Raw genomic sequence first — 70,277 nt, forward strand, 5'->3', positions numbered from 1 at the left:
CGAGCCTGCGCGCGCAGCGCGCATGCGAGCTCCACTGGATGGGTAGAGTGAAGGGCAGATAGCCCAGTGGCGAGCCTGCGCGCGCAGCGCGCATGCGAGCCCCACTGGGTGGGCAGAGAGACAGCCTGATCCATCACCAGGCTGACCGAAGACAGATAGCCCAGTGGCGAGCCTGCGCGCGCAGCGCGCATGCGAGCCCCGCTGGGTGGGCGGAGAGATAGCCCGCTCCATCACCAGGGAAAAGGGACAGACAGCCAGGTGTCAGAGAGACAGCCAGAGAGACAGCCTGATCCATCACCAGGCTGACCGAAGACAGATAGCCCAGTGGCGAGCCTGCGCGCGCAGCGCGCATGCGAGCCCCGCTGGGTGGGCGGAGAGATAGCCCGCTCCATCACCAGGGAAAAGGGACAGACAGCCAGGTGTCAGAGAGACAGCCAGAGAGACAGCCTGATCCATCACCAGGCTGACCGAAGACAGATAGCCCAGTGGCGAGCCTGCGCGCGCAGCGCGCATGCGAGCCCCGCTGGGTGGGCGGAGAGATAGCCCGCTCCATCACCAGGGAAAAGGGACAGACAGCCAGGTGTCAGAGAGACAGCCAGAGAGACAGCCTGTTGTATCACCAGGTAAACAAGGTGCTACATCGTATGCCAACATCTCTCTGAAGGAGAGAAGAAGCATTTGTATGGGTGCGTGTATGTGTGCTGTGACACGCATCTTGTGGGGAGTAAGCAGGCAGAGAGAAATGCTCAGGAGCCCGCTGACAGGTCAAGGGAGTGTGTATTAGAGGTCAAAATGACCTAATCACCCCTAATGACCACTAGATAAACAAACAACCACTACAGGGGAGTAAGGTGATGGGGATAGGATTGGAGAGGCAGGACAGTAGTTGAGAGGAAGGGCAGTACAAAAGTTCGAGCCCAGCAGAGAGGGGACGCAGACGAGAGAATGGAAGGGGTTAACGGTTAGGTGGGGGGGGGGGCAAATGTATCCTAAAGTAATCTGAATCATTGTTCCTATCAACGTTGTTGTAATAATGGATAATTATGGTGAGCCAGAATGCACCTGAATACATCATGCAGAGGGATAAAGTAGTCACAAGACATCAATGTAATGAGCCAATATACATATTGATGCTTGACCCCAAAGAGCAACAATAAAGTCATTATTGCATAAGCACGATGAACCCATGTACACACTGAAGCATCATAGTGAAGAGCATTAAGCGTGTGAGGGGAATAGAGGGGAGGGGGAGCTAGATGTGTCCTAAGGCCTTCTAAACAATTGTTCCTAACACTCTTGTTGTAAATGATAAATATAGTGAGCCAGAATGCACTGAATACATCATGCAGAGGAATGGAGTGTAGTAATAAAACATCAATGCAGTAAGCCAGTATACACATTGATCACGTATGCATGACGAACCCAGTTACACACTGAAGCACCATAAAACTGTGTATTAAACTTGTAAGGGGAATGGAAGGGGAGGCCCCAACATGCCCTAAAGTGTTTTAGACAATTGTTCCTATCATCGTTATTGTAAATAAGAGTTATTTTGGGGGGTGAAAATATATAGGGAGTTATGTGTGGGCATTATCAATTGGAAAAGTCATTTGTTATAATAAGAAACTATTGGAACAGTAGTAAACTATTCCTGTTACTAATGAAGGGGGCCCTCATCAAGATGGCGGACGGGAATTTAAAGGTCTGGTTAGTGGAGGTGGGCTAGCGTCGCTCAAAGTGAACGGCGAAATTAGCATGACAATGGACAGGTAATTAGATGGAATGGACGGGACGCAGGAGGAGAACCCGCCGCTATGTCAGAAATTTGATAAAACAATTGACAACTATAAATTCACAGCGCAGGAGAGAAATACTTACATTAATTATCGAACGGGAGACGGGAGGACGGGACGTGAGGCGATGGAGTAGGTGGTGCGGCGATGGCGGACGGTGAAGTTTTACAAAGGCTGAAACACGGTGAAAACGGAGTTAAAACGAGATTAAAGTGTGTTTTTTCAGAGGAAAAACGTTAGGACAAACTTGAGATAGTCTCAAGTAACGTATTAGATTTGGAAATGTCAAAGAAATAATTTATAATTACCAATTTTTAAGTTAGAGTTCAGGTGCGGTAATTTTCTTATCTGCGCTCAGGAGTGCAATAGACGAAAGGACGAGTTCAAGTGCGTGGCCCCAGAGGGCCAATCGCAGGTCGGAGGGGGCGGGAGTTACGTTGCCGAAAGCTACAGCGGAGGGGACCGGAAGAGACCGTTTGATGGACAGCTAGGGGGCCGGAAGAGACGCGAAAACCAGGAAATGAAACGGCTAGCGGCGAGGGGGCTAACGGCGAAATGGCTAACGGTGAATTAACATGAAGGAACGCGAAAGGAATGTTTTGGAGGCACGGATTCATGTTAGAGGGGGAAGACGAAATGAATCCGACCAAAATCGGGAGCGTGGGGGCCCGTTAGAGTGAAATAGAAGTGAAAGTTGAAATGAAAGAAACGGAGATCTTAGCGGTGACGTCAGAGATCGCGTCGTCACAGGAAGGGAATTCCCTAGAGAAGCCCGCAGCTCCAAATGAGCAGCGGAGGGAGGGAGAGGGGGAGGACAGGCACACACAAAAACAGAGAAGGGATTGTAGGGATTTTGAGAGGAAAAAGGGAAACCCCATCAGTGATCAGTGATGAGAAATGTGTAATAAAGAATTATGTGAGAAAGAGAGGGGAAGAGAAATGGGTCATGGAGTGATGAGTTGTTATGATATGTGAAGGCAAGTACTGAATGATTGGACATGGTATGGAGTGTGTCGTAATTATAATATGTGAGGGCATGTAATTATCTAATGAGAATGTCAGTGTTATTAGTAGAGGAGAAAAAAGGACAAACTGGCTTAGGGTACATAAGAAAGAATATTAGGATAGAACCCGTGTGATCAGTAAATGTGAGAGAAATCAGTAAGGATCAGTAATGTATTAATAATGTGTCTAAGGTGTAGATATGAGGTTAGAACAACTACCAGGGCAGTGGGACGTGCAGTAGCACCGTTAGGACAGCAGGTGGCCATGAATAGGGTGAGCGATAAAACGATTCCAGTTCTCAAATGGGGAAACTGGTGAGTGAGGGGGACTATGCGAGGTAAATCAGAGGTAGCTGATAACCTGCAGGGGGACATTACATTACAGGTGGAGTTACCTCTGTGGGGAGAAACCAGACTGTTGTCCATGTTGAGTGGTGAGCCTACGTTAGAGGGATTTGGTAAGGGTGTATAGGAAATGAAAGTAGGACACCACCAGTGCAATTAAACCAAGTGTATTAATTGTGATAAATATAAGATAACCATGCCACACCACAAGTGTGTAGGGGTTAAACCACAGACCCGTGCATATTGAAATAGACATTCAATGCAATAATACAGAGGGCTTACAGGTTTATCGTGGGGTGGGGAAATGAGATGAAATTGTACAACACCACAAGTGCAATAGGGTAAACCAGGAATCCGTGCAGTTTGAAATAGACATTCAAAGCCATAGTGCGGCAGGTTTACAGGCACATTGTGGAGTGATTAGTACCATAATAACCACAGGGACGTGCATCGGTGATGAGGGGGGGTGGGGTAGTCCCAGAGTCCCGTGGCAACTGGAGTGTCTGTTGTGGATCAATTAAAGTCAGTGTGAGGTGTGGAGCCGGCTTCTCAGGAGATGAGGGAGGCGTGTAACTGGTCAATCCGGTCGCACTGCCATCTCTTGTCATCTCGTCGGCAGCTCTGTGGGGGAGTGTGTAGGAAGGGCGGGGTGGGGCGTCTCAGAGGGGAGGCAGGAGGGAGACGGGTGTTCCGGAGGGAGATCTAGAGGGCCGTCTCACAGCATGTCACCTCCTCTCGGCGCCGAGAACTGCACAGGAAGGCAGGAGGCGTAGTGTAGAGAGGGAAAAACAGGGTGAGGGTCAGGGGGATTCAACTAGAATGACATGTGAGGGGTAAATGGAGCTATTGGGACAAGTTATTACAAAACATCATACAATACAGAGGATAGACTATGTGATACGGGACCAGAGGAGGTCCTGGCTAAACAAGATATAACACAACACAGAGGACTGGCTATGCAGAACCAGACTAGAGAGAGTCCCGGTCCTGATAAAACTAGAAGAGTAGAGATAATGATATTAATCTAAGGGGGGGAAAAAGAGGATAAGTAAAAATCACTATTAGTGTAGCTAACCTGTAGACATGGCATGCCCTCTGAAAAGGCTAGAAGGCCTAATCAGCGCCGCTCAGCACCAGGAGAAGCATACGGCCCGTCTCAACCGGTGGTAGAGCGGGAGAACGCCGTGCCACACGACCCGGGGTCCGTCTATGGTAAAGGGGGAAGGGGAAGCAGTGGGAGGGAAGCAGCTAGTGGGTAAGTGCCTATCTAATCCGTGAGGAGACAAAATCAAGGATGCTACCAAAGACAGACCTTCTGATGCTAGAACCAACCTGGTTCCATAGACCCGCCAACACCACCCTGAGAGGTCCCCCACAATGTGATTCCGGTCAGCCCATTCGTCGATACCCCCGGAAACCACCGTCAAGCCGTTCCCCGGAGGGAACTTTGTGACAAGGGGAACATCAGGGACAGCTCCTAGCATGGACAGGAATACAGACGAGGAGGCCAGACGCGCGGACGCAGTCGATGACGGTGTGAGACCCATGATAGGAAGTACTATCTCTCCCCACAGGAGGCCCAGCATCAGACTAAGTGCACAATAGACAACAAACAGATATCAAGAGACAGCTACCATCATCACAATAAGAAACTATCATCATCATGTTGTCGGATTAATCATACTGTGAGTCATACAGTATGACCCCCCAGAATCGGATACAGAGGAGAGAGCAGACGACCCCCGCGCCATGACACCAGAGGAGGCCTGCTCCGGTGACGTCAGCGCGGGGCGGGGCGCTTCACTGAACTCTGTGGACACGTGGGAGAGGGGCGGGGTTCCATGGGGCCTCGCCACCTCAATTACGTACTGTTACGTGGGGCCCCCTTTCTCCAGGAGGGTTGAAAGGGGAGCCCCCTAATGAGTGAGAAGCCGAGATCGAGGACGAGAGAGGAGTGCCCAACAGGCCGAGGGCTCCCCAGGGTGAGGGAGCCCTCCTAGAGAGAGGGGCATGTTATAGGTGGGAGCCAGGTTATATCAGGAGGCCAGAGATCCCGGGACTAAAGATGGGTCAGCTAAGGAGATCTAGAGAGATAAGGGGAGATAATAGGCCACAGACACAAACCAATCTGGGCCGGTTCCCGATAGGGGGAATACGAAATTATTATGGATAAGGGGGTGATGATGGTATATTTATCTTAGTATTAAAGTAGGTGTTAAAAACAGTGTCTTGGATGGACCTATTTCTATTGTTAGATGGTAGGGATAAATTGACCCCCATCCACTGGGATCATCCCGATTATATAACCTGGGTTCCTTGTAGAGTATAGATAAGCCCACCCGTTGGGTCTCCAATCAAGTCACGAGGATAAGGCAGAGAGAGCCAATGGCGGGAGTTGTCCCTACGCTTACATGGCTGAAACACCCGTTCCCTCGTTGAGTCAATCCCAAATGTGGCCAACAACACTTCCAAACCCTGGGATATGGTGATGGGAGGGGGAGGAGGCCATAAGGGCCCGGGGGCTTCTAGGGAGGTCCAACTGGATAAGGTTGGCCTTAGTGGTGACAAAAGTAATGGGAGGGGCGTAAATAAGGCTCTAATTTTGTCACCTTACATCCTAGCATTGTTATATTAAATTACAGTATGTTATGAAATTAATATTGTATTATTATAATATGGGTGACATGATCAGGGGACAGGCCTATTCGAGGGGGAGTACGGGTGTGTATGAAGGCCGCAAGCATATACCCTGCCTAAACTATGAATATGCATGCCATACCAACATACAGTAGTAATGAGGGAAGGGGCCTAAACAATACTGACCACGTGTTTCCGATAGGGGCGACCAGTGCACCGATAAAAGGAACGTGCCTAATTCCTAAACCGAGTCGTGTAGCACAAAGGAGGGCGCGGTGGAGGGAGGAGGTGCAAGCTAACCAGAGATTCCGACGAGCCCCAGAGGGGAAAGTCGTTGGCATCCCCCCGTGGCATGAAGACCGAGGCCCTGTAGGTTTAGGCGGTAGGGAGGATAGTAAAAAACCCACTCACAATGACATTCAAGATCCGAAGATCAGCAAAGGTCGGGGTAAACGTGCACGGACACTTCCAGGGACCTTGGATCACCCACAGAGAGAGTAGGGGCCGAGCCCCTCCAGGAACTCCGAAGAGAACCTAGGCCTAGTTACTCATGGCAGCCCGCCGCCTGACACAGAGAGCCGAGAGGCACCAAGGAGGAAGGAGAGAGAGAGAGAGAGAGAGAGAGAGAGAGAGAAGGAGAGAGAGAGAGAAGAGGGGAAAAGGAAATTAACAGAGGCAAACAAAGGTCAGGCACCATGGACTACTCCTCCTGATCCAACCAGACATGCCAATGAACAGGACTAAGACTAGAGTAAAATGACAAAGGCTAACACCACTATCAGTCCTAGTGACTGTGCTACCTCATGGAATGACAATATGACTACAGATAATACAGACACCATACAAACAAGGAGACAAATAGAGGTTATTACCCTAGGACAGGATAGGTAGTAGACGTGGAGTGAAACCAACAAGGTCCCCAGCGACCGTTGGCAAACACAATCCCAAACGCCGCCGGAGGCGGCGTTCCGGGGGACACACGTCTCTTTAGGGATGAGGGGCGCGCTCTCCTCAGGGATGAGGGGGCTTGTTGTCCTGGTGGGTGGGGGGAGGGAGAGGGAGAGAGAGAGGAGGAAAAAGGAGAGAGGGAGAGAGGATAAGGGGTTTTGTATTGGGTGATGCCAGCAATCACCGAGGTGAAGGAGCATGAGAGGGGTATTACCATAGGAGCAGACGTGGAGTGAAACCAACAAGGTCCCCAGCGACCGTTGGCAAACACAATCCCAAACGCCGCCGGAGGCGGCGTTCCGGGGGGTACACGTCTCCTCAGGGATGAGAGGCACGCGTCTCCTCAGGGATGAGAGGGCGTGTGATGATGATGATGGGTAGTCCCGTCCTGGTGGGCGGGGGGAGGGGGGAAGGGGGGGAGGGAGGGAGAGAGGAGGAGGGGGAGGGGGAAAGAGAAGGGGCTTTGGGGTTGGGGTGATGCCAGCAGTCACTAGGTGAAGAAGCATGAGGGCGGAGGGGACTGGATGGCGGGGTGGAAGGGGTGTGAGTGTATATACATATATATATATATATGTGTGTATGGGGAATGGTAGACATATGCCAGCATCACTAAGGTGAAGAAGCATGAGGGTGGATGGGAATTGGGTAAAGGGGTAATCTGGAGGACGAGCTAAGGGCCCGACCCCGCTGGGATACTCTGATGGGGGAGATCAGAGGTAGGTGGGCGTGCTAGCGGGCGGGGAATGTCAGGGCCTTTAGCCGAGGAACGGGGACCAGTGGTTAAGGATGGCCCCAGCTGTGTGTGTGGTCCAGTGGATCCTGTCAGGGTCCGTGTGGAAAAGGTGGGAGGGGAGGAGGGGGATAGTGGGAACCTGCATGGCCAGGTAGCCATTGATGGTGTGGATGGTGTCCTTCTCTGCCCGTGATAGGGTGGGGTTGACATTAATGAGGGGGATAAGGATGAAGGCAGAGGGGAAGGCAGTGGTGGCCCGGGCGTAGAGATCCCGTATTTGGCGAGTGGTGAGGTCCAGGGGTGTGGACCTATTGTTAAGGCCAAAAGCCAGGATGACACGAGTAACGTGCTGGACTGGCGTTCTGACGCTACTCAAGATATTGGCTGCATGGCCAAATTTAGCTCCTGGGTAGCAGTCCACCTGGACATAAGCACTCCCAATGGGAGGGAGGCGGTGGAGGTTGGAGTCCCCCATGACCACCGTGCTCCGAATAGGAGTCAGGGTCCAGAGGTGTTTGAAGCCTCCGTGGTCATGGCGGGTGTATAGGGGAAGCGGGCGCGGGATTCTAGTGCGCGCCGCCGTCATCCCGTGGGAGGTACGCCTAGTCCTTCTCAGGGCCAGGGTGGGGCGGGTTGTGAGGGACATAAGGGGGGGGCAGGTGACAGAGGCGGGAGTCGGGGCAGAGTGAGTGGGGGTGGAAGAGGGGGTGGAAGTGGTCGGGATCAGGGGTGGGGGCCTAGGGCCAGTGGTGATCACAGTAGACCCAGGGGGGAGGAGAGGGGCAGGAGGGTTCCTGTGTAGGACCCATTGGCCTCTAGGGGCTTGGAAGAGGGGGGGAGGTGTGGGCGCAGACAAGGAGGCGGGGAATGGCGTGCGGTGGGGCAAGAGAGGGGCGGGGGGGGCAATGATGGGGATCGGAGTGAGGGTATAAGGGCGTGGTGGGTGGGGGGGGTAAGGCTGGGAGGTGGGGGTGCGTCGAGACGCGTTCCCATGGGGGCGAATGGGGCGGGACATGCTATTTTGGAAAAAGAAGGGGGAGAGAGAGAGAGGGAAGGAGGAGGAAGGGAGAAAGGGAGAAAGGAAACACAAGACAAGAGAGATGAGACTAACAAGATGGACTACCAGGCAGCAGCGGAGACTATGAGCCAAGATGTGGAAGACTAGTGTGTGTGTGTGTGTGTGTGTGTGTGTGTGTGTGTTTGTGTGTGTGTGTGTGTGAGTGCGTGTCATACCTGGCCGAGTAGCTAACCTAATCTGAAAAGCTAAGAAGGGGCCTGCCTGAAAGAGAAAATAACTATACCAAATCTCGGCTGTCCGTAGAGTAGAGGTCATCATAAGGAGGAAAACTGGAAGAAGGGTTAAAAAGCAGAGACGCATGAGCGTCATCTGGGAGCTGTTGGAGGAAAGGGGGTTAACAAGAGACATGTATACAATTTGACAGTCAACACAGAGAGAGAGGAGAGAGAGAGAGAGAGAGAGAGAGAGAGAGAGAGAGAGAGAGAGAGAGAGAGAGAGAGAGAGAGAGAGAGGCACAGAGTGAGAGGCGTTCACCACGTGAACAAATAAAATTTGCAATTCAATAATGTTGGCCATCGCACTCCGGGTGGGATTACCTGCATGTCCCGACCAGAATAAACGGAGCACGAGCGACGGCCCCCGAATCGCTACCGGTTTCGTCCATTACTAGGCTAGGACTCATCAGGCGATAGCCAAATAAAAGGGGGAAACAGGTAAATGTGGCCGTCCTACGACTACAGATCAACAGAAGCGGCCTGGGTGACAAGGAGAATGCAAAAAATTCAAAGGCGCATCCCTTGCCATCCAGGCGGCCTCCAGTGGTCCACCAAAAGCGGTAAAGGAGATTAAACAAGCTAGGGAAAAGATATGAGGAGGAGAGAGGGAGAGAGAGAGAGAGAGAGAGAGAGGGGGAGGAGGAGAGAGAGGGATGGGGGGAGGAGACCACATTGTATACCTGGAAGGATGAATCGTGGTAATCTGGAATGAAAAAACAGTAGCGTTAAGTTCAGAGGGAGAGAGACACATAGAAAGGTGTGTGTGCGTGTGTGAGAGGTGTTGTGATGATGTGTGTGTGGAGAAGTAGGGCTAGACCAGAGGGTTAAAGAATAAGTTAGAGAGAGGTTGAGTTTAGGAGAAGCCTAAGGTGTTGGGGTTAGGGAGGTCAAGGGTCAGGGGTCAACCGAGGTCCAAGAAAAGGCCTGGTTGAGGTTTAGGTATTGGGGACGAGGGTTGAGGTTAGGATTGGCCGTAGGCCAGATGTTCTAGCCCCAGGGAAGGTTAAGGTAAGGAATGGGTGGGGTCAAAGGTCAGCGCAGGCTGAGGGAGGCCTGGTTGAGGTTTAGGCATTAAGGGCGAGGGGTTGTGGTTAGGATGAGCTAGGGACTGGAGTTCTATAGGGAGGGAGACAGACAGACAGCCAGATGGCGAGCCTGCGCGCGCAGCGCGCATGCGAGCTCCACTGGATGGGTAGAGTGAAGGGCAGATAGCCCAGTGGCGAGCCTGCGCGCGCAGCGCGCATGCGAGCCCCACTGGGTGGGCAGAGAGACAGCCTGATCCATCACCAGGCTGACCGAAGACAGATAGCCCAGTGGCGAGCCTGCGCGCGCAGCGCGCATGCGAGCCCCGCTGGGTGGGCGGAGAGATAGCCCGCTCCATCACCAGGGAAAAGGGACAGACAGCCAGGTGTCAGAGAGACAGCCAGAGAGACAGCCTGATCCATCACCAGGCTGACCGAAGACAGATAGCCCAGTGGCGAGCCTGCGCGCGCAGCGCGCATGCGAGCCCCGCTGGGTGGGCGGAGAGATAGCCCGCTCCATCACCAGGGAAAAGGGACAGACAGCCAGGTGTCAGAGAGACAGCCAGAGAGACAGCCTGATCCATCACCAGGCTGACCGAAGACAGATAGCCCAGTGGCGAGCCTGCGCGCGCAGCGCGCATGCGAGCCCCGCTGGGTGGGCGGAGAGATAGCCCGCTCCATCACCAGGGAAAAGGGACAGACAGCCAGGTGTCAGTGGGTGGGCGGAGAGATAGCCCGCTCCATCACCAGGGAAAAGGGACAGACAGCCAGGTGTCAGAGAGACAGCCAGAGAGACAGCCTGTTGCATCACCAGGTAAACAAGGTGCTACATCGTATGCCAACATCTCTCTGAAGGAGAGAAGAAGCATTTGTATGGGTGCGTGCATGTGTGCTGTGACACGCATCTTGTGGGGAGTAAGCAGGCAGAGAGAAATGCTCAGGAGCCCGCTGACAGGTCAAGGGAGTGTGTATTAGAGGTCAAGATGACCTAATCACCCCTAATGACCACTAGATGAACAAACAACCACTACAGGGGAGTAAGGTGATGGGGATAGGATTGGAGAGGCAGGACAGTAGTTGAGAGGAAGGGCAGTACAAAAGCTCGAGCCCAGCAGAGAGGGGACGCAGACGAGAGAATGGAAGGGGTTAACGGTTAGGTGGGGGGGGGGGCAAATGTATCCTAAAGTAATCTGAATCATTGTTCCTATCAACGTTGTTGTAATAATGGATAATTATGGTGAGCCAGAATGCACCTGAATACATCATGCAGAGGGATAAAGTAGTCACAAGACATCAATGTAATGAGCCAATATACATATTGATGCTTGACCCCAAAGAGCAACAATAAAGTCATTATTGCATAAGCACGATGAACCCATGTACATACTGAAGCATCATAGTGAAGAGCATTAAGCGTGTGAGGGGAATAGAGGGGAGGGGGAGCTAGATGTGTCCTAAGGCCTTCTAAACAATTGTTCCTAACACTCTTGTTGTAAATGATAAATATAGTGAGCCAGAATGCACTGAATACATCATGCAGAGGAATGGAGTGTAGTAATAAAACATCAATGCAGTAAGCCAGTATACACATTGATCACGTATGCATGACGAACCCAGTTACACACTGAAGCACCATAAAACTGTGTATTAAACTTGTAAGGGGAATGGAAGGGGAGGCCCCAACATGCCCTAAAGTGTTTTAGACAATTGTTCCTATCATCGTTATTGTAAATAAGAGTTATTTTGGGGGGTGAAAATATATAGGGAGTTATGTGTGGGCATTATCAATTGGAAAAGTAATTTGTTATAATAAGAAACTATTGGAACAGTAGTAAACTATTCCTGTTACTAATGAAGGGGGCCCTCATCAAGATGGCGGACGGGAATTTAAAGGTCTGGTTAGTGGAGGTGGGCTAGCGTCGCTCAAAGTGAACGGCGAAATTAGCATGACAATGGACAGGTAATTAGATGGAATGGACGGGACGCAGGAGGAGAACCCGCCGCTATGTCAGAAATTTAATAAAACAATTGACAACTATAAATTCACAGCGCAGGAGAGAAATACTTACATTAATTATCGAACGGGAGACGGGAGGACGGGACGTGAGGCGATGGAGTAGGTGGTGCGGCGATGGCGGACGGTGAAGTTTTACAAAGGCTGAAACACGGTGAAAACGGAGTTAAAACGAGATTAAAGTGTGTTTTTTCAGAGGAAAAACGTTAGGACAAACTTGAGATAGTCTCAAGTAACGTATTAGATTTGGAAATGTCAAAGAAATAATTTATAATTACCAATTTTTAAGTTAGAGTTCAGGTGCGGTAATTTTCTTATCTGCGCTCAGGAGTGCAATAGACGAAAGGACGAGTTCAAGTGCGTGGCCCCAGAGGGCCAATCGCAGGTCGGAGGGGGCGGGAGTTACGTTGCCGAAAGCTACAGCGGAGGGGACCGGAAGAGACCGTTTGATGGACAGCTAGGGGGCCGGAAGAGACGCGAAAACCAGGAAATGAAACGGCTAGCGGCGAGGGGGCTAACGGCGAAATGGCTAACGGTGAATTAACATGAAGGAACGCGAAAGGAATGTTTTGGAGGCACGGATTCATGTTAGAGGGGGAAGACGAAATGAATCCGACCAAAATCGGGAGCGTGGGGGCCCGTTAGAGTGAAATAGAAGTGAAAGTTGAAATGAAAGAAACGGAGATCTTAGCGGTGACGTCAGAGATCGCGTCGTCACAGGAAGGGAATTCCCTAGAGAAGCCCGCAGCTCCAAATGAGCAGCGGAGGGAGGGAGAGGGGGAGGACAGGCACACACAAAAACAGAGAAGGGATTGTAGGGATTTTGAGAGGAAAAAGGGAAACCCCATCAGTGATCAGTGATGAGAAATGTGTAATAAAGAATTATGTGAGAAAGAGAGGGGAAGAGAAATGGGTCATGGAGTGATGAGTTGTTATGATATGTGAAGGCAAGTACTGAATGATTGGACATGGTATGGAGTGTGTCGTAATTATAATATGTGAGGGCATGTAATTATCTAATGAGAATGTCAGTGTTATTAGTAGAGGAGAAAAAAGGACAAACTGGCTTAGGGTACATAAGAAAGAATATTAGGATAGAACCCGTGTGATCAGTAAATGTGAGAGAAATCAGTAAGGATCAGTAATGTATTAATAATGTGTCTAAGGTGTAGATATGAGGTTAGAACAACTACCAGGGCAGTGGGACGTGCAGTAGCACCGTTAGGACAGCAGGTGGCCATGAATAGGGTGAGCGATAAAACGATTCCAGTTCTCAAATGGGGAAACTGGTGAGTGAGGGGGACTATGCGAGGTAAATCAGAGGTAGCTGATAACCTGCAGGGGGACATTACATTACAGGTGGAGTTACCTCTGTGGGGAGAAACCAGACTGTTGTCCATGTTGAGTGGTGAGCCTACGTTAGAGGGATTTGGTAAGGGTGTATAGGAAATGAAAGTAGGACACCACCAGTGCAATTAAACCAAGTGTATTAATTGTGATAAATATAAGATAACCATGCCACACCACAAGTGTGTAGGGGTTAAACCACAGACCCGTGCATATTGAAATAGACATTCAATGCAATAATACAGAGGGCTTACAGGTTTATCGTGGGGTGGGGAAATGAGATGAAATTGTACAACACCACAAGTGCAATAGGGTAAACCAGGAATCCGTGCAGTTTGAAATAGACATTCAAAGCCATAGTGCGGCAGGTTTACAGGCACATTGTGGAGTGATTAGTACCATAATAACCACAGGGACGTGCATCGGTGATGAGGGGGGGTGGGGTAGTCCCAGAGTCCCGTGGCAACTGGAGTGTCTGTTGTGGATCAATTAAAGTCAGTGTGAGGTGTGGAGCCGGCTTCTCAGGAGATGAGGGAGGCGTGTAACTGGTCAATCCGGTCGCACTGCCATCTCTTGTCATCTCGTCGGCAGCTCTGTGGGGGAGTGTGTAGGAAGGGCGGGGTGGGGCGTCTCAGAGGGGAGGCAGGAGGGAGACGGGTGTTCCGGAGGGAGATCTAGAGGGCCGTCTCACAGCATGTCACCTCCTCTCGGCGCCGAGAACTGCACAGGAAGGCAGGAGGCGTAGTGTAGAGAGGGAAAAACAGGGTGAGGGTCAGGGGGATTCAACTAGAATGACATGTGAGGGGTAAATGGAGCTATTGGGACAAGTTATTACAAAACATCATACAATACAGAGGATAGACTATGTGATACGGGACCAGAGGAGGTCCTGGCTAAACAAGATATAACACAACACAGAGGACTGGCTATGCAGAACCAGACTAGAGAGAGTCCCGGTCCTGATAAAACTAGAAGAGTAGAGATAATGATATTAATCTAAGGGGGGGAAAAAAAAGGATAAGTAAAAATCACTATTAGTGTAGCTAACCTGTAGACATGGCATGCCCTCTGAAAAGGCTAGAAGGCCTAATCAGCGCCGCTCAGCACCAGGAGAAGCATACGGCCCGTCTCAACCGGTGGTAGAGCGGGAGAACGCCGTGCCACACGACCCGGGGTCCGTCTATGGTAAAGGGGGAAGGGGAAGCAGTGGGAGGGAAGCAGCTAGTGGGTAAGTGCCTATCTAATCCGTGAGGAGACAAAATCAAGGATGCTACCAAAGACAGACCTTCTGATGCTAGAACCAACCTGGTTCCATAGACCCGCCAACACCACCCTGAGAGGTCCCCCACAATGTGATTCCGGTCAGCCCATTCGTCGATACCCCCGGAAACCACCGTCAAGCCGTTCCCCGGAGGGAACTTTGTGACAAGGGGAACATCAGGGACAGCTCCTAGCATGGACAGGAATACAGACGAGGAGGCCAGACGCGCGGACGCAGTCGATGACGGTGTGAGACCCATGATAGGAAGTACTATCTCTCCCCACAGGAGGCCCAGCATCAGACTAAGTGCACAATAGACAACAAACAGATATCAAGAGACAGCTACCATCATCACAATAAGAAACTATCATCATCATGTTGTCGGATTAATCATACTGTGAGTCATACAGTATGACCCCCCAGAATCGGATACAGAGGAGAGAGCAGACGACCCCCGCGCCATGACACCAGAGGAGGCCTGCTCCGGTGACGTCAGCGCGGGGCGGGGCGCTTCACTGAACTCTGTGGACACGTGGGAGAGGGGCGGGGTTCCATGGGGCCTCGCCACCTCAATTACGTACTGTTACGTGGGGCCCCCTTTCTCCAGGAGGGTTGAAAGGGGAGCCCCCTAATGAGTGAGAAGCCGAGATCGAGGACGAGAGAGGAGTGCCCAACAGGCCGAGGGCTCCCCAGGGTGAGGGAGCCCTCCTAGAGAGAGGGGCATGTTATAGGTGGGAGCCAGGTTATATCAGGAGGCCAGAGATCCCGGGACTAAAGATGGGTCAGCTAAGGAGATCTAGAGAGATAAGGGGAGATAATAGGCCACAGACACAAACCAATCTGGGCCGGTTCCCGATAGGGGGAATACGAAATTATTATGGATAAGGGGGTGATGATGGTATATTTATCTTAGTATTAAAGTAGGTGTTAAAAACAGTGTCTTGGATGGACCTATTTCTATTGTTAGATGGTAGGGATAAATTGACCCCCATCCACTGGGATCATCCCGATTATATAACCTGGGTTCCTTGTAGAGTATAGATAAGCCCACCCGTTGGGTCTCCAATCAAGTCACGAGGATAAGGCAGAGAGAGCCAATGGCGGGAGTTGTCCCTACGCTTACATGGCTGAAACACCCGTTCCCTCGTTGAGTCAATCCCAAATGTGGCCAACAACACTTCCAAACCCTGGGATATGGTGATGGGAGGGGGAGGAGGCCATAAGGGCCCGGGGGCTTCTAGGGAGGTCCAACTGGATAAGGTTGGCCTTAGTGGTGACAAAAGTAATGGGAGGGGCGTAAATAAGGCTCTAATTTTGTCACCTTACATCCTAGCATTGTTATATTAAATTACAGTATGTTATGAAATTAATATTGTATTATTATAATATGGGTGACATGATCAGGGGACAGGCCTATTCGAGGGGGAGTACGGGTGTGTATGAAGGCCGCAAGCATATACCCTGCCTAAACTATGAATATGCATGCCATACCAACATACAGTAGTAATGAGGGAAGGGGCCTAAACAATACTGACCACGTGTTTCCGATAGGGGCGACCAGTGCACCGATAAAAGGAACGTGCCTAATTCCTAAACCGAGTCGTGTAGCACAAAGGAGGGCGCGGTGGAGGGAGGAGGTGCAAGCTAACCAGAGATTCCGACGAGCCCCAGAGGGGAAAGTCGTTGGCATCCCCCCGTGGCATGAAGACCGAGGCCCTGTAGGTTTAGGCGGTAGGGAGGATAGTAAAAAACCCACTCACAATGACATTCAAGATCCGAAGATCAGCAAAGGTCGGGGTAAACGTGCACGGACACTTCCAGGGACCTTGGATCACCCACAGAGAGAGTAGGGGCCGAGCCCCTCCAGGAACTCCGAAGAGAACCTAGGCCTAGTTACTCATGGCAGCCCGCCGCCTGACACAGAGAGCCGAGAGGCACCAAGGAGGAAGGAGAGAGAGAGAGAGAGAGAGAGAGAGAGAGAAGGAGAGAGAGAGAGAAGAGGGGAAAAGGAAATTAACAGAGGCAAACAAAGGTCAGGCACCATGGACTACTCCTCCTGATCCAACCAGACATGCCAATGAACAGGACTAAGACTAGAGTAAAATGACAAAGGCTAACACCACTATCAGTCCTAGTGACTGTGCTACCTCATGGAATGACAATATGACTACAGATAATACAGACACCATACAAACAAGGAGACAAATAGAGGTTATTACCCTAGGACAGGATAGGTAGTAGACGTGGAGTGAAACCAACAAGGTCCCCAGCGACCGTTGGCAAACACAATCCCAAACGCCGCCGGAGGCGGCGTTCCGGGGGACACACGTCTCTTTAGGGATGAGGGGCGCGCTCTCCTCAGGGATGAGGGGGCTTGTTGTCCTGGTGGGTGGGGGGGAGGGAGAGGGAGAGAGAGAGGAGGAAAAAGGAGAGAGGGAGAGAGGATAAGGGGTTTTGTATTGGGTGATGCCAGCAATCACCGAGGTGAAGGAGCATGAGAGGGGTATTACCATAGGAGCAGACGTGGAGTGAAACCAACAAGGTCCCCAGCGACCGTTGGCAAACACAATCCCAAACGCCGCCGGAGGCGGCGTTCCGGGGGGTACACGTCTCCTCAGGGATGAGAGGCACGCGTCTCCTCAGGGATGAGAGGGCGTGTGATGATGATGATGGGTAGTCCCGTCCTGGTGGGCGGGGGGAGGGGGGAAGGGGGGAGGGAGGGAGAGAGGAGGAGGGGGAGGGGGAAAGAGAAGGGGCTTTGGGGTTGGGGTGATGCCAGCAGTCACTAGGTGAAGAAGCATGAGGGCGGAGGGGACTGGATGGCGGGGTGGAAGGGGTGTGAGTGTATATACATATATATATATATATGTGTGTATGGGGAATGGTAGACATATGCCAGCATCACTAAGGTGAAGAAGCATGAGGGTGGATGGGAATTGGGTAAAGGGGTAATCTGGAGGACGAGCTAAGGGCCCGACCCCGCTGGGATACTCTGATGGGGGAGATCAGAGGTAGGTGGGCGTGCTAGCGGGCGGGGAATGTCAGGGCCTTTAGCCGAGGAACGGGGACCAGTGGTTAAGGATGGCCCCAGCTGTGTGTGTGGTCCAGTGGATCCTGTCAGGGTCCGTGTGGAAAAGGTGGGAGGGGAGGAGGGGGATAGTGGGAACCTGCATGGCCAGGTAGCCATTGATGGTGTGGATGGTGTCCTTCTCTGCCCGTGATAGGGTGGGGTTGACATTAATGAGGGGGATAAGGATGAAGGCAGAGGGGAAGGCAGTGGTGGCCCGGGCGTAGAGATCCCGTATTTGGCGAGTGGTGAGGTCCAGGGGTGTGGACCTATTGTTAAGGCCAAAAGCCAGGATGACACGAGTAACGTGCTGGACTGGCGTTCTGACGCTACTCAAGATATTGGCTGCATGGCCAAATTTAGCTCCTGGGTAGCAGTCCACCTGGACATAAGCACTCCCAATGGGAGGGAGGCGGTGGAGGTTGGAGTCCCCCATGACCACCGTGCTCCGAATAGGAGTCAGGGTCCAGAGGTGTTTGAAGCCTCCGTGGTCATGGCGGGTGTATAGGGGAAGCGGGCGCGGGATTCTAGTGCGCGCCGCCGTCATCCCGTGGGAGGTACGCCTAGTCCTTCTCAGGGCCAGGGTGGGGCGGGTTGTGAGGGACATAAGGGGGGGGCAGGTGACAGAGGCGGGAGTCGGGGCAGAGTGAGTGGGGGTGGAAGAGGGGGTGGAAGTGGTCGGGATCAGGGGTGGGGGCCTAGGGCCAGTGGTGATCACAGTAGACCCAGGGGGGAGGAGAGGGGCAGGAGGGTTCCTGTGTAGGACCCATTGGCCTCTAGGGGCTTGGAAGAGGGGGGGAGGTGTGGGCGCAGACAAGGAGGCGGGGAATGGCGTGCGGTGGGGCAAGAGAGGGGCGGGGGGGGCAATGATGGGGATCGGAGTGAGGGTATAAGGGCGTGGTGGGTGGGGGGGGTAAGGCTGGGAGGTGGGGGTGCGTCGAGACGCGTTCCCATGGGGGCGAATGGGGCGGGACATGCTATTTTGGAAAAAGAAGGGGGAGAGAGAGAGAGGGAAGGAGGAGGAAGGGAGAAAGGGAGAAAGGAAACACAAGACAAGAGAGATGAGACTAACAAGATGGACTACCAGGCAGCAGCGGAGACTATGAGCCAAGATGTGGAAGACTAGTGTGTGTGTGTGTGTGTGTGTGTGTGTGTGTGTGTTTGTGTGTGTGTGTGTGTGAGTGCGTGTCATACCTGGCCGAGTAGCTAACCTAATCTGAAAAGCTAAGAAGGGGCCTGCCTGAAAGAGAAAATAACTATACCAAATCTCGGCTGTCCGTAGAGTAGAGGTCATCATAAGGAGGAAAACTGGAAGAAGGGTTAAAAAGCAGAGACGCATGAGCGTCATCTGGGAGCTGTTGGAGGAAAGGGGGTTAACAAGAGACATGTATACAATTTGACAGTCAACACAGAGAGAGAGGGAGAGAGAGAGAGAGAGAGAGAGAGAGAGAGAGAGAGAGAGAGAGAGAGAGAGAGAGAGAGAGAGAGGCACAGAGTGAGAGGCGTTCACCACGTGAACAAATAAAATTTGCAATTCAATAATGTTGGCCATCGCACTCCGGGTGGGATTACCTGCATGTCCCGACCAGAATAAACGGAGCACGAGCGACGGCCCCCGAATCGCTACCGGTTTCGTCCATTACTAGGCTAGGACTCATCAGGCGATAGCCAAATAAAAGGGGGAAACAGGTAAATGTGGCCGTCCTACGACTACAGATCAACAGAAGCGGCCTGGGTGACAAGGAGAATGCAAAAAATTCAAAGGCGCATCCCTTGCCATCCAGGCGGCCTCCAGTGGTCCACCAAAAGCGGTAAAGGAGATTAAACAAGCTAGGGAAAAGATATGAGGAGGAGAGAGGGAGAGAGAGAGAGAGAGAGAGAGGGGGGAGGAGGAGAGAGAGGGATGGGGGGAGGAGACCACATTGTATACCTGGAAGGATGAATCGTGGTAATCTGGAATGAAAAAACAGTAGCGTTAAGTTCAGAGGGAGAGAGACACATAGAAAGGTGTGTGTGCGTGTGTGAGAGGTGTTGTGATGATGTGTGTGTGGAGAAGTAGGGCTAGACCAGAGGGTTAAAGAATAAGTTAGAGAGAGGTTGAGTTTAGGAGAAGCCTAAGGTGTTGGGGTTAGGGAGGTCAAGGGTCAGGGGTCAACCGAGGTCCAAGAAAAGGCCTGGTTGAGGTTTAGGTATTGGGGACGAGGGTTGAGGTTAGGATTGGCCGTAGGCCAGATGTTCTAGCCCCAGGGAAGGTTAAGGTAAGGAATGGGTGGGGTCAAAGGTCAGCGCAGGCTGAGGGAGGCCTGGTTGAGGTTTAGGCATTAAGGGCGAGGGGTTGTGGTTAGGATGAGCTAGGGACTGGAGTTCTATAGGGAGGGAGACAGACAGACAGCCAGATGGCGAGCCTGCGCGCGCAGCGCGCATGCGAGCTCCACTGGATGGGTAGAGTGAAGGGCAGATAGCCCAGTGGCGAGCCTGCGCGCGCAGCGCGCATGCGAGCCCCACTGGGTGGGCAGAGAGACAGCCTGATCCATCACCAGGCTGACCGAAGACAGATAGCCCAGTGGCGAGCCTGCGCGCGCAGCGCGCATGCGAGCCCCGCTGGGTGGGCGGAGAGATAGCCCGCTCCATCACCAGGGAAAAGGGACAGACAGCCAGGTGTCAGAGAGACAGCCAGAGAGACAGCCTGATCCATCACCAGGCTGACCGAAGACAGATAGCCCAGTGGCGAGCCTGCGCGCGCAGCGCGCATGCGAGCCCCGCTGGGTGGGCGGAGAGATAGCCCGCTCCATCACCAGGGAAAAGGGACAGACAGCCAGGTGTCAGAGAGACAGCCAGAGAGACAGCCTGATCCATCACCAGGCTGACCGAAGACAGATAGCCCAGTGGCGAGCCTGCGCGCGCAGCGCGCATGCGAGCCCCGCTGGGTGGGCGGAGAGATAGCCCGCTCCATCACCAGGGAAAAGGGACAGACAGCCAGGTGTCAGTGGGTGGGCGGAGAGATAGCCCGCTCCATCACCAGGGAAAAGGGACAGACAGCCAGGTGTCAGAGAGACAGCCAGAGAGACAGCCTGTTGCATCACCAGGTAAACAAGGTGCTACATCGTATGCCAACATCTCTCTGAAGGAGAGAAGAAGCATTTGTATGGGTGCGTGCATGTGTGCTGTGACACGCATCTTGTGGGGAGTAAGCAGGCAGAGAGAAATGCTCAGGAGCCCGCTGACAGGTCAAGGGAGTGTGTATTAGAGGTCAAGATGACCTAATCACCCCTAATGACCACTAGATGAACAAACAACCACTACAGGGGAGTAAGGTGATGGGGATAGGATTGGAGAGGCAGGACAGTAGTTGAGAGGAAGGGCAGTACAAAAGCTCGAGCCCAGCAGAGAGGGGACGCAGACGAGAGAATGGAAGGGGTTAACGGTTAGGTGGGGGGGGGGGGCAAATGTATCCTAAAGTAATCTGAATCATTGTTCCTATCAACGTTGTTGTAATAATGGATAATTATGGTGAGCCAGAATGCACCTGAATACATCATGCAGAGGGATAAAGTAGTCACAAGACATCAATGTAATGAGCCAATATACATATTGATGCTTGACCCCAAAGAGCAACAATAAAGTCATTATTGCATAAGCACGATGAACCCATGTACATACTGAAGCATCATAGTGAAGAGCATTAAGCGTGTGAGGGGAATAGAGGGGAGGGGGAGCTAGATGTGTCCTAAGGCCTTCTAAACAATTGTTCCTAACACTCTTGTTGTAAATGATAAATATAGTGAGCCAGAATGCACTGAATACATCATGCAGAGGAATGGAGTGTAGTAATAAAACATCAATGCAGTAAGCCAGTATACACATTGATCACGTATGCATGACGAACCCAGTTACACACTGAAGCACCATAAAACTGTGTATTAAACTTGTAAGGGGAATGGAAGGGGAGGCCCCAACATGCCCTAAAGTGTTTTAGACAATTGTTCCTATCATCGTTATTGTAAATAAGAGTTATTTTGGGGGGTGAAAATATATAGGGAGTTATGTGTGGGCATTATCAATTGGAAAAGTAATTTGTTATAATAAGAAACTATTGGAACAGTAGTAAACTATTCCTGTTACTAATGAAGGGGGCCCTCATCAAGATGGCGGACGGGAATTTAAAGGTCTGGTTAGTGGAGGTGGGCTAGCGTCGCTCAAAGTGAACGGCGAAATTAGCATGACAATGGACAGGTAATTAGATGGAATGGACGGGACGCAGGAGGAGAACCCGCCGCTATGTCAGAAATTTAATAAAACAATTGACAACTATAAATTCACAGCGCAGGAGAGAAATACTTACATTAATTATCGAACGGGAGACGGGAGGACGGGACGTGAGGCGATGGAGTAGGTGGTGCGGCGATGGCGGACGGTGAAGTTTTACAAAGGCTGAAACACGGTGAAAACGGAGTTAAAACGAGATTAAAGTGTGTTTTTTCAGAGGAAAAACGTTAGGACAAACTTGAGATAGTCTCAAGTAACGTATTAGATTTGGAAATGTCAAAGAAATAATTTATAATTACCAATTTTTAAGTTAGAGTTCAGGTGCGGTAATTTTCTTATCTGCGCTCAGGAGTGCAATAGACGAAAGGACGAGTTCAAGTGCGTGGCCCCAGAGGGCCAATCGCAGGTCGGAGGGGGCGGGAGTTACGTTGCCGAAAGCTACAGCGGAGGGGACCGGAAGAGACCGTTTGATGGACAGCTAGGGGGCCGGAAGAGACGCGAAAACCAGGAAATGAAACGGCTAGCGGCGAGGGGGCTAACGGCGAAATGGCTAACGGTGAATTAACATGAAGGAACGCGAAAGGAATGTTTTGGAGGCACGGATTCATGTTAGAGGGGGAAGACGAAATGAATCCGACCAAAATCGGGAGCGTGGGGGCCCGTTAGAGTGAAATAGAAGTGAAAGTTGAAATGAAAGAAACGGAGATCTTAGCGGTGACGTCAGAGATCGCGTCGTCACAGGAAGGGAATTCCCTAGAGAAGCCCGCAGCTCCAAATGAGCAGCGGAGGGAGGGAGAGGGGGAGGACAGGCACACACAAAAACAGAGAAGGGATTGTAGGGATTTTGAGAGGAAAAAGGGAAACCCCATCAGTGATCAGTGATGAGAAATGTGTAATAAAGAATTATGTGAGAAAGAGAGGGGAAGAGAAATGGGTCATGGAGTGATGAGTTGTTATGATATGTGAAGGCAAGTACTGAATGATTGGACATGGTATGGAGTGTGTCGTAATTATAATATGTGAGGGCATGTAATTATCTAATGAGAATGTCAGTGTTATTAGTAGAGGAGAAAAAAGGACAAACTGGCTTAGGGTACATAAGAAAGAATATTAGGATAGAACCCGTGTGATCAGTAAATGTGAGAGAAATCAGTAAGGATCAGTAATGTATTAATAATGTGTCTAAGGTGTAGATATGAGTTTAGAACAACTACCAGGGCAGTGGGACGTGCAGTAGCACCGTTAGGACAGCAGGTGGCCATGAATAGGGTGAGCGATAAAACGATTCCAGTTCTCAAATGGGGAAACTGGTGAGTGAGGGGGACTATGCGAGGTAAATCAGAGGTAGCTGATAACCTGCAGGGGGACATTACATTACAGGTGGAGTTACCTCTGTGGGGAGAAACCAGACTGTTGTCCATGTTGAGTGGTGAGCCTACGTTAGAGGGATTTGGTAAGGGTGTATAGGAAATGAAAGTAGGACACCACCAGTGCAATTAAACCAAGTGTATTAATTGTGATAAATATAAGATAACCATGCCACACCACAAGTGTGTAGGGGTTAAACCACAGACCCGTGCATATTGAAATAGACATTCAATGCAATAATACAGAGGGCTTACAGGTTTATCGTGGGGTGGGGAAATGAGATGAAATTGTACAACACCACAAGTGCAATAGGGTAAACCAGGAATCCGTGCAGTTTGAAATAGACATTCAAAGCCATAGTGCGGCAGGTTTACAGGCACATTGTGGAGTGATTAGTACCATAATAACCACAGGGACGTGCATCGGTGATGAGGGGGGGTGGGGTAGTCCCAGAGTCCCGTGGCAACTGGAGTGTCTGTTGTGGATCAATTAAAGTCAGTGTGAGGTGTGGAGCCGGCTTCTCAGGAGATGAGGGAGGCGTGTAACTGGTCAATCCGGTCGCACTGCCATCTCTTGTCATCTCGTCGGCAGCTCTGTGGGGGAGTGTGTAGGAAGGGCGGGGTGGGGCGTCTCAGAGGGGAGGCAGGAGGGAGACGGGTGTTCCGGAGGGAGATCTAGAGGGCCGTCTCACAGCATGTCACCTCCTCTCGGCGCCGAGAACTGCACAGGAAGGCAGGAGGCGTAGTGTAGAGAGGGAAAAACAGGGTGAGGGTCAGGGGGATTCAACTAGAATGACATGTGAGGGGTAAATGGAGCTATTGGGACAAGTTATTACAAAACATCATACAATACAGAGGATAGACTATGTGATACGGGACCAGAGGAGGTCCTGGCTAAACAAGATATAACACAACACAGAGGACTGGCTATGCAGAACCAGACTAGAGAGAGTCCCGGTCCTGATAAAACTAGAAGAGTAGAGATAATGATATTAATCTAAGGGGGGGAAAAAAAAGGATAAGTAAAAATCACTATTAGTGTAGCTAACCTGTAGACATGGCATGCCCTCTGAAAAGGCTAGAAGGCCTAATCAGCGCCGCTCAGCACCAGGAGAAGCATACGGCCCGTCTCAACCGGTGGTAGAGCGGGAGAACGCCGTGCCACACGACCCGGGGTCCGTCTATGGTAAAGGGGGAAGGGGAAGCAGTGGGAGGGAAGCAGCTAGTGGGTAAGTGCCTATCTAATCCGTGAGGAGACAAAATCAAGGATGCTACCAAAGACAGACCTTCTGATGCTAGAACCAACCTGGTTCCATAGACCCGCCAACACCACCCTGAGAGGTCCCCCACAATGTGATTCCGGTCAGCCCATTCGTCGATACCCCCGGAAACCACCGTCAAGCCGTTCCCCGGAGGGAACTTTGTGACAAGGGGAACATCAGGGACAGCTCCTAGCATGGACAGGAATACAGACGAGGAGGCCAGACGCGCGGACGCAGTCGATGACGGTGTGAGACCCATGATAGGAAGTACTATCTCTCCCCACAGGAGGCCCAGCATCAGACTAAGTGCACAATAGACAACAAACAGATATCAAGAGACAGCTACCATCATCACAATAAGAAACTATCATCATCATGTTGTCGGATTAATCATACTGTGAGTCATACAGTATGACCCCCCAGAATCGGATACAGAGGAGAGAGCAGACGACCCCCGCGCCATGACACCAGAGGAGGCCTGCTCCGGTGACGTCAGCGCGGGGCGGGGCGCTTCACTGAACTCTGTGGACACGTGGGAGAGGGGCGGGGTTCCATGGGGCCTCGCCACCTCAATTACGTACTGTTACGTGGGGCCCCCTTTCTCCAGGAGGGTTGAAAGGGGAGCCCCCTAATGAGTGAGAAGCCGAGATCGAGGACGAGAGAGGAGTGCCCAACAGGCCGAGGGCTCCCCAGGGTGAGGGAGCCCTCCTAGAGAGAGGGGCATGTTATAGGTGGGAGCCAGGTTATATCAGGAGGCCAGAGATCCCGGGACTAAAGATGGGTCAGCTAAGGAGATCTAGAGAGATAAGGGGAGATAATAGGCCACAGACACAAACCAATCTGGGCCGGTTCCCGATAGGGGGAATACGAAATTATTATGGATAAGGGGGTGATGATGGTATATTTATCTTAGTATTAAAGTAGGTGTTAAAAACAGTGTCTTGGATGGACCTATTTCTATTGTTAGATGGTAGGGATAAATTGACCCCCATCCACTGGGATCATCCCGATTATATAACCTGGGTTCCTTGTAGAGTATAGATAAGCCCACCCGTTGGGTCTCCAATCAAGTCACGAGGATAAGGCAGAGAGAGCCAATGGCGGGAGTTGTCCCTACGCTTACATGGCTGAAACACCCGTTCCCTCGTTGAGTCAATCCCAAATGTGGCCAACAACACTTCCAAACCCTGGGATATGGTGATGGGAGGGGGAGGAGGCCATAAGGGCCCGGGGGCTTCTAGGGAGGTCCAACTGGATAAGGTTGGCCTTAGTGGTGACAAAAGTAATGGGAGGGGCGTAAATAAGGCTCTAATTTTGTCACCTTACATCCTAGCATTGTTATATTAAATTACAGTATGTTATGAAATTAATATTGTATTATTATAATATGGGTGACATGATCAGGGGACAGGCCTATTCGAGGGGGAGTACGGGTGTGTATGAAGGCCGCAAGCATATACCCTGCCTAAACTATGAATATGCATGCCATACCAACATACAGTAGTAATGAGGGAAGGGGCCTAAACAATACTGACCACGTGTTTCCGATAGGGGCGACCAGTGCACCGATAAAAGGAACGTGCCTAATTCCTAAACCGAGTCGTGTAGCACAAAGGAGGGCGCGGTGGAGGGAGGAGGTGCAAGCTAACCAGAGATTCCGACGAGCCCCAGAGGGGAAAGTCGTTGGCATCCCCCCGTGGCATGAAGACCGAGGCCCTGTAGGTTTAGGCGGTAGGGAGGATAGTAAAAAACCCACTCACAATGACATTCAAGATCCGAAGATCAGCAAAGGTCGGGGTAAACGTGCACGGACACTTCCAGGGACCTTGGATCACCCACAGAGAGAGTAGGGGCCGAGCCCCTCCAGGAACTCCGAAGAGAACCTAGGCCTAGTTACTCATGGCAGCCCGCCGCCTGACACAGAGAGCCGAGAGGCACCAAGGAGGAAGGAGAGAGAGAGAGAGAGAGAGAGAGAGAGAGGAGAGAGAGAGAGAAGAGGGGAAAAGGAAATTAACAGAGGCAAACAAAGGTCAGGCACCATGGACTACTCCTCCTGATCCAACCAGACATGCCAATGAACAGGACTAAGACTAGAGTAAAATGACAAAGGCTAACACCACTATCAGTCCTAGTGACTGTGCTACCTCATGGAATGACAATATGACTACAGATAATACAGACACCATACAAACAAGGAGACAAATAGAGGTTATTACCCTAGGACAGGATAGGTAGTAGACGTGGAGTGAAACCAACAAGGTCCCCAGCGACCGTTGGCAAACACAATCCCAAACGCCGCCGGAGGCGGCGTTCCGGGGGACACACGTCTCTTTAGGGATGAGGGGCGCGCTCTCCTCAGGGATGAGGGGGCTTGTTGTCCTGGTGGGTGGGGGGGAGGGAGAGGGAGAGAGAGAGGAGGAAAAAGGAGAGAGGGAGAGAGGATAAGGGGTTTTGTATTGGGTGATGCCAGCAATCACCGAGGTGAAGGAGCATGAGAGGGGTATTACCATAGGAGCAGACGTGGAGTGAAACCAACAAGGTCCCCAGCGACCGTTGGCAAACACAATCCCAAACGCCGCCGGAGGCGGCGTTCCGGGGGGTACACGTCTCCTCAGGGATGAGAGGCACGCGTCTCCTCAGGGATGAGAGGGCGTGTGATGATGATGATGGGTAGTCCCGTCCTGGTGGGCGGGGGGAGGGGGGAAGGGGGGGAGGGAGGGAGAGAGGAGGAGGGGGAGGGGGAAAGAGAAGGGGCTTTGGGGTTGGGGTGATGCCAGCAGTCACTAGGTGAAGAAGCATGAGGGCGGAGGGGACTGGATGGCGGGGTGGAAGGGGTGTGAGTGTATATACATATATATATATATATGTGTGTATGGGGAATGGTAGACATATGCCAGCATCACTAAGGTGAAGAAGCATGAGGGTGGATGGGAATTGGGTAAAGGGGTAATCTGGAGGACGAGCTAAGGGCCCGACCCCGCTGGGATACTCTGATGGGGGAGATCAGAGGTAGGTGGGCGTGCTAGCGGGCGGGGAATGTCAGGGCCTTTAGCCGAGGAACGGGGACCAGTGGTTAAGGATGGCCCCAGCTGTGTGTGTGGTCCAGTGGATCCTGTCAGGGTCCGTGTGGAAAAGGTGGGAGGGGAGGAGGGGGATAGTGGGAACCTGCATGGCCAGGTAGCCATTGATGGTGTGGATGGTGTCCTTCTCTGCCCGTGATAGGGTGGGGTTGACATTAATGAGGGGGATAAGGATGAAGGCAGAGGGGAAGGCAGTGGTGGCCCGGGCGTAGAGATCCCGTATTTGGCGAGTGGTGAGGTCCAGGGGTGTGGACCTATTGTTAAGGCCAAAAGCCAGGATGACACGAGTAACGTGCTGGACTGGCGTTCTGACGCTACTCAAGATATTGGCTGCATGGCCAAATTTAGCTCCTGGGTAGCAGTCCACCTGGACATAAGCACTCCCAATGGGAGGGAGGCGGTGGAGGTTGGAGTCCCCCATGACCACCGTGCTCCGAATAGGAGTCAGGGTCCAGAGGTGTTTGAAGCCTCCGTGGTCATGGCGGGTGTATAGGGGAAGCGGGCGCGGGATTCTAGTGCGCGCCGCCGTCATCCCGTGGGAGGTACGCCTAGTCCTTCTCAGGGCCAGGGTGGGGCGGGTTGTGAGGGACATAAGGGGGGGGGCAGGTGACAGAGGCGGGAGTCGGGGCAGAGTGAGTGGGGGTGGAAGAGGGGGTGGAAGTGGTCGGGATCAGGGGTGGGGGCCTAGGGCCAGTGGTGATCACAGTAGACCCAGGGGGGAGGAGAGGGGCAGGAGGGTTCCTGTGTAGGACCCATTGGCCTCTAGGGGCTTGGAAGAGGGGGGAGGTGTGGGCGCAGACAAGGAGGCGGGGAATGGCGTGCGGTGGGGCAAGAGAGGGGCGGGGGGGGCAATGATGGGGATCGGAGTGAGGGTATAAGGGCGTGGTGGGTGGGGGGGGTAAGGCTGGGAGGTGGGGGTGCGTCGAGACGCGTTCCCATGGGGGCGAATGGGGCGGGACATGCTATTTTGGAAAAAGAAGGGGGAGAGAGAGAGAGGGAAGGAGGAGGAAGGGAGAAAGGGAGAAAGGAAACACAAGACAAGAGAGATGAGACTAACAAGATGGACTACCAGGCAGCAGCGGAGACTATGAGCCAAGATGTGGAAGACTAGTGTGTGTGTGTGTGTGTGTGTGTGTGTGTGTGTGTGTTTGTGTGTGTGTGTGTGTGAGTGCGTGTCATACCTGGCCGAGTAGCTAACCTAATCTGAAAAGCTAAGAAGGGGCCTGCCTGAAAGAGAAAATAACTATACCAAATCTCGGCTGTCCGTAGAGTAGAGGTCATCATAAGGAGGAAAACTGGAAGAAGGGTTAAAAAGCAGAGACGCATGAGCGTCATCTGGGAGCTGTTGGAGGAAAGGGGGTTAACAAGAGACATGTATACAATTTGACAGTCAACACAGAGAGAGAGAGAGAGAGAGAGAGAGAGAGAGAGAGAGAGAGAGAGAGAGAGAGAGAGAGAGAGAGAGAGAGGCACAGAGTGAGAGGCGTTCACCACGTGAACAAATAAAATTTGCAATTCAATAATGTTGGCCATCGCACTCCGGGTGGGATTACCTGCATGTCCCGACCAGAATAAACGGAGCACGAGCGACGGCCCCCGAATCGCTACCGGTTTCGTCCATTACTAGGCTAGGACTCATCAGGCGATAGCCAAATAAAAGGGGGAAACAGGTAAATGTGGCCGTCCTACGACTACAGATCAACAGAAGCGGCCTGGGTGACAAGGAGAATGCAAAAAATTCAAAGGCGCATCCCTTGCCATCCAGGCGGCCTCCAGTGGTCCACCAAAAGCGGTAAAGGAGATTAAACAAGCTAGGGAAAAGATATGAGGAGGAGAGAGGGAGAGAGAGAGAGAGAGAGAGAGAGGGGGAGGAGGAGAGAGAGGGATGGGGGGAGGAGACCACATTGTATACCTGGAAGGATGAATCGTGGTAATCTGGAATGAAAAAACAGTAGCGTTAAGTTCAGAGGGAGAGAGACACATAGAAAGGTGTGTGTGCGTGTGTGAGAGGTGTTGTGATGATGTGTGTGTGGAGAAGTAGGGCTAGACCAGAGGGTTAAAGAATAAGTTAGAGAGAGGTTGAGTTTAGGAGAAGCCTAAGGTGTTGGGGTTAGGGAGGTCAAGGGTCAGGGGTCAACCGAGGTCCAAGAAAAGGCCTGGTTGAGGTTTAGGTATTGGGGACGAGGGTTGAGGTTAGGATTGGCCGTAGGCCAGATGTTCTAGCCCCAGGGAAGGTTAAGGTAAGGAATGGGTGGGGTCAAAGGTCAGCGCAGGCTGAGGGAGGCCTGGTTGAGGTTTAGGCATTAAGGGCGAGGGGTTGTGGTTAGGATGAGCTAGGGACTGGAGTTCTATAGGGAGGGAGACAGACAGACAGCCAGATGGCGAGCCTGCGCGCGCAGCGCGCATGCGAGCTCCACTGGATGGGTAGAGTGAAGGGCAGATAGCCCAGTGGCGAGCCTGCGCGCGCAGCGCGCATGCGAGCCCCACTGGGTGGGCAGAGAGACAGCCTGATCCATCACCAGGCTGACCGAAGACAGATAGCCCAGTGGCGAGCCTGCGCGCGCAGCGCGCATGCGAGCCCCGCTGGGTGGGCGGAGAGATAGCCCGCTCCATCACCAGGGAAAAGGGACAGACAGCCAGGTGTCAGAGAGACAGCCAGAGAGACAGCCTGATCCATCACCAGGCTGACCGAAGACAGATAGCCCAGTGGCGAGCCTGCGCGCGCAGCGCGCATGCGAGCCCCGCTGGGTGGGCGGAGAGATAGCCCGCTCCATCACCAGGGAAAAGGGACAGACAGCCAGGTGTCAGAGAGACAGCCAGAGAGACAGCCTGATCCATCACCAGGCTGACCGAAGACAGATAGCCCAGTGGCGAGCCTGCGCGCGCAGCGCGCATGCGAGCCCCGCTGGGTGGGCGGAGAGATAGCCCGCTCCATCACCAGGGAAAAGGGACAGACAGCCAGGTGTCAGTGGGTGGGCGGAGAGATAGCCCGCTCCATCACCAGGGAAAAGGGACAGACAGCCAGGTGTCAGAGAGACAGCCAGAGAGACAGCCTGTTGCATCACCAGGTAAACAAGGTGCTACATCGTATGCCAACATCTCTCTGAAGGAGAGAAGAAGCATTTGTATGGGTGCGTGCATGTGTGCTGTGACACGCATCTTGTGGGGAGTAAGCAGGCAGAGAGAAATGCTCAGGAGCCCGCTGACAGGTCAAGGGAGTGTGTATTAGAGGTCAAGATGACCTAATCACCCCTAATGACCACTAGATGAACAAACAACCACTACAGGGGAGTAAGGTGATGGGGATAGGATTGGAGAGGCAGGACAGTAGTTGAGAGGAAGGGCAGTACAAAAGCTCGAGCCCAGCAGAGAGGGGACGCAGACGAGAGAATGGAAGGGGTTAACGGTTAGGTGGGGGGGGGGGCAAATGTATCCTAAAGTAATCTGAATCATTGTTCCTATCAACGTTGTTGTAATAATGGATAATTATGGTGAGCCAGAATGCACCTGAATACATCATGCAGAGGGATAAAGTAGTCACAAGACATCAATGTAATGAGCCAATATACATATTGATGCTTGACCCCAAAGAGCAACAATAAAGTCATTATTGCATAAGCACGATGAACCCATGTACATACTGAAGCATCATAGTGAAGAGCATTAAGCGTGTGAGGGGAATAGAGGGGAGGGGGAGCTAGATGTGTCCTAAGGCCTTCTAAACAATTGTTCCTAACACTCTTGTTGTAAATGATAAATATAGTGAGCCAGAATGCACTGAATACATCATGCAGAGGAATGGAGTGTAGTAATAAAACATCAATGCAGTAAGCCAGTATACACATTGATCACGTATGCATGACGAACCCAGTTACACACTGAAGCACCATAAAACTGTGTATTAAACTTGTAAGGGGAATGGAAGGGGAGGCCCCAACATGCCCTAAAGTGTTTTAGACAATTGTTCCTATCATCGTTATTGTAAATAAGAGTTATTTTGGGGGGTGAAAATATATAGGGAGTTATGTGTGGGCATTATCAATTGGAAAAGTCATTTGTTATAATAAGAAACTATTGGAACAGTAGTAAACTATTCCTGTTACTAATGAAGGGGGCCCTCATCAAGATGGCGGACGGGAATTTAAAGGTCTGGTTAGTGGAGGTGGGCTAGCGTCGCTCAAAGTGAACGGCGAAATTAGCATGACAATGGACAGGTAATTAGATGGAATGGACGGGACGCAGGAGGAGAACCCGCCGCTATGTCAGAAATTTAATAAAACAATTGACAACTATAAATTCACAGCGCAGGAGAGAAATACTTACATTAATTATCGAACGGGAGACGGGAGGACGGGACGTGAGGCGATGGAGTAGGTGGTGCGGCGATGGCGGACGGTGAAGTTTTACAAAGGCTGAAACACGGTGAAAACGGAGTTAAAACGAGATAAAAGTGTGTTTTTTCAGAGGAAAAACGTTAGGACAAACTTGAGATAGTCTCAAGTAACGTATTAGATTTGGAAATGTCAAAGAAATAATTTATAATTACCAATTTTTAAGTTAGAGTTCAGGTGCGGTAATTTTCTTATCTGCGCTCAGGAGTGCAATAGACGAAAGGACGAGTTCAAGTGCGTGGCCCCAGAGGGCCAATCGCAGGTCGGAGGGGGCGGGAGTTACGTTGCCGAAAGCTACAGCGGAGGGGACCGGAAGAGACCGTTTGATGGACAGCTAGGGGGCCGGAAGAGACGCGAAAACCAGGAAATGAAACGGCTAGCGGCGAGGGGGCTAACGGCGAAATGGCTAACGGTGAATTAACATGAAGGAACGCGAAAGGAATGTTTTGGAGGCACGGATTCATGTTAGAGGGGGAAGACGAAATGAATCCGACCAAAATCGGGAGCGTGGGGGCCCGTTAGAGTGAAATAGAAGTGAAAGTTGAAATGAAAGAAACGGAGATCTTAGCGGTGACGTCAGAGATCGCGTCGTCACAGGAAGGGAATTCCCTAGAGAAGCCCGCAGCTCCAAATGAGCAGCGGAGGGAGGGAGAGGGGGAGGACAGGCACACACAAAAACAGAGAAGGGATTGTAGGGATTTTGAGAGGAAGAAGGGAAACCCCATCAGTGATCAGTGATGAAAAATGTGTAATAAAGAATTATGTGAGAAAGAGAGGGGAAGAGAAATGGGTCATGGAGTGATGAGTTGTTGTGTTATGTGAAGGCAAGTACTGAATGATAGGACATGGCATGGAGTGTGTCGTAATTGTAATATGTGAGGGCATGTAATCATCTAATGAGAATGTCAGTGTTATTAGTAGAGGAGAAAAAAGGACAAACTGGCTTAGGGTACATAAGAAAGAATATTAGGATAGAACCCGTGTGATCAGTAAATGTGAGAGAAATCAGTAAGGATCAGTGATGTATTAATAATGTGTCTAAGGTGTAGATATGAGGTTAGAACAACTACCAGGGCAGTGGGACGTGCAGTAGCACCGTTAGGACAGCAGGTGGCCATGAATAGGGTGAGCGATAAAACGATTCCAGTTCTCAAATGGGGAAACTGGTGAGTGAGGGGGACTATGCGAGGTAAATCAGAGGTAGCTGATAACCTGCAGGGGGACATTACATTACAGGTGGAGTTACCTCTGTGGGGAGAAACCAGACTGTTGTCCATGTTGAGTGGTGAGCCTACGTTAGAGGGATTTGGTAAGGGTGTATAGGAAATGAAAGTAGGACACCACCAGTGCAATTAAACCAAGTGTATTAATTGTGATAATTAAAAGATAACCATACCACACCACAAGTGTGTAGGGGGTAAACCACAGACCCGTGCATATTGAAATAGACATTCAATGCAATAATACAGAGGGCTTACAGGTTTATCGTGGGGTGGGGAAATGCGATGAAATTGTACAACACCACAAGTGCAATAGGGTAAACCAGGAATCCGTGCAGTTTGAAATAGACATTCAAAGCCATAGTGCGGCAGGTTTACAGGCACATTGTGGAGTGATTAGTACAATAATAACCACAGGGACGTGCATCGGTGATGAGGGGGGGTGGGGTAGTCCCAGAGTCCCGTGGCAACTGGAGTGTCTGTTGTGGATCAATTAAAGTCAGTGTGAGGTGTGGAGCCGGCTTCTCAGGAGATGAGGGAGGCGTGTAACGGGTCAATCCGGTCGCACTGCCATCTCTTGTCATCTCGTCGGCAGCTCTGTGGGGGAGTGTGTAGGAAGGGCGGGGTGGGGCGTCTCAGAGGGGAGGCAGGAGGGAGACGGGTGTTCTGGAGGGAGATCTAGAGGGCCGTCTCACAGCATGTCACCTCCTCTCAGCGCCGAGAACTGCACAGGAAGGCAGGAGGCGTAGTGTAGAGAGGGAAAAACAGGGTGAGGGTCAGGGGGATTCAACTAGAATGACATGTGAGGGGTAAATGGAGCTATTGGGACAAGTTATTACAAAACATCATACAATACAGAGGATAGACTATGTGATACGGGACCAGAGGAGGTCCTGGCTAAACAAGATATAACACAACACAGAGGACTGGCTATGCAGAACCAGACTAGAGAGAGTCCCGGTCCTGATAAAACTAGAAGAGTAGAGATAATGATATTAATCTAAGGGGGGGAAAAAAAAGGATAAGTAAAAATCACTATTAGTGTAGCTAACCTGTAGACATGGCATGCCCTCTGAAAAGGCTAGAAGGCCTAATCAGCGCCGCTCAGCACCAGGAGAAGCATACGGCCCGTCTCAACCGGTGGTAGAGCGGGAGAACGCCGTGCCACACGACCCGGGGTCCGTCTATGGTAAAGGGGGAAGGGGAAGCAGTGGGAGGGAAGCAGCTAGTGGGTAAGTGCCTATCTAATCCGTGAGGAGACAAAATCAAGGATGCTACCAAAGACAGACCTTCTGATGCTAGAACCAACCTGGTTCCATAGACCCGCCAACACCACCCTGAGAGGTCCCCCACAATGTGATTCCGGTCAGCCCATTCGTCGATACCCCCGGAAACCACCGTCAAGCCGTTCCCCGGAGGGAACTTTGTGACAAGGGGAACATCAGGGACAGCTCCTAGCATGGACAGGAATACAGACGAGGAGGCCAGACGCGCGGACGCAGTCGATGACGGTGTGAGACCCATGATAGGAAGTACTATCTCTCCCCACAGGAGGCCCAGCATCAGACTAAGTGCACAATAGACAACAAACAGATATCAAGAGACAGCTACCATCATCACAATAAGAAACTATCATCATCATGTTGTCGGATTAATCATACTGTGAGTCATACAGTATGACCCCCAGAATCGGATACAGAGGAGAGAGCAGACGACCCCCGCGCCATGACACCAGAGGAGGCCTGCCCCGGTGACGTCAGCGCGGGGCGGGGCGCTTCACTGAACTCTGTGGACACGTGGGAGAGGGGCGGGGTTCCATGGGGCCTCGCCACCTCAATTACGTACTGTTACGTGGGGCCCCCTTTCACCAGGAGGGTTGAAAGGGGAGCCCCCTAATGAGTGAGAAGCCGAGATCGAGGACGAGAGAGGAGTGCCCAACAGGCCGAGGGCTCCCCAGGGTGAGGGAGCCCTCCTAGAGAGAGGGGCATGTTATAGGTGGGAGCCAGGTTATATCAGGAGGCCAGAGATCCCGGGACTAAAGATGGGTCAGCTAAGGAGATCTAGAGAGATAAGGGGAGATAATAGGCCACAGACACAAACCAATCTGGGCCGGTTCCCGATAGGGGGAATACGAAATTATTATGGATAAGGGGGTGATGATGGTATATTTATCTTAGTATTAAAGTAGGTGTTAAAAACAGTGTTTTGGATGGACCTATTTCTATTGTTAGATGGTAGGGATAAATTGACCCCCATCCACTGGGATCATCCCGATTATATAACCTGGGTTCCTTGTAGAGTATAGATAAGCCCACCCGTTGGGTCTCCAATCAAGTCACGAGGATAAGGCAGAGAGAGCCAATGGCGGGAGTTGTCCCTACGCTTACATGGCTGAAACACCCGTTCCCTCGTTGAGTCAATCCCAAATGTGGCCAACAACACTTCCAAACCCTGGGATATGGTGATGGGAGGGGGAGGAGGCCATAAGGGCCCGGGGGCTTCTAGGGAGGTCCAACTGGATAAGGTTGGCCTTAGTGGTGACAAAAGTAATGGGAGGGGCGTAAATAAGGCTCTAATTTTGTCACCTTACATCCTAGCATTGTTATATTAAATTACAGTATGTTATGAAATTAATATTGTATTATTATAATATGGGTGACATGATCAGGGGACAGGCCTATTCGAGGGGGAGTACGGGTGTGTATGAAGGCCGCAAGCATATACCCTGCCTAAACTATGAATATGCATGCCATACCAACATACAGTAGTAATGAGGGAAGGGGCCTAAACAATACTGACCACGTGTTTCCGATAGGGGCGACCAGTGCACCGATAAAAGGAACGTGCCTAATTCCTAAACCGAGTCGTGTAGCACAAAGGAGGGCGCGGTGGAGGGAGGAGGTGCAAGCTAACCAGAGATTCCGACGAGCCCCAGAGGGGAAAGTCGTTGGCATCCCCCCGTGGCATGAAGACCGAGGCCCTGTAGGTTTAGGCGGTAGGGAGGATAGTAAAAAACCCACTCACAATGACATTCAAGATCCGAAGATCAGCAAAGGTCGGGGTAAACGTGCACGGACACTTCCAGGGACCTTGGATCACCCACAGAGAGAGTAGGGGCCGAGCCCCTCCAGGAACTCCGAAGAGAACCTAGGCCTAGTTACTCATGGCAGCCCGCCGCCTGACACAGAGAGCCGAGAGGCACCAAGGAGGAAGGAGAGAGAGAGAGAGAGAGAGAGAGAGAGAGAGAGAGAGAGAGAGAGAAGAGGGGAAAAGGAAATTAACAGAGGCAAACAAAGGTCAGGCACCATGGACTACTCCTCCTGATCCAACCAGACATGCCAATGAACAGGACTAAGACTAGAGTAAAATGACAAAGGCTAACACCACTATCAGTCCTAGTGACTGTGCTACCTCATGGAATGACAATATGACTACAGATAATACAGACACCATACAAACAAGGAGACAAATAGAGGTTATTACCCTAGGACAGGATAGGTAGTAGACGTGGAGTGAAACCAACAAGGTCCCCAGCGACCGTTGGCAAACACAATCCCAAACGCCGCCGGAGGCGGCGTTCCGGGGGACACACGTCTCTTTAGGGATGAGGGGCGCGCTCTCCTCAGGGATGAGGGGGCTTGTTGTCCTGGTGGGTGGGGGGGAGGGAGAGGGAGAGAGAGGAAAAAGGAGAGAGGGAGAGAGGATGAGGGGTATTGTATTGGGTGATGCCAGCAATCACCGAGGTGAAGGAGCATGAGAGGGGTATTACCATAGGAGCAGACGTGGAGTGAAACCAACAAGGTCCCCAGCGACCGTTGGCAAACACAATCCCAAACGCCGCCGGAGGCGGCGTTCCGGGGGGTACACGTCTCTTTAGGGATGAGGGGCGCGCTCTCCTCAGGGATGAGGGGGCTTGTTGTCCTGGTGGGTGGGGGGGAGGGAGAGGGAGAGAGGAAAAAGGAGAGAGGGAGAGAGGATGAGGGGTATTGTATTGGGTGATGCCAGCAATCACCGAGGTGAAGGAGCATGAGAGGGGTATTACCATAGGAGCAGACGTGGAGTGAAACCAACAAGGTCCCCAGCGACCGTTGGCAAACACAATCCCAAACGCCGCCGGAGGCGGCGTTCCGGGGGGTACACGTCTCCTCAGGGATGAGAGGCACGCGTCTCCTCAGGGATGAGAGGGCGTGTGATGATGATGATGGGTAGTCCCGTCCTGGTGGGCGGGGGGAGGGGGGAAGGGGGGGAGGGAGGGAGAGAGGAGGAGGGGGAGGGGGAAAGAGAAGGGGCTTTGGGGTTGGGGTGATGCCAGCAGTCACTAGGTGAAGAAGCATGAGGGCGGAGGGGACTGGATGGCGGGGTGGAAGGGGTGTGAGTGTATATACATATATATATATATATATATATGTGTGTATGGAGAATGGTAGACATATGCCAGCATCACTAAGGTGAAGAAGCATGAGGGTGGATGGGAACTGGGTAAAGGGGTAGTCTGGAGGACGAGCTAAGGGCCAGACCCCGCTGGGATACTCTGATGGGGGAGATCAGAGGTAGGTGGGCGTGCTGGCGGGCGGGAAATGTCAGGGCCTTTAGCTGAGGAACGGGGACCAGTGGTTAAGGATGGCCCCAGCTGTGTGTGTGGTCCAGTGGATCCTGTCAGGGTCCGTGTGGAAAAGGTGGGAGGGGAGGAGGGGGATAGTGGGAACCTGCATGGCCAGGTAGCCATTGATGGTGTGGATGGTGTCCTTCTCTGCCCGTGATAGGGTGGGGTTGACATTAATGAGGGGGATAAGGATGAAGGCAGAGGGGAAGGCAGTGGTGGCCCGGGCGTAAAGATCCCGTATTTGGCGAGTGGTGAGGTCCAGGGGTGTGGACCTATTGTTAAGGCCAAAAGCCAGGATGACACGAGTAACGTGCTGGACTGGCGTTCTGACGCTACTCAAGATATTGGCTGCATGGCCAAATTTAGCTCCTGGGTAGCAGTCCACCTGGACATAAGCACTCCCAATGGGAGGGAGGCGGTGGAGGTTGGAGTCCCCCATGACCACCGTGCTCCGAATAGGAGTCAGGGTCCAGAGGTGTTTGAAGCCTCCGTGGTCATGGCGGGTGTATAGGGGAAGCGGGCGCGGGATTCTAGTGCGCGCCGCCGTCATCCCGTGGGAGGTACGCCTAGTCCTTCTCAGGGCCAGGGTGGGGCGGGTTGTAAGGGACATAAGGGGGGGGCAGGTGACAGAGGCGGGAGTCGGGGCAGAGTGAGTGGGGGTGGAAGAGGAGGTGGAAGTGGTCGGGATCAGGGGTGGGGGCCTAGGGCCAGTGGTGATCACAGTAGACCCAGGGGGGAGGAGAGGGGCAGGAGGGTTCCTGTGTAGGACCCATTGGCCTCTAGGGGCTTGGAAGAGGGGGGGAGGTGTGGGCGCAGACAAGGAGGCGGGGAATGGCGTGCGGTGGGGCAAGAGAGGGGCGGGGGGGGCAATGATGGGGATCGGAGTGAGGGTATAAGGGCGTGGTGGGTGGGGGGGGTAAGGCTGGGAGGTGGGGGTGCGTCGAGACGCGTTCCATGGGGACGAATGGGGCGGGACATGCTATTTTGGAAAGGAGGGGGAGAGAGAGAGGGAAGGAGGAGGAAGGGAGAAAGGGAGAAAGGAAACACAAGACAAGAGAGATGAGACTAACAAGATGGACTACCAGGCAGCAGCGGAGACTATGAGCCAAGATGTGGAAGACTAGTGTGTGTGTGTGTGTGTGTGTGTGTGTGTTGGTGTGTGTGTGTGAGTGCGTGTCATACCTGGCCGAGTAGCTAACCTAATCTGAAAAGCTAAGAAGGGGCCTGCCTGAAGGAGAAAATAACTATACCAAATCTCGGCTGTCCGTAGAGTAGAGGTCATCATAAGGAGGAAAACTGGAAGAAGGGTTAAAAAGCAGAGACGCATGAGCGTCATCTGGGAGCTGTTGGAGGAAAGGGGGTTAACAAGAGACATATATACAATTTGACAGTCAACACAGAGAGAGAGAGAGAGAGAGAGAGAGAGAGAGAGAGAGAGAGAGAGAGAGAGAGAGAGAGAGAGAGAGGCACAGAGTGAGAGGCGTTCACCACGTGAACAAATAAAATTTGCAATTCAATAATGTTGGCCATCGCACTCCGGGTGGGATTACCTGCATGTCCCGACCAGAATAAACGGAGCACGAGCGACGGCCCCCGAATCGCTACCGGTTTCGTCCATTACTAGGCTAGGACTCATCAGGCGATAGCCAAATAAAAGGGGGAAACAGGTAAATGTGGCCGTCCTACGACTACAGATCAACAGAAGCGGCCTGGGTGACAAGGAGAATGCAAAAAATTCAAAGGCGCATCCCTTGCCATCCAGGCGGCCTCCAGTGGTCCACCAAAAGCGGTAAAGGAGATTAAACAAGCTAGGGAAAAGATATGAGGAGGAGAGAGGGAGAGAGAGAGAGAGAGAGAGAGAGGGGGAGGAGGAGAGAGAGGGATGGGGGGAGGAGAACACATTGTATACCTGGAAGGATGAATCGTGGTAATCTGGAATGAAAAAACAGTAGCGTTAAGTTCAGAGGGAGAGAGACACATAGAAAGGTGTGTGTGCGTGTGTGAGAGGTGTTGTGATGATGTGTGTGTGGAGAAGTAGGGCTAGACCAGAGGGTTAAAGAATAAGTTAGAGAGAGGTTGAGTTTAGGAGAAGCCTAAGGTGTTGGGGTTAGGGAGGTCAAGGGTCAGGGGTCAACCGAGGTCCAAGAAAAGGCCTGGTTGAGGTTTAGGTATTGGGGACGAGGGTTGAGGTTAGGATTGGCCGTAGGCCAGATGTTCTAGCCCCAGGGAAGGTTAAGGTAAGGAATGGGTGGGGTCAAAGGTCAGCGCAGGCTGAGGGAGGCCTGGTTGAGGTTTAGGCATTAAGGGCGAGGGGTTGTGGTTAGGATGAGCTAGGGACTGGAGTTCTATAGGGAGGGAGACAGACAGACAGCCAGATGGCGAGCCTGCGCGCGCAGCGCGCATGCGAGCTCCACTGGATGGGTAGAGTGAAGGGCAGATAGCCCAGTGGCGAGCCTGCGCGCGCAGCGCGCATGCGAGCCCCACTGGGTGGGCAGAGAGACAGCCTGATCCATCACCAGGCTGACCGAAGACAGATAGCCCAGTGGCGAGCCTGCGCGCGCAGCGCGCATGCGAGCCCCGCTGGGTGGGCGGAGAGATAGCCCGCTCCATCACCAGGGAAAAGGGACAGACAGCCAGGTGTCAGAGAGACAGCCAGAGAGACAGCCTGATCCATCACCAGGCTGACCGAAGACAGATAGCCCAGTGGCGAGCCTGCGCGCGCAGCGCGCATGCGAGCCCCGCTGGGTGGGCGGAGAGATAGCCCGCTCCATCACCAGGGAAAAGGGACAGACAGCCAGGTGTCAGAGAGACAGCCAGAGAGACAGCCTGATCCATCACCAGGTTGACCGAAGACAGATAGCCCAGTGGCGAGCCTGCGCGCGCAGCGCGCATGCGAGCCCCGCTGGGTGGGCAGAGAGATAGCCCGCTCCATCACCAGGGAAAAGGGACAGACAGCCAGGTGTCAGAGAGACAGCCAGAGAGACAGCCTGATCCATCACCAGGTTGACCGAAGACAGATAGCCCAGTGGCGAGCCTGCGCGCGCAGCGCGCATGCGAGCCCCGCTGGGTGGGCGGAGAGATAGCCCGCTCCATCACCAGGGAAAAGGGACAGACAGCCAGGTGTCAGAGAGACAGCCAGAGAGACAGCCTGTTGCATCACCAGGTAAACAAGGTGCTACATCGTGTGCCAACATCTCTCTGAAGGAGAGAAGAAGCATTTGTATGGGTGCGTGTATGTGTGCTGTGACACGCATCTTGTGGGGAGTAAGCAGGCAGAGAGAAATGCTCAGGAGCCCGCTGACAGGTCAAGGGAGTGTGTATTAGAGGTCAAGATGACCTAATCACCCCTAATGACCACTAGATAAACAAACAACCACTACAGGGGAGTAAGGTGATGGGGATAGGATTGGAGAGGCAGGACAGTAGTTGAGAGGAAGGGCAGAACAAAAGCTCGAGCCCAGCAGAGAGGGGACGCAGACGAGAGAATGGAAGGGGTTAACGGTTAGGTGGGGGGGGCAAATGTATCCTAAAGTAATCTGAATCATTGTTCCTATCAACGTTGTTGTAATAATGGATCATTATGGTGAGCCAGAATGCACCTGAATACATCATGCAGAGGGATAATTGGTAGTCACAAGACATCAATGTAATGAGCCCATATACACGTTGATGCTTGACCCCAAAGAGCAACAATAAAGTCACTATTGCATATGCACGATGAACCCATGTACACACTGAAGCATCACAGTGAAGAGCATTAAGCGTGTGAGGGGAATAGAGGGGAGGGGGAGCTAGATGTGTCCTAAGGCCTTCTAAACAATTGTTCCTAACACTCTTGTTGTAAATGATAAATATAGTGAGCCAGAATGCACTGAATACATCATGCAGAGGAATGGAGTGTAGTAATAAACCATCAATGCAGTAAGCCAATATACACATTGATCACGTATGCATGACGAACCCAGTTACACACTGAAGCACCATCAAACTGTGTATTAAACTTGTGGGGGGAATAGAAGGGGAGGCCCCAACATGCCCTAAAGTGTTTTAGACCATTGTTCCTATCATCGTTATTGTAAATAAGAGTTATTTTGGGGGGTGAAAATATATAGGGAGTTATGTGTGGGCATTATCAATTGAAAAAGTCATTTGTTATAATAAGAAACTATTGGAACAGTAGTAAACTATTCCTGTTACTAATGAAGGGGGCCCTCATCAAGATGGCGGACGGGAATTTAAAGGTCTGGCTAGTGGAGGTGGGCTAGCGTCGCTCAAAGTGAACGGCGAAATTAGCATGACAATGGACAGGTAATTAGATGGAATGGACGGGACGCAGGAGGAGAACCCGCAGCTATGTTAGAAATTTAATAAAACAATTGACAACTATAAATTCACAGCGCAGGAGATAAATACTTACATTAATTATCAAAGGGGAGATGGGAGGACGGGACGTGAGGCGATGGAGTAGGTGGTGCGGCGATGGCGGACGGTGAAGTTTATAGAGGCTGAAACACGGTGAAAACGGAGTTAAAACGAGATTAAAGTATGTTTTTTCAGAGGAAAAACGTTAGGACAAACTTGAGATAGTCTCAAGAAACGTATTAAAATTTGGAAATGTCAAAGCAATAATTTATAGTTACCAATTTTCAAAGTAATTTTCTGGTGCGGCGATTTTTTCGTGTTGCGCTCAGGAGTGCAATAGACGAAAGAACGAGTTCAAGTGCGTGGCCCCAGAGGGCCAATCGCAGGTCGGAGGGGGCGGGAGTTACGTTGCCGAAAGCTACAGCGGAGGGGACCGGAAGAGACCGTTTGATGGACAGCTAGGGGGCCGGAAGAGACGCGAAAACCAGGAAATGAAACGGCTAGCGGCGAGGGGGCTAACGGCGAAATGGCTAACGGTGAATTAACATGAAGGAACGCGAAAGGAATGTTTTGGAGGCACGGATTCATGTTAGAGGGGGAAGACGAAATGAATCCGACCAAAATCGGGAGCGTGGGGGCCCGTTAGAGTGAAATAGAAGTGAAAGTTGAAATGACAGAAACGGAGATCTTAGCGGTGACGTCAGAGATCGCGTCGTCACAGGAAGGGAATTCCCTAGAGAAGCCCGCAGCTCCAAATGAGTAGCGGAGGGAGGGAGAGGGGGAGGACAAGCACACACAAACAGAGAAGGGATTGTAGGGATTTTGAGAGGAAAAAGGGAAACCCCATCAGTGATCAGTGATGAAAAATGTGTAATAAAGAATTATGTGAGAAAGAGAGGGGAAGAGAAATGGGTCATGGAGTGATGAGTTGTTGTGTTATGTGAAGGCAAGTACTGAATGATAGGACATGGCATGGAGTGTGTCGTAATTGTAATATGTGAGGGCATGTAATCATCTAATGAGAATGTCAGTGTTATTAGTAGAGGAGAAAAAAGGACAAACTGGCTTAGGGTACATAAGAAAGAATATTAGGATAGAACCCGTGTAATCAGTAAATGTGGGAGGAATCAGTAAGGATCAGTAATGTATTAATAATGTGTCTAAGGTGTAGATATGAGGTTAGAACAACTACCAGGGCAGTGGGACGTGCAGTAGCACCGTTAGGACAGCAGGTGGCCAGGAATAGGGTGAGCGATAAGACGATTCCAGTTCTCAAATGGGGAAACTGGTGAGTGAGGGGGACTATGCGAGGTAAATCAGAGGTAGCTGATAACCTGCAGGGGGACATTACATTACAGGTGGAGTTACCTCTGTGGGGAGAAACCAGACTGTTGTCCATGTTGAGTGGTGAGCCTACGTTAGAGGGATTTGGTAAGGGTGTATAGGAAATGAAAGTAGGACACCACCAGTGCAATTAAACCAAGTGTATTAATTGTGATAAATATAAGATAACCATACAACACCACAAGTGTGTAGGGGTTAAACCACAGACCCGTGCATATTGAAATAGACATTCAATGCAATAATACAGAGGGCTTACAGGTTTATCGTGGGGTGGGGAAATGCGATGAAATTGTACAACACCACAAGTGCAATAGGGTAAACCAGGAATCCGTGCAGTTTGAAATAGACATTCAAAGCAATAATGCGGCGGTTTACAGGCCCATTGTGGAGTAATTAGTACAATAATGACCACAGGGACGTGCATTGGTGATGAGGGGGGGTGGGGTAGTCCCAGAGTCCCGTGGCAACTGAGTGTCTGTTGTGGATCAATCAAAGTCAGTGTGAGGTGTGGAGCCGGCTTCACAGGAGATGAGGGAGGCGTGTAACGGGTCAATCCGGTCGCACTGCCATCTCTTGTCATCTCGTCGGCAGCTCTGTGGGGGAGTGTGTAGGAAGGGCGGGGTGGGGCGTCTCAGAGGGGAGGCAGGAGGGAGACGGGTGTTCTGGAGGGAGATCTAGAGGGCCGTCTCACAGCATGTCACCTCCTCTCAGCGCCGAGAACTGCACAGGAAGGCAGGAGGCGTAGTGTAGAGAGGGAAAAACAGGGTGAGGGTCAGGGGGATTCAACTAGAATGACATGTGAGGGGTAAATGGAGCTATTGGGACAAGTTATTACAAAACATCATACAATACAGAGGATAGACTATGTGATACGGGACCAGAGGAGGTCCTGGCTAAACAAGATATAACACAACACAGAGGACTGGCTATGCAGAACCAGACTAGAGAGAGTCCCGGTCCTGATAAAACTAGAAGAGTAGAGATAATGATATTAATCTAAGGGGGGGAAAAAAAGGATAAGTAAAAATCACTATTAGTGTAGCTAACCTGTAGACATGGCATGCCCTCTGAAAAGGCTAGAAGGCCTAATCAGCGCCGCTCAGCACCAGGAGAAGCATACGGCCCGTCTCAACCGGTGGTAGAGCGGGAGAACGCCGTGCCACACGACCCGGGGTCCGTCTATGGTAAAGGGGGAAGGGGAAGCAGTGGGAGGGAAGCAGCTAGTGGGTAAGTGCCTATCTAATCCGTGAGGAGACAAAATCAAGGATGCTACCAAAGACAGACCTTCTGATGCTAGAACCAACCTGGTTCCACAGACCCGCCAACACCACCCTGAGAGGTCCCCCACAATGTGATTCCGGTCAGCCCATTCGTCGATACCCCCGGAAACCACCGTCAAGCCGTTCCCCGGAGGGAGCTTTGTGACAAGGGGAACATCAGGGACAGCTCCTAGCATGGACAGGAATACAGACGAGGAGGCCAGACGCGCGGACGCAGTCGATGACGGTGTGAGACCCATGATAGGAAGTACTATCTCTCCCCACAGGAGGCCCAGCATCAGACTAAGTGCACAATAGACAACAAACAGATATCAAGAGACAGTTACCATCATCACAATAAGAAACTATTATCATCATGTTGTCGGATTAATCATACTGTGAGTCATACAGTATGACCCCCCAGAATCGGATACAGAGGAGAGAGCAGACGACCCCCGCGCCATGACACCAGAGGAGGCCTGCCCCGGTGACGTCAGCGCGGGGCGGGGCGCTTCACTGAACTCTGTGGACACGTGGGAGAGGGGCGGGGTTCCATGGGGCCTCGCCACCTCAATTACGTACTGTTACGTGGGGCCCCCTTTCTCCAGGAGGGTTGAAAGGGGAGCCCCCTAATGAGTGAGAAGCCGAGATCGAGGACGAGAGAGGAGTGCCCAACAGGCCGAGGGCTCCCCAGGGTGAGGGAGCCCTCCTAGGGAGAGGGGCATGTTATAGGTGGGAGCCAGGTTATATCAGGAGGCCAGAGATCCCGGGACTAAAGATGGGTCAGCTAAGGAGATCTAGGGAGATAAGGGGAGATAATGGGCCACAGACACAAACCAATCTGGGCCGGTTCCCGATAGGGGGAATACGAAATTATTATGGATAAGGGGGTGATGATGGTATATTTATCTTAGTATTAAAGTAGGTGTTAAAAACAGTGTTTTGGATGGACCTATTTCTATTGTTAGATGGTAGGGATAAATTGACCCCCATCCACTGGGATCATCCCGATTATATAACCTGGGTTCCTTGTAGAGTATAGATAAGCCCACCCGTTGGGTCTCCAATCAAGTCACGAGGATAAGGCAGAGAGAGCCAATGGCGGGAGTTGTCCCTACGCTTACATGGCTGAAACACCCGTTCCCTCGTTGAGTCAATCCCAAATGTGGCCAACAACACTTCCAAACCCTGGGATATGGTGATGGGAGGGGGAGGAGGCCATAAGGGCCCGGGGGCTTCTAGGGAGGTCCAACTGGATAAGGTTGGCCTTAGTGGTGACAAAAGTAATGGGAGGGGCGTAAATAAGGCTCTAATTTTGTCACCTTACATCCTAGCATTGTTATATTAAATGACAGTATGTTATGAAATTAATATTGTATTATTATTATTATTATTATTATTATTATGGGTGACATGATCAGGGGACAGGCCTATTCGAGGGGGAGTACGGGTGTGTATGAAGGCCGCAAGCATATACCCTACCTAAACTATGAATATGCATGCCATACCAACATACAGTAGTAATGAGGGAAGGGGCCTAAACAATACTGACCACGTGTTTCCGATAGGGGCGACCAGTGCACCGATAAAAGGAACGTGCCTAATTCCTAAACCGAGTCGTGTAGCACAAAGGAGGGCGCGGTGGAGGGAGGAGGTGCAAGCTAACCAGAGATTCCGACGAGCCCCAGAGGGGAAAGTCGTTGGCATCCCCCCGTGGCATGAAGACCGAGGCCCTGTAGGTTTAGGCGGTAGGGAGGATAGTAAAAAACCCACTCACAATGACATTCAAGATCCGAAGATCAGCAAAGGTCGGGGTAAACGTGCACGGACACTTCCAGGGACCTTGGATCACCCACAGAGAGAGTAGGGGCCGAGCCCCTCCAGGAACTCCGAAGAGAACCTAGGCCTAGTTACTCATGGCAGCCCGCCGCCTGACACAGAGAGCCGAGAGGCACCAAGGAGGAAGGAGAGAGAGAGAGAGAGAGAGAGAGAGAGAGAGAGAGAGGAGAGAGAGAGAAGAGGGGAAAAGGAAATTAACAGAGGCAATCAAAGGTCAGGCACCATGGACTACTCCTCCTGATCCAACCAGACATGCCAATGAACAGGACTAAGACTAGAGTAAAATGACAAAGGCTAACACCACTATCAGTCCTAGTGACTGTGCTACCTCATGGAATGACAACATGACTACAGATAATACAGACACCATACAAACAAGGAGACAAATAGAGGTTATTACCCTAGGACAGGATAGGTAGTAGACGTGGAGTGAAACCAACAAGGTCCCCAGCGACCGTTGGCAAACACAATCCCAAACGCCGCCGGAGGCGGCGTTCCGGGGGACACACGTCTCTTTAGGGATGAGGGGCGCGCTCTCCTCAGGGATGAGGGGGCTTGTTGTCCCGGTGGGTGGGGGGGAGGGAGAGGGAGAGAGAGAAAAGGAGAGAGGGAGAGAGGATGAGGGGTATTGTATTGGGTGATGCCAGCAATCACCGAGGTGAAGGAGCATGAGAGGGGTATTACCATAGGAGCAGACGTGGAGTGAAACCAACAAGGTCCCCAGCGACCGTTGGCAAACACAATCCCAAACGCCGCCGGAGGCGGCGTTCCGGGGGGTACACGTCTCTTTAGGGATGAGGGGCGCGCTCTCCTCAGGGATGAGGGGGCTTGTTGTCCTGGTGGGTGGGGGGGAGGGAGAGGGAGAGAGAGGAAAAAGGAGAGAGGGAGAGAGGATGAGGGGTATTGTATTGGGTGATGCCAGCAATCACCGAGGTGAAGGAGCATGAGAGGGGTATTACCATAGGAGCAGACGTGGAGTGAAACCAACAAGGTCCCCAGCGACCGTTGGCAAACACAATCCCAAACGCCGCCGGAGGCGGCGTTCCGGGGGGTACACGTCTCCTCAGGGATGAGAGGGCGTGTGATGATGATGATGGGTAGTCCCGTCCTGGTGGGCGGGGGGAGGGGGGAAGGGGGGGGGGGGAGGGAGGGAGAGAGGAGGAGGGGGAGGGGGAAAGAGAAGGGGCTTTGGGGTTGGGGTGATGCCAGCAGTCACTAGGTGAAGAAGCATGAGGGCGGAGGGGACTGGATGGAGGGGGTGAGTGGTGTATAATGCCAACATCACTGGTGTGAAGAAGCATGAGGGTGGAGGGGACTGGATGGAGGGGGTGGGTAGTGGATGATGCCAGCATCACAGGTGTGAAGAAGCATGAGGATTAGGGGGGACTGGATGGAGGGTTGATTAAAGGAGCATGCCCCCAATCACGAAGGTGAAGAAGCATGAGGTTGTGACGAAGGGAGCAGGAGGGAGTGGGATGGGGTTTCAGGGTAGGGTTGGGTCAGGTTCAGGCCTTCTGGTGCCAACCATCATAAAAAGAGGGGCACAAGGGTGTTATGAGCGATGGGAGACTAGTCTAAAAGGTTAGACCAGTGCTCCAGCATAGCCTGGGCCGTAGGCGCGGTCCAGTGGATGTGATCTGGACCCGTGTGAAAGAGATGAGCAGGGAGTAAGGGGATGATGGGCATATGGATGGCAAGGAAGTTATTTAATGCCAACATGGTGTCTCTCTCTGATCGGGGCAGGCGGGGGCTAGTGTTGATCAGAGGGACAAAAATGGAGGCGAAGGGGAAGGTCTCAGCGGCTTTGGCAAATAGGTTGCGAGCCTGGTGGGAAGAGACATTAAGGGGTGTGTTTCTGTCGTTCAGGCCAAAGGATAAAATCACCTTGGTCACGTGTAGGACCGGTGTTTTAATGCCTCTCAGGATGTCAATGGCATGACAGATCTTAGCCCCAGGGTAGCAATCTACCTGGACAGAGTCCCGCAGGACGTGGGGGAGACGGTGGAGATTTGAATCCCCCATAACCACAGTGTTTCTCTTGGGGGTCAGGGTCCAAAGATGCTTTTTACCCCCATGGTCGTGGCGGGTGTAAGCTGGGAGGGGCCGCGGATCTTGGGTGCGCGCCGCTGATGTGGAGGGAAGGAGTGAGAGGGGGGAGAGGAGGGGGGAGCGGGTTTCCACCTCTATATTACCCCGAGGCAAGCTAGGGGGGGCCGTGTGGCAAGGGAGGGGGGACAAAGGGAGCGAGTCACAGCTATCTCCGAAGCTTAAACAGGCTTCGTCGCCAGCAGCTAACGGGGATGAGAGGGCTGTAATAACGTCATCCGGTACAGCAGTATTGGGTTGACCGTGCGGTCTAATGGGGAGTGGTGGTGTGGGTCGTGGTGGGGAGGTCGTGGTGGCCCTCGGTGTCCGGGCAGGGCTCAAATCCATATTTGGGGGTGTCGAGTGGACCAGGGCTCGGGTGGTGGAGGTGGTAGTGAATGGCAGGGGCAGGGAGGGAGGGGGTTTTTTTTTTTTTTTTTTTTTTTTTTTTTTGTGGGTTTGGTGCTACAGGGGGAATGGTAGGGTGAGCCCGGTCCCCTTTGGCAGTGGAAGGCGTGATAGAGCCATCAGTGGCACTGGAGTTAGGATGCATCAGTGCTGGGCGCGGGGTGGAGGATGGGGGTGTCAACAGTCGTTGAGCCGGGGTGGGGGTGGGGCCCAAGATGGGTCGAGGGTTAATCACAGGATGTAGGGCAGCCAAGCGTTGCTTATAACGCTTCCGGGCCGGGGTCCTACGTTTGCCACCCCTGCGGCGAGGGCCAAGGGGAGGTAGTGAGTGGGTGGGAGTAACTCCCGGGGGGGTGGTGGAGGGTTGGGAGATCAGAGGGGAGGGATTGGTGGTAGGGTTCCCAAACGCATGATGGGACGGTGGACAAGAGGGTAGCTGGAGGGGATACCAGGGTGCATGGTAATGAGGGGGAGGAGGGGGAGGAGGAGGGGTCAGGCCAGGGGGACCACCATAAAAGTGTGGTGGGTAGGGGGAGTAGTGGTAGGGGTCTGGGGTTACATAGACCCAGCGGGCACCCATAACCGGGTAGGGTACAGAATACGTGGAGCAGGGAGGAGGGGGAGGGGGGAAGGTGGCCCTGTAGGGGTAGTAGGTGCCCGGGGGGGCAAAACCTGGTCGACGAGGGCGAGGGGGGGACATGCTATTTTGGAAAGGGAGAGGGAGAGGGAGGAAGGAGGAAGGGAGAAAGGAAACACAAGACACGAGAGATGAGACTAACAAAATGGACTACCAGGCAGCAGCGGAGACTAAGAGCCAAGATGTGGAAGACTAGCGTGTGTGTGTGTGTGTGTGTGTGTGTGTGTGTGAGTGAGTGCGTGTCATACCTGGCCGAGTAGCTAACCTAATCTGAAAAGCTAAGAAGGGGCCTGCCTGAAAGAGAAAATAACTATACCAAATCTCGGCTGTCCGTAGAGTAGAGGTCATCATAAGGAGGAAAACTGGAAGAAGGGTTAAAAAGCAGAGACGCATGAGCGTCATCTGGGAGCTGTTGGAGGAAAAGGGGTTAACAAGAGACATATACAATTTGACAGTCAGCACAGAGAGAGAGAGAGAGAGAGAGAGAGAGAGAGAGAGAGAGAGAGAGCGAGAGAGAGCGAGAGAGGCACAGAGTGAGAGGCGTTCACCATGTGAACAAATAAAATTTGCAATTCAATAATGTTGGCCATCGCACTCCGGGTGGGATTACCTGCATGTCCCGACCAGAATAAACGGAGCACGAGCGACGGCCCCCGAATCGCTACCGGTTTCGTCCATTACTAGGCTAGGACTCATCAGGCGATAGCCAAATAAAAGGGGGAAACAGGTAAATGTGGCCGTCCTACGACTACAGATCAACAGAAGCGGCCTGGGTGACAAGGAGAATGCAAAAAATTCAAAGGCGCATCCCTTGCCATCCAGGCGGCCTCCAGTGGTCCACCAAAAGCGGTAAAGGAGATTAAACAAGCTAGGGAAAAGATATGAGGAGGAGAGAGGGAGAGAGAGAGAGAGAGAGAGAGGGGGGAGGAGGAGAGAGAGGGATGGGGGGAGGAGACCACATTGTATACCTGGAAGGATGAATCGTGGTAATCTGGAATGAAAAAACAGTAGCGTTAAGTTCAGAGGGAGAGAGACACATAGAAAGGTGTGTGTGCGTGTGTGAGAGGTGTTGTGATGATGTGTGTGTGGAGAAGTAGGGCTAGACCAGAGGGTTAAAGAATAAGTTAGAGAGAGGTTGAGTTTAGGAGAAGCCTAAGGTGTTGGGGTTAGGGAGGTCAAGGGTCAGGGGTCAACCGAGGTCCAAGAAAAGGCCTGGTTGAGGTTTAGGTATTGGGGACGAGGGTTGAGGTTAGGATTGGCCGTAGGCCAGATGTTCTAGCCCCAGGGAAGGTTAAGGTAAGGAATGGGTGGGGTCAAAGGTCAGCGCAGGCTGAGGGAGGCCTGGTTGAGGTTTAGGCATTAAGGGCGAGGGGTTGTGGTTAGGATGAGCTAGGGACTGGAGTTCTATAGGGAGGGAGACAGACAGACAGCCAGATGGCGAGCCTGCGCGCGCAGCGCGCATGCGAGCTCCACTGGATGGGTAGAGTGAAGGGCAGATAGCCCAGTGGCGAGCCTGCGCGCGCAGCGCGCATGCGAGCCCCACTGGGTGGGCAGAGAGACAGCCTGATCCATCACCAGGCTGACCGAAGACAGATAGCCCAGTGGCGAGCCTGCGCGCGCAGCGCGCATGCGAGCCCCGCTGGGTGGGCGGAGAGATAGCCCGCTCCATCACCAGGGAAAAGGGACAGACAGCCAGGTGTCAGAGAGACAGCCAGAGAGACAGCCTGATCCATCACCAGGTTGACCGAAGACAGATAGCCCAGTGGCGAGCCTGCGCGCGCAGCGCGCATGCGAGCCCCGCTGGGTGGGCAGAGAGATAGCCCGCTCCATCACCAGGGAAAAGGGACAGACAGCCAGGTGTCAGAGAGACAGCCAGAGAGACAGCCTGATCCATCACCAGGTTGACCGAAGACAGATAGCCCAGTGGCGAGCCTGCGCGCGCAGCGCGCATGCGAGCCCCGCTGGGTGGGCGGAGAGATAGCCCGCTCCATCACCAGGGAAAAGGGACAGACAGCCAGGTGTCAGAGAGACAGCCAGAGAGACAGCCTGTTGCATCACCAGGTAAACAAGGTGCTACATCGTGTGCCAACATCTCTCTGAAGGAGAGAAGAAGCATTTGTATGGGTGCGTGTATGTGTGCTGTGACACGCATCTTGTGGGGAGTAAGCAGGCAGAGAGAAATGCTCAGGAGCCCGCTGACAGGTCAAGGGAGTGTGTATTAGAGGTCAAGATGACCTAATCACCCCTAATGACCACTAGATAAACAAACAACCACTACAGGGGAGTAAGGTGATGGGGATAGGATTGGAGAGGCAGGACAGTAGTTGAGAGGAAGGGCAGAACAAAAGCTCGAGCCCAGCAGAGAGGGGACGCAGACGAGAGAATGGAAGGGGTTAACGGTTAGGTGGGGGGGGCAAATGTATCCTAAAGTAATCTGAATCATTGTTCCTATCAACGTTGTTGTAATAATGGATCATTATGGTGAGCCAGAATGCACCTGAATACATCATGCAGAGGGATAATTGGTAGTCACAAGACATCAATGTAATGAGCCCATATACACGTTGATGCTTGACCCCAAAGAGCAACAATAAAGTCACTATTGCATATGCACGATGAACCCATGTACACACTGAAGCATCACAGTGAAGAGCATTAAGCGTGTGAGGGGAATAGAGGGGAGGGGGAGCTAGATGTGTCCTAAGGCCTTCTAAACAATTGTTCCTAACACTCTTGTTGTAAATGATAAATATAGTGAGCCAGAATGCACTGAATACATCATGCAGAGGAATGGAGTGTAGTAATAAACCATCAATGCAGTAAGCCAATATACACATTGATCACGTATGCATGACGAACCCAGTTACACACTGAAGCACCATCAAACTGTGTATTAAACTTGTGGGGGGAATAGAAGGGGAGGCCCCAACATGCCCTAAAGTGTTTTAGACCATTGTTCCTATCATCGTTATTGTAAATAAGAGTTATTTTGGGGGGTGAAAATATATAGGGAGTTATGTGTGGGCATTATCAATTGAAAAAGTCATTTGTTATAATAAGAAACTATTGGAACAGTAGTAAACTATTCCTGTTACTAATGAAGGGGGCCCTCATCAAGATGGCGGACGGGAATTTAAAGGTCTGGCTAGTGGAGGTGGGCTAGCGTCGCTCAAAGTGAACGGCGAAATTAGCATGACAATGGACAGGTAATTAGATGGAATGGACGGGACGCAGGAGGAGAACCCGCAGCTATGTTAGAAATTTAATAAAACAATTGACAACTATAAATTCACAGCGCAGGAGATAAATACTTACATTAATTATCAAAGGGGAGATGGGAGGACGGGACGTGAGGCGATGGAGTAGGTGGTGCGGCGATGGCGGACGGTGAAGTTTATAGAGGCTGAAACACGGTGAAAACGGAGTTAAAACGAGATTAAAGTATGTTTTTTCAGAGGAAAAACGTTAGGACAAACTTGAGATAGTCTCAAGAAACGTATTAAAATTTGGAAATGTCAAAGCAATAATTTATAGTTACCAATTTTCAAAGTAATTTTCTGGTGCGGCGATTTTTTCGTGTTGCGCTCAGGAGTGCAATAGACGAAAGAACGAGTTCAAGTGCGTGGCCCCAGAGGGCCAATCGCAGGTCGGAGGGGGCGGGAGTTACGTTGCCGAAAGCTACAGCGGAGGGGACCGGAAGAGACCGTTTGATGGACAGCTAGGGGGCCGGAAGAGACGCGAAAACCAGGAAATGAAACGGCTAGCGGCGAGGGGGCTAACGGCGAAATGGCTAACGGTGAATTAACATGAAGGAACGCGAAAGGAATGTTTTGGAGGCACGGATTCATGTTAGAGGGGGAAGACGAAATGAATCCGACCAAAATCGGGAGCGTGGGGGCCCGTTAGAGTGAAATAGAAGTGAAAGTTGAAATGACAGAAACGGAGATCTTAGCGGTGACGTCAGAGATCGCGTCGTCACAGGAAGGGAATTCCCTAGAGAAGCCCGCAGCTCCAAATGAGTAGCGGAGGGAGGGAGAGGGGGAGGACAAGCACACACAAACAGAGAAGGGATTGTAGGGATTTTGAGAGGAAAAAGGGAAACCCCATCAGTGATCAGTGATGAAAAATGTGTAATAAAGAATTATGTGAGAAAGAGAGGGGAAGAGAAATGGGTCATGGAGTGATGAGTTGTTGTGTTATGTGAAGGCAAGTACTGAATGATAGGACATGGCATGGAGTGTGTCGTAATTGTAATATGTGAGGGCATGTAATCATCTAATGAGAATGTCAGTGTTATTAGTAGAGGAGAAAAAAGGACAAACTGGCTTAGGGTACATAAGAAAGAATATTAGGATAGAACCCGTGTAATCAGTAAATGTGGGAGGAATCAGTAAGGATCAGTAATGTATTAATAATGTGTCTAAGGTGTAGATATGAGGTTAGAACAACTACCAGGGCAGTGGGACGTGCAGTAGCACCGTTATGACAGCAGGTGGCCAGGAATAGGGTGAGCGATAAGACAATTCCAGTTCTCAAATGGGGAAACTGGTGAGTGAGGGGGACTATGCGAGGTAAATCAGAGGTAGCTGATAACCTGCAGGGGGACATTACATTACAGGTGGAGTTACCTCTGTGGGGAGAAACCAGACTGTTGTCCATGTTGAGTGGTGAGCCTACGTTAGAGGGATTTGGTAAGGGTGTATAGGAAATGAAAGTAGGACACCACCAGTGCAATTAAACCAAGTGTATTAATTGTGATAATTAAAAGATAACCATACCACACCACAAGTGTGTAGGGGTTAAACCACAGACCCGTGCATATTGAAATAGACATTCAATGCAATAATACAGAGGGCTTACAGGTTTATCGTGGGGTGGGGAAATGCGATGAAATTGTACAACACCACAAGTGCAATAGGGTAAACCAGGAATCCGTGCAGTTTGAAATAGACATTCAAAGCCATAGTGCGGCAGGTTTACAGGCACATTGTGGAGTGATTAGTACCATAATAACCACAGGGACGTGCATCGGTGATGAGGGGGGGTGGGGTAGTCCCAGAGTCCCGTGGCAACTGGAGTGTCTGTTGTGGATCAATTAAAGTCAGTGTGAGGTGTGGAGCCGGCTTCTCAGGAGATGAGGGAGGCGTGTAACTGGTCAATCCGGTCGCACTGCCATCTCTTGTCATCTCGTCGGCAGCTCTGTGGGGGAGTGTGTAGGAAGGGCGGGGTGGGGCGTCTCAGAGGGGAGGCAGGAGGGAGACGGGTGTTCCGGAGGGAGATCTAGAGGGCCGTCTCACAGCATGTCACCTCCTCTCGGCGCCGAGAACTGCACAGGAAGGCAGGAGGCGTAGTGTAGAGAGGGAAAAACAGGGTGAGGGTCAGGGGGATTCAACTAGAATGACATGTGAGGGGTAAATGGAGCTATTGGGACAAGTTATTACAAAACATCATACAATACAGAGGATAGACTATTTAATATGGGACCAGAGGAGGTCCTGGCTAAACAAGATATAACACAACACAGAGGACTGGCTATGCAGAACCAGACTAGAGAGAGTCCCGGTCCTGATAAAACTAGAAGAGTAGAGATAATGATATTAATCTAAGGGGGGGAAAAAAAAGGATAAAAAAAAATCACTATTAGTGTAGCTAACCTGTAGACATGGCATGCCCTCTGAAAAGGCTAGAAGGCCTAATCAGCGCCGCTCAGCACCAGGAGAAGCATACGGCCCGTCTCAACCGGTGGTAGAGCGGGAGAACGCCGTGCCACACGACCCGGGGTCCGTCTATGGTAAAGGGGGAAGGGGAAGCAGTGGGAGGGAAGCAGCTAGTGGGTAAGTGCCTATCTAATCCGTGAGGAGACAAAATCAAGGATGCTACCAAAGACAGACCTTCTGATGCTAGAACCAACCTGGTTCCATAGACCCGCCAACACCACCCTGAGAGGTCCCCCACAATGTGATTCCGGTCAGCCCATTCGTCGATACCCCCGGAAACCACCGTCAAGCCGTTCCCCGGAGGGAACTTTGTGACAAGGGGAACATCAGGGACAGCTCCTAGCATGGACAGGAATACAGACGAGGAGGCCAGACGCGCGGACGCAGTCGATGACGGTGTGAGACCCATGATAGGAAGTACTATCTCTCCCCACAGGAGGCCCAGCATCAGACTAAGTGCACAATAGACAACAAACAGATATCAAGAGACAGCTACCATCATCACAATAAGAAACTATCATCATCATGTTGTCGGATTAATCATACTGTGAGTCATACAGTATGACCCCCCAGAATCGGATACAGAGGAGAGAGCAGACGACCCCCGCGCCATGACACCAGAGGAGGCCTGCTCCGGTGACGTCAGCGCGGGGCGGGGCGCTTCACTGAACTCTGTGGACACGTGGGAGAGGGGCGGGGTTCCATGGGGCCTCGCCACCTCAATTACGTACTGTTACGTGGGGCCCCCTTTCTCCAGGAGGGTTGAAAGGGGAGCCCCCTAATGAGTGAGAAGCCGAGATCGAGGACGAGAGAGGAGTGCCCAACAGGCCGAGGGCTCCCCAGGGTGAGGGAGCCCTCCTAGAGAGAGGGGCATGTTATAGGTGGGAGCCAGGTTATATCAGGAGGCCAGAGATCCCGGGACTAAAGATGGGTCAGCTAAGGAGATCTAGAGAGATAAGGGGAGATAATAGGCCACAGACACAAACCAATCTGGGCCGGTTCCCGATAGGGGGAATACGAAATTATTATGGATAAGGGGGTGATGATGGTATATTTATCTTAGTATTAAAGTAGGTGTTAAAAACAGTGTCTTGGATGGACCTATTTCTATTGTTAGATGGTAGGGATAAATTGACCCCCATCCACTGGGATCATCCCGATTATATAACCTGGGTTCCTTGTAGAGTATAGATAAGCCCACCCGTTGGGTCTCCAATCAAGTCACGAGGATAAGGCAGAGAGAGCCAATGGCGGGAGTTGTCCCTACGCTTACATGGCTGAAACACCCGTTCCCTCGTTGAGTCAATCCCAAATGTGGCCAACAACACTTCCAAACCCTGGGATATGGTGATGGGAGGGGGAGGAGGCCATAAGGGCCCGGGGGCTTCTAGGGAGGTCCAACTGGATAAGGTTGGCCTTAGTGGTGACAAAAGTAATGGGAGGGGCGTAAATAAGGCTCTAATTTTGTCACCTTACATCCTAGCATTGTTATATTAAATTACAGTATGTTATGAAATTAATATTGTATTATTATAATATGGGTGACATGATCAGGGGACAGGCCTATTCGAGGGGGAGTACGGGTGTGTATGAAGGCCGCAAGCATATACCCTGCCTAAACTATGAATATGCATGCCATACCAACATACAGTAGTAATGAGGGAAGGGGCCTAAACAATACTGACCACGTGTTTCCGATAGGGGCGACCAGTGCACCGATAAAAGGAACGTGCCTAATTCCTAAACCGAGTCGTGTAGCACAAAGGAGGGCGCGGTGGAGGGAGGAGGTGCAAGCTAACCAGAGATTCCGACGAGCCCCAGAGGGGAAAGTCGTTGGCATCCCCCCGTGGCATGAAGACCGAGGCCCTGTAGGTTTAGGCGGTAGGGAGGATAGTAAAAAACCCACTCACAATGACATTCAAGATCCGAAGATCAGCAAAGGTCGGGGTAAACGTGCACGGACACTTCCAGGGACCTTGGATCACCCACAGAGAGAGTAGGGGCCGAGCCCCTCCAGGAACTCCGAAGAGAACCTAGGCCTAGTTACTCATGGCAGCCCGCCGCCTGACACAGAGAGCCGAGAGGCACCAAGGAGGAAGGAGAGAGAGAGAGAGAGAGAGAGAGAGAGAGAGGAGAGAGAGAGAGAAGAGGGGAAAAGGAAATTAACAGAGGCAAACAAAGGTCAGGCACCATGGACTACTCCTCCTGATCCAACCAGACATGCCAATGAACAGGACTAAGACTAGAGTAAAATGACAAAGGCTAACACCACTATCAGTCCTAGTGACTGTGCTACCTCATGGAATGACAATATGACTACAGATAATACAGACACCATACAAACAAGGAGACAAATAGAGGTTATTACCCTAGGACAGGATAGGTAGTAGACGTGGAGTGAAACCAACAAGGTCCCCAGCGACCGTTGGCAAACACAATCCCAAACGCCGCCGGAGGCGGCGTTCCGGGGGACACACGTCTCTTTAGGGATGAGGGGCGCGCTCTCCTCAGGGATGAGGGGGCTTGTTGTCCTGGTGGGTGGGGGGGAGGGAGAGGGAGAGAGAGAGGAGGAAAAAGGAGAGAGGGAGAGAGGATAAGGGGTTTTGTATTGGGTGATGCCAGCAATCACCGAGGTGAAGGAGCATGAGAGGGGTATTACCATAGGAGCAGACGTGGAGTGAAACCAACAAGGTCCCCAGCGACCGTTGGCAAACACAATCCCAAACGCCGCCGGAGGCGGCGTTCCGGGGGGTACACGTCTCTTTAGGGATGAGGGGCGCGCTCTCCTCAGGGATGAGGGGGCTTGTTGTCCTGGTGGGTGGGGGGGAGGGAGAGGGAGAGAGGAAAAAGGAGAGAGGGAGAGAGGATGAGGGGTATTGTATTGGGTGATGCCAGCAATCACCGAGGTGAAGGAGCATGAGAGGGGTATTACCATAGGAGCAGACGTGGAGTGAAACCAACAAGGTCCCCAGCGACCGTTGGCAAACACAATCCCAAACGCAGCCGGAGGCGGCGTTCCGGGGGGTACACGTCTCTTTAGGGATGAGGGGCGCGCTCTCCTCAGGGATGAGGGGGCTTGTTGTCCTGGTGGGTGGGGGGGAGGGAGAGGGAGAGAGGAAAAAGGAGAGAGGGAGAGAGGATGAGGGGTATTGTATTGGGTGATGCCAGCAATCACCGAGGTGAAGGAGCATGAGAGGGGTATTACCATAGGAGCAGACGTGGAGTGAAACCAACAAGGTCCCCAGCGACCGTTGGCAAACACAATCCCAAACGCCGCCGGAGGCGGCGTTCCGGGGGGTACACGTCTCCTCAGGGATGAGAGGCACGCGTCTCCTCAGGGATGAGAGGGCGTGTGATGATGATGATGGGTAGTCCCGTCCTGGTGGGCGGGGGGAGGGGGGAAGGGGGGGAGGGAGGGAGAGAGGAGGAGGGGGAGGGGGAAAGAGGGGGAAAGAGAAGGGGCTTTGGGGTTGGGGTGATGCCAGCAGTCACTAGGTGAAGAAGCATGAGGGCGGAGGGGACTGGATGGCGGGGTGGAAGGGGTGTGAGTGTATATACATATATATATATATATATATGTGTATGGGGAATGGTAGACATATGCCAGCATCACTAAGGTGAAGAAGCATGAGGGTGGAGGGGACTGGATGGAGGGAGTGAGTGGTGAATGATGCCAGCATCACAGGTGTGAAGAAGCATGAGGAGTTGGCTGTGGGATGGAGTTATTGAGTGCCAGCAGTCACGGAGGAGAAGCACAGGGGTGTGATGGGGTGACAGGTCCGCTGTTTAGATCAGCGACCAGTGGTCCAAGAAGGAGCGGCCAGTGGGGAGGGTCCAGTGGACATGGTCCTGTCCTGTACTAAAGAGATGGGCGGGGAGGAGGGGGATGGTGGGTACCGCTGAGTACAGGGATAGGTTTAAGCCCATAAGGGTGTCCCTTTCAGGTTTAGGTAGCCGGGGGTCAAAGTTAATTAGGGGAAACCGCACTGAAGCGGAGGGGAAAACAGTGGTGGCTACCGTGTGAAGAGCGGTAAGTTGGCGGGCGGAGATGGGTATCGGGGTGGACTTATCATTAAGGCCAAAGGCCAGGATAACCCGCGTCACCTGGGGTAGGGGGTTCTGGATGTCACCGAGGATGTCCAGGGCGTGGCAGAGTTTAGCCCCCGGATAGCAGTCAACCTGCACATCCTCGCGGAGTACAGGGGGGAGGCGATGGATATTAGAATCCCCCAGGACCAGCACGGTCCTAACGGGGGTCAGGGTCCACAGGTCTTTACGCCCATGATGGTCGTGGCGGGTGTAAAGGGGGTGCGGATGTATTCCCAAGCGCCAAGTGGTCATAGTTGGCCTGGAGGGTGGAGCGAGGAGGGAGGGAGAGGAGGGGGCAGGGGAGGGTAGGGCAGGAGAGGTTCTCCAGAGGGCAGAGGGGAATAAGGGGGTGGACTGCGTCACAGGGGTGCGCAGGCGGGGAGGGGGGAACTGGGGTCTGGGAAGGCTCGCCCAGAACCTGTGGCGAAGTGTGTGGGAGTCATTCCCGTTGTGACGAGTGGGGCGGGACATACTAAAGAGAAGAAGGGGGATGAGTGATGGGTGGGGGAGGAAAAAGGAAACACAAGACAAGAGGGATGATACCAACAAAATGGACTACCAAGCAGCAGCGGAGACTGAAGCCAAGATAGGGAGACTAGCGTTGTGTGTGTGTGTGTGTGTGTGTGTGCGTGTGTGTGTGTGTGTGAGTGAGTGCGTGTCATACCTGGCCGAGTAGCTAACCTAATCTGAAAAGCTAAGAAGGGGCCTGCCTGAAAGAGAAAATAACTATACCAAATCTCGGCTGTCCGTAGAGTAGAGGTCATCATAAGGAGGAAAACTGGAAGAAGGGTTAAAAAGCAGAGACGCATGAGCGTCATCTGGGAGCTGGTGGAGGAAAGGGGGTTAACAAGAGACATATATACAATTTGACAGTCAACACAGAGAGAGAGAGAGAGAGAGAGAGAGAGAGAGAGAGAGAGAGAGAGAGAGAGAGAGAGAGAGAGAGAGAGGCACAGAGTGAGAGGCGTTCACCACGTGAACAAATAAAATTTGCAATTCAATAATGTTGGCCATCGCACTCCGGGTGGGATTACCTGCATGTCCCGACCAGAATAAACGGAGCACGAGCGACGGCCCCCGAATCGCTACCGGTTTCGTCCATTACTAGGCTAGGACTCATCAGGCGATAGCCAAATAAAAGGGGGAAACAGGTAAATGTGGCCGTCCTACGACTACAGATCAACAGAAGCGGCCTGGGTGACAAGGAGAATGCAAAAAATTCAAAGGCGCATCCCTTGCCATCCAGGCGGCCTCCAGTGGTCCACCAAAAGCGGTAAAGGAGATTAAACAAGCTAGGGAAAAGATATGAGGAGGAGAGAGGGAGAGAGAGAGAGAGAGAGAGAGGGGGGAGGAGGAGAGAGAGGGATGGGGGGAGGAGACCACATTGTATACCTGGAAGGATGAATCGTGGTAATCTGGAATGAAAAAACAGTAGCGTTAAGTTCAGAGGGAGAGAGACACATAGAAAGGTGTGTGTGCGTGTGTGAGAGGTGTTGTGATGATGTGTGTGTGGAGAAGTAGGGCTAGACCAGAGGGTTAAAGAATAAGTTAGAGAGAGGTTGAGTTTAGGAGAAGCCTAAGGTGTTGGGGTTAGGGAGGTCAAGGGTCAGGGGTCAACCGAGGTCCAAGAAAAGGCCTGGTTGAGGTTTAGGTATTGGGGACGAGGGTTGAGGTTAGGATTGGCCGTAGGCCAGATGTTCTAGCCCCAGGGAAGGTTAAGGTAAGGAATGGGTGGGGTCAAAGGTCAGCGCAGGCTGAGGGAGGCCTGGTTGAGGTTTAGGCATTAAGGGCGAGGGGTTGTGGTTAGGATGAGCTAGGGACTGGAGTTCTATAGGAAGGGAGACAGACAGACAGCCAGATGGCGAGCCTGCGCGCGCAGCGCGCATGCGAGCCCCACTGGATGGGTAGAGTGAAGGGCAGATAGCCCAGTGGCGAGCCTGCGCGCGCAGCGCGCATGCGAGCCCCACTGGGTGGGCAGAGAGACAGCCTGATCCATCACCAGGCTGACCGAAGACAGATAGCCCAGTGGCGAGCCTGCGCGCGCAGCGCGCATGCGAGCCCCGCTGGGTGGGCGGAGAGATAGCCCGCTCCATCACCAGGGAAAAGGGACAGACAGCCAGGTGTCAGAGAGACAGCCAGAGAGACAGCCTGATCCATCACCAGGCTGACCGAAGACAGATAGCCCAGTGGCGAGCCTGCGCGCGCAGCGCGCATGCGAGCCCCGCTGGGTGGGCGGAGAGATAGCCCGCTCCATCACCAGGGAAAAGGGACAGACAGCCAGGTGTCAGTGGGTGGGCGGAGAGATAGCCCGCTCCATCACCAGGGAAAAGGGACAGACAGCCAGGTGTCAGTGGGTGGGCGGAGAGATAGCCCGCTCCATCACCAGGGAAAAGGGACAGACAGCCAGGTGTCAGTGGGTGGGCGGAGAGATAGCCCGCTCCATCACCAGGGAAAAGGGACAGACAGCCAGGTGTCTCACCAGGGAAAAGGGACAGACAGCCAGGTGTCAGAGAGACAGCCAGAGAGACAGCCTGATCCATCACCAGGCTGACCGAAGACAGATAGCCCAGTGGCGAGCCTGCGCGCGCAGCGCGCATGCGAGCCCCGCTGGGTGGGCGGAGAGATAGCCCGCTCCATCACCAGGGAAAAGGGACAGACAGCCAGGTGTCAGAGAGACAGCCAGAGAGACAGCCTGATCCATCACCAGGCTGACCGAAGACAGATAGCCCAGTGGCGAGCCTGAGCGCGCAGCGCGCATGCGAGCCCCGCTGGGTGGGCGGAGAGATAGCCCGCTCCATCACCAGGGAAAAGGGACAGACAGCCAGGTGTCAGAGAGACAGCCAGAGAGACAGCCTGTTGCATCACCAGGTAAACAAGGTGCTACATCGTGTGCCAACATCTCTCTGAAGGAGAGAAGAAGCAGTTGTATGGGTGCGTGCATGTGTGCTGTGACACGCATCTTGTGGGGAGTAAGCAGGCAGAGAGAAATGCTCAGGAGCCCGCTGACAGGTCAAGGGAGTGTGTATTAGAGGTCAAATTGACCTAATCACCCCTAATGACCACTAGATAAACAAACAACCACTACAGGGGAGTAAGGTGATGGGGATAGGATTGGAGAGGCAGGACAGTAGTTGAGAGGAAGGGCAGTACAAAAGCTCGAGCCCAGCAGAGAGGGGACGCAGACGAGAGAATGGAAGGGGTTAACGGTTAGGTGGGGGGGGCAAATGTATCCTAAAGTAATCTGAATCATTGTTCCTATCAACGTTGTTGTAATAATGGATAATTATGGTGAGCCAGAATGCACCTGAATACATCATGCAGAGGGATAATTAGTAGTCGCAAGACATCAATGTAATGAGCCAATATACACGTTGATGCTTGACCCCAAAGAGCAACAATAAAGTCATTATTGCATATGCACGATGAACCCATGTACACACTGAAGCATCATAGTGAAGAGCATTAAGCGTGTGAGGGGAATAGAGGGGAGGGGGAGCTAGATGTGTCCTAAGGCCTTCTAAACAATGGTACCTAACACTCTTGTTGTAAATGATAAATATAGTGAGCCAGAATGCACTGAATACATCATGCAGAGGAATGGAGTGTAGTAATAAACCATCAATGCAGTAAGCCAATATACACATTGATCACGTATGCATGACGAACCCAGTTACACACTGAAGCACCATAAAACTGTGTATTAAACTTGTGAGGGGAATAGAAGGGGAGGCCCCAACATGCCCTAAAGTGTTTTAGACCATTGTTCCTATCATCGTTATTGTAAATAAGAGTTATTTTGGGGGGGTGAAAATATATAGGGAGTTATGTGTGGGCATTATCAATTGAAAAAGTCATTTGTTATAATAAGAAACTATTGGAACAGTGGTAAACTATTCCTGTTACTAATGAAGGGGGCCCTCATCAAGATGGCGGACGGGAATTTAAAGGTCTGGCTAGTGGAGGTGGGCTAGCGTCGCTCAAAGTGAACGGCGAAATTAGCATGACAATGGACAGGTAATTAGATGGAATGGACGGGACGCAGGAGGAGAACCCGCCGCTATGTTAGAAATTTAATAAAACAATTGACAACTATAAATTCACAGCGCAGGAGAGAAATACTTACATTAATTATCGAACGGGAGACGGGAGGACGGGACGTGAGGCGATGGAGTAGGTGGTGCGGCGATGGCGGACGGTGAAGTTTTACAAAGGCTGAAACACGGTGAAAACGGAGTTAAAACGAGATTAAAGTGTGTTTTTTCAGAGGAAAAACGTTAGGACAAACTTGAGATAGTCTCAAGTAGCGTACTAAAATTTGGAAATGTCAAAGCAATAATTTATAATTACCAATTTTTAAGTTTAATTTCAGGTGCGGCGATTTTCTCGTGTAGTGCTCAGAAGTGCAATAGACGAAAGGACGAGTTCAAGTGCGTGGCCCCAGAGGGCCAATCGCAGGTCGGAGGGGGCGGGAGTTACGTTGCCGAAAGCTACAGCGGAGGGGACCGGAAGAGACCGTTTGATGGACAGCTAGGGGGCCGGAAGAGACGCGAAAACCAGGAAATGAAACGGCTAGCGGCGAGGGGGCTAACGGCGAAATGGCTAACGGTGAATTAACATGAAGGAACGCGAAAGGAATGTTTTGGAGGCACGGATTCATGTTAGAGGGGGAAGACGAAATGAATCCGACCAAAATCGGGAGCGTGGGGGCCCGTTAGAGTGAAATAGAAGTGAAAGTTGAAATGACAGAAACGGAGATCTTAGCGGTGACGTCAGAGATCGCGTCGTCACAGGAAGGGAATTCCCTAGAGAAGCCCGCAGCTCCAAATGAGCAGCGGAGGGAGGGAGAGGGGGAGGACAGGCACACACAAAAACAGAGAAGGGATTGTAGGGGTTTTGAGAGGAAAAAAGGAAGACCCCATCAGTGATCAGTGATGAAAAATGTGTAATAAAGAATTATGTGAGAAAGAGAGGGGAAGAGAAATTGGTCATGGAGTGATGAGTTGTTATGTTATGTGAAGGCAAGTACTGAGTGATTGGACATGGCATGGAGTGTGTCGTAATTATAATATGTGAGGGCATGTAATCATCTAATGAGAATGTCAGTGTTATTAGTAGAGGAGAAAAAAGGACAAACTGGCTTAGGGTACATAAGAAAGAATATTAGGATAGAACCCGTGTGATCAGTAAATGTGAGAGAAATCAGTAAGGATCAGTAATGTATTAATAATGTGTCAAGGTGTAGATATGAGGTTAGAACAACTAACAGGGCAGTGGGACGTGCAGTAGCACCGTTAGGACAGCAGGTGGCCATGAATAGGGTGAGCGATAAAACGATTCCAGTTCTCAAATGGGGAAACTGGTGAGTGAGGGGGACTATGCGAGGTAAATCAGAGGTAGCTGATAACCTGCAGGGGGACATTACATCACAGGTGGAGTTACCTCTGTGGGGAGAAACCAGACTGTTGTCCATGTTGAGTGGTGAGCCTACGTTAGAGGGAGTTGGTAAGGGTGTATAGGAAATGAAAGTAGGACACCACCAGTGCAATTAAACCAAGTGTATTAATTGTGATAAATATAAGATAACCATGCCACACCACAAGTGTGTAGGGGTTAAACCACAGACCCGTGCATATTGAAATAGACATTCAATGTAATAATACAGAGGGCTTACAGGCTTATCGTGGGGTGGGGAGATGCGATGAAATTGTACAACACCACAAGTGCAATAGGGTAAACCAGGAATCCGTGCAGTTTGAAATAGACATTCAAAGCCATAGTGCGGCAGGTTTACAGGCACATTGTGGAGTAATTAGTACAATAATGACCACAGGGACGTGCATCGGTGATGGGGGGGGGTTGTAGTCTCAGAGTCCCGTGGCAACTGGAGTGTCTGTTGTGGATCAATTAAAGTCAGTGAGAGGTGTGGAGCCGGCTTCTCAGGAGATGAGGGAGGCGTGTAACGGGTCAATCCGGTCGCACTGCCATCTCTTGTCATCTCGTCGGCAGCTCTGTGGGGGAGTGTGTAGGAAGGGCGGGGTGGGGCGTCTCAGAGGGGAGGCAGGAGGGAGACGGGTGTTCTGGAGGGAGATCTAGAGGGCCGTCTCACAGCATGTCACCTCCTCTCAGCGCCGAGAACTGCACAGGAAGGCAGGAGGCGTAGTGTAGAGAGGGAAAAACAGAGTGAGGGTCAGGGGGATACAACTAGAATGACATGTGAGGGGTAAATGGAGCTATTGGGACAAGTTATTACAAAACATCATACAATACAGAGGATAGACTATGTGATACGGGACCAGAGGAGGTCCCGGCTAAACAAGATATAACACAACACAGAGGACTGGCTATGCAGAACCAGACTAGAGAGAGTCCCGGTCCTGATAAAACTAGAAGAGTAGAGATAATGATATTAATCTAATGGGGGGAAAAAAAAGGATAAGTAAAAATCCCAGGGTTAGGGTTAGGGTTAGGGTTAGGGTTAGGGTTAGGGTTAGGTGTGGTAGCATTAACGAGGAAACACCCTGTGGGACCCCGACGGGACCACAGTTAAGGTGAGACCCCACGAAGGCACTCGCGCTTGAATCTCACTCACCCCATCTCCTGGTAAAGGTAAAAGAGAAGTGGTGATCCGTACAATAGTGTTCCAACCACCAGGGCTTGGAACTGCTGGTGTCCGAAGACTTTGGGATCGTATAAATATCTCTGTTAAAGTCCAATTGAGACATTGAATCTTGGTCTACATCCATAGCAGAAATCAGTCTGAGTACCACTGCCCGTCAGGGGTTGAGAGGTAACCGGTGTCCGGAGACTTTTTAGACTGAAGGACAGGGTTAGGGTTAGGGTTAGGGTTAGGGTTAGGGTTAGGGTTGGGGTTAGGGTTGGGGTTGGGGTTGGGGTTGGGGTTGGGGTTAGGGTTAGGGTTAGGGTTAGGGTTAGGTGTGGCAATAATGACGAGGAAACACCCTGTGGGACCCCGACGGGACCACAGTGCAGGTGAGACCCCATTGAGGCACGCGCACCTGAAACCCCACTCACTCCAACCCCTTAAATGGAATAAAGAGTCTAGAAGTCTAAAGGATTGAGTTGCAAACACTAGTACGTTGGCTTAAAGATCTGAGTAATAGGAGTATACAGTATTAGCATCCCACAGGGGTGACATACTGCTGTCCGAAGACCTTTCTCCTACATTTTGGACAAAAGTACTGAGACATGGATGGGGAATCTTAGGTCCGTTCGGGAGGGGCTGGTGGGGGGAGGGGGGGGAGAGGGGTGGCGGGGAAAGGGGGTGTCGGGGAGCGAAAGGGAAATGTGGGGATATGGATGTGTAAATGTATGACCGTACAGAGTCGACACCCACGGGGCGAGGAACACTGTTGCCCACAGGGCTTTAGTCAGCCTCTTCCTACCATCCAAGGGGGGAGTTTCCAGGATGGGAGGAGAGGGTATGAAGGGGTGGGAGGTGGCAGGGAAGGTTGGTGGGGAGTGAGAGGGATGAGGGGGGATATATATGACTATACAAAGTCGACACCCACAGGGCGAGGAACAATGTTGCCCACAGGGCTTTAGTCAGTCTCTACCCAACATCCAAGGGGAGGTTCTCAGGATGGGAGGAGAGGGTGGAAGGGGTGGCTAGGGGAGGGGGGTGGTGGGGGTGGTGGGGGGGGGGGGGGGGGTTGGTTTGGGTTTGGAAGTCATTTGGGGGAGTGGGACTTAGGTATAAATCTTCATGGTTGGGTTTTTGGGGGGGATTGGACATGGATCAGAAGGTTGGGTTTAGGTATAGGTTGAGGTTGGTTGAGGTTAGGGTTAAGGGTCGGGATAAGGTTATGCAAGAATCCATTTGTCAGGTCCGAAATGACCAGATGGTTGGGTTTAGGTACGAGGTTCCAAGAACGTTGGGTTTAGGTACGGGGTTCATGGTTAAGTTGAGGTAATAATCTGAGGATTGGGTTCAGGTATAGGATCCGAGTTGGTTTTGGTATAGATACCTGGATGTGGTTAGTGTTAGTATTAATGTTTTAAAGGGGTTCTGGTAAGAGGCTTAGGATATTTTACTTCATCCAGATGGTGGAAGAATAGTGTCAGTCTGAGAATCACTACCCCTCCGGGGTTAAGTGATAAACGGTGTCCGGGGACTTTAAGACTGGGGGTTATGGAATTCATACATTTCCAATAGGTAGGTTGTAGTGGGGGAAGGTTGATAAGGGCGGTTAAAATAGGAAGGATGATAGGGGTTGAGTCATTGTTGTCTAAAATTTAGGATAAATCAACCGTCATGTCTCAGTCTGAGTTGTTAGTCAGGTGGACGTCCCATCCGGGGAAAGATAATTATGCTAGACGGATTCTAAATTGAGGAACCACATCATCAGTAGTATACCTAGGATCATTGGGCGTTTCGGCCTTCGAAACACTAGACACCCTCCCCTAGGCAGGCCCACCAGGGTTGATCAAATCCCCAGTGTGTGATTCCAATCCAATTGGTGAGTATAGTAGGTCCTGAGAGTCCTAGTAAGTCCAGTCTATCGAGAAAAAGTCCATAGTCCGAGTACCCAAGTGAACATTCAAAGCTGGAGATCTGAACTGGGGATAATTTACAAGGATTGAGTGGGGGCTGTTGAAATAAGAGTGGTGTGGGGAGGGAGTGAGGGTGATTGGGTATTGGAGTGGAATAGAATAACTCTTGGACTAAGGGTGATCTCTTTTAAAATTGTTATATTTTTGGAAATTAAAGATGTTATTGGGTAGAGGCCGTTGGAAAGAAGGATAGTGTGGGGGTGACTGGGTGTTTGGAGTGGAAGGGAATAGAAATTTGCCTAAGGAAGACTTATTTTTGAGTAAGATGATTTTTTGTGGTGATTTGGGATGTTTTGGGATCATTTTAGAGCAAAAAAAAATTTTTTGAAAAAATTTTTTTTTTTATTAAATTTTTTAAAATTTTATGCTAAGCTAATGCTAACAATTTTTTTATTTTAATTTTTTTGCTAAGCTAATGCTAAAAAAAATTGTTTTAAATTTTAAGGTAAAGCTAATGCTAATATGAAGGCTAAGCTAAAGTAAATCGCAAATATGTGCAGTTCTTACCTTGGATCCTGCCCACTGCTTGCTCCAACGGAAAATGTTGGGGTAGAATTGTTACCCAGAAGGAAGCACAATAAACTGTGCAAGAGGACTCATCCAAGAGAAGAAATTTCTCATGGGGAAGTGAACAATGCTAAAAACCAGGGAGGCAAAAGCGTATCCTGGGGTATGGGTTTGATCACACCCCTTGGGCTAGAGGGTGATGATCAGAATCAGTCAAAGGTGTAGTGCAGTGGTGTGTGAGTGGGGCTAAACCCCGTAAAAGACTGGGCTGCGATCAAGGTCCTTCGCCCTGGACCACCACATCCTGCGTGCTGTCCCAAATGGGACCCAGGAGGGCCGCATACTTACCTGCCCACCCAAACAGACTGCTTGTTAACACCGCGAGGTTACCACAGCCTGCCCGGAGAGGGCCTGAAGAACCACTTACCCAGACAGACTGCTTGTGATCGCAGCCTGCCCAGAGTGGGTCGACCCCCAGCCCATCCAGACAAGCTGCCCCTGTCGCAGCTCACCCAGCATGGGTTGAGGGGGTCTCCCGCCCACCGTGACAGACTGCCCCTGTCGCAGCCTGCCCAACGGGGGGCTAAGGACTTCTCCCGTCTACCCAGGCAAGCCGCCCCTGTCGCAGCCTGCCCAGCGTGGGCTGGGGAGGTCTCCCGCCCATCCAGACAAGCTGCCCCTGTCGCAGCCTGCCCAGCATGGGCTGAGGAGAGTGCTGGCGGAAGGGAGGTAAGGCTCCTATTGAGCCTTGGAACTCCCTACAAGCTTCTACCAGCGGCTAGGGCCTAGGTTTGCCGGCGGGTGAGTCCTGGGAATATGTCCCATTGTGCTAAACCACTGGACCCACCAATCTTCTACCGACGCTAACTATACCTCGTAAAATCATACTCACCAAAAGCGTGGAAAACACGGTCTGGTCTGGAAAACCCGTCAGAGGCCTGTCGAGGGATCCGGATGGCAGTACAGCAATGCCGGGAGGACCCCATTCAAAGAGGTAGCAAACGTTAAAACGGTGAGAAATCTGATTGGTTGGAGGGGAGCAGTATGCAAATGATAGCCATCAGCAAGGGTTGATGGGTAATGTTCTGCGGTGGAGAAACCGAAGATGAGAATGGTAGCGTCGAGGAGGGGGTTGACTCGGGTCCCAGCGGAGATTGATCTGATCTGTTGGCCTTGATGGCAGAGCGATCGGTGACTGGCATCCTGAGTGCCAGGGCCCCCACCCAGAGACGGGAGGGGGGCTCGGACTGTCCCCCCAATTCAATGTGGAGAGGTCCAGAGTCCCCCCCTCCTAAATGGGAAGGGACCCCTGTGAAATTAAATGGGTCCCCCGACCTGCCAGTCCGGAATGGCGGTGGAGGGTGGACCCAGGCACCAAGGTGTCGGGGCCTCCGCCCAAAATTGGGCAGAGGTCCAGGGCCCCCCAGATGAGGGGTCCAGTATAAAAGTAAGGGGGAGGGGGGTGGCTGAGGGAGGGGGGCGGGGGGGGCTTGGGGGTCCAGGGCCCCCAATTGTCAAAGTAAAGGTTTAGTGAGGTGGGAGGGGTGGTTGGGGTCGAGGGGGGCCAGGGGGGACGGGGGGGACCCCCGGGGGGGCCCGTGGGGGCCGGGGCCCCCGAAGGTCAAAATCAAAGTTTATCAAAGTGGGAGGGGTGGGCGGGGTCGAGGGGGGCCAGGGGGGACGGGGGGGACCCCCGGGGGGGCCCCTGGGGGCCGGGGCCCCCGAAGGTCAAAATCAAAGTTTATCAAAGTGGGAGTTGTGGGCGGGGTCGAGGGGGGCCAGGGGGGACGGGGGGGACCCCCGGGG

At 51.9% G+C, this 70,277-nt stretch overlaps 6 long non-coding RNA genes across 11 annotated transcripts; all 6 read right to left on the reverse strand.

Moving 5' to 3' along the window:
- Window positions 1-2,596: 2,596 nt before the first annotated feature.
- LOC146281764 (uncharacterized) lies at window positions 2,597-7,092 on the reverse strand. Of its 2 annotated transcripts, XR_014762397.1 has the most exons (5): window positions 6,942-7,092; window positions 6,652-6,814; window positions 6,191-6,344; window positions 4,218-4,732; window positions 2,597-3,890 (listed from the first exon to the last, which is right to left on the reverse strand). It is a non-coding gene; the product is annotated as an uncharacterized LOC146281764 (long non-coding RNA). The 2 variants fall into 2 exon arrangements; XR_014762396.1 differs by having other exon boundaries at window positions 4,218-6,344.
- A 5,470-nt stretch (window positions 7,093-12,562) lies between these two features.
- LOC146281765 (uncharacterized) lies at window positions 12,563-17,058 on the reverse strand. Of its 2 annotated transcripts, XR_014762403.1 has the most exons (5): window positions 16,908-17,058; window positions 16,617-16,779; window positions 16,158-16,311; window positions 14,185-14,699; window positions 12,563-13,856 (listed from the first exon to the last, which is right to left on the reverse strand). It is a non-coding gene; the product is annotated as an uncharacterized LOC146281765 (long non-coding RNA). The 2 variants fall into 2 exon arrangements; XR_014762402.1 differs by having other exon boundaries at window positions 14,185-16,311.
- A 5,466-nt stretch (window positions 17,059-22,524) lies between these two features.
- On the reverse strand, window positions 22,525-27,017 carry LOC146281766 (uncharacterized). Of its 2 annotated transcripts, XR_014762406.1 has the most exons (5): window positions 26,867-27,017; window positions 26,576-26,738; window positions 26,120-26,273; window positions 24,147-24,661; window positions 22,525-23,818 (listed from the first exon to the last, which is right to left on the reverse strand). It is a non-coding gene; the product is annotated as an uncharacterized LOC146281766 (long non-coding RNA). The 2 variants fall into 2 exon arrangements; XR_014762405.1 differs by having other exon boundaries at window positions 24,147-26,273.
- A 5,493-nt stretch (window positions 27,018-32,510) lies between these two features.
- Window positions 32,511-36,963, reverse strand: LOC146281767 (uncharacterized). The gene is made up of 5 exons (XR_014762401.1): window positions 36,820-36,963; window positions 36,534-36,696; window positions 36,075-36,228; window positions 34,103-34,617; window positions 32,511-33,774 (listed from the first exon to the last, which is right to left on the reverse strand). It is a non-coding gene; the product is annotated as an uncharacterized LOC146281767 (long non-coding RNA).
- A 6,335-nt stretch (window positions 36,964-43,298) lies between these two features.
- LOC146281768 (uncharacterized) lies at window positions 43,299-47,015 on the reverse strand. Of its 2 annotated transcripts, XR_014762469.1 has the most exons (5): window positions 46,858-47,015; window positions 46,396-46,549; window positions 44,664-44,921; window positions 44,407-44,538; window positions 43,299-44,079 (listed from the first exon to the last, which is right to left on the reverse strand). It is a non-coding gene; the product is annotated as an uncharacterized LOC146281768 (long non-coding RNA). The 2 variants fall into 2 exon arrangements; XR_014762468.1 differs by having other exon boundaries at window positions 44,664-46,549.
- A 7,116-nt stretch (window positions 47,016-54,131) lies between these two features.
- LOC146281769 (uncharacterized) lies at window positions 54,132-58,088 on the reverse strand. 2 transcript variants are annotated; one of them, XR_014762471.1, is made up of 5 exons: window positions 57,964-58,088; window positions 57,673-57,835; window positions 57,215-57,368; window positions 55,242-55,756; window positions 54,132-54,913 (listed from the first exon to the last, which is right to left on the reverse strand). It is a non-coding gene; the product is annotated as an uncharacterized LOC146281769 (long non-coding RNA). The 2 variants fall into 2 exon arrangements; XR_014762470.1 differs by having other exon boundaries at window positions 55,242-57,368.
- Between the last annotated feature and the right edge of the window lie 12,189 nt (window positions 58,089-70,277).

This window comes from Hypomesus nipponensis, chromosome 7 (genome assembly GCF_054491055.1).
Source record: "Hypomesus nipponensis isolate SF chromosome 7, ASM5449105v1, whole genome shotgun sequence".
NCBI lineage: Eukaryota > Metazoa > Chordata > Actinopteri > Osmeriformes > Osmeridae > Hypomesus > Hypomesus nipponensis.